Source organism: Spinacia oleracea, chromosome 2 (assembly GCF_020520425.1).
Source record: "Spinacia oleracea cultivar Varoflay chromosome 2, BTI_SOV_V1, whole genome shotgun sequence".
In the NCBI taxonomy this organism is placed as follows: Eukaryota; Viridiplantae; Streptophyta; class Magnoliopsida; order Caryophyllales; family Amaranthaceae; genus Spinacia; species Spinacia oleracea.
Window position 1 is genome coordinate 10,851,400 of NC_079488.1, and position 72,089 is coordinate 10,923,488.

Below are 72,089 nucleotides of genomic sequence, written 5' to 3' on the forward strand. Positions count from 1 at the left end.
AAGCCAAAATAGTCAAAATGTTGGAGAAACATCTACAAGTGGAATTGATTTGAACGTACCACTTTTCCAGGATCCATCTCTAACTTCATTAGAAGTGCTAAAGTAAGCTTACATTTTATAATATATACACTATAATGTTAGTGGTACTGCTACGTACTTCGTATTTATTATTTCTTTATAGTACATGCTCTAACCTTTCCTTTTCATTTGTTGTGCATTTTTTTTGTATAGGTAATATGAGCAAATACCCGCATGATACTCCGTATAGAAGCAGCAAGATGACATACGTGATTTTTCAATGAGATGATGTGCTTAGTCTTTGTTCTTTGATTTTCCCATCTTTGAACTTATGTTTAATAATTTTCTTAGATATGAAAATGCGCAGTACGTAGTATACTTTATTTACTACTATGTATATGCGCTATGTATGAGATTTTAATTTGAAGTTTTTCAATTTAGACGAAGTTTTTAATAAAGTGTATCGACAAAATATATTGTGTCACGACTTTGATATATATATTCGATTGCTCATAATTTGTACTCCACCACCAAAGTTCTTATAATATATTACTTTCCCCCCACAATGAACCATGTACCTATATACCGGTCGCAATGGGCGATAAAAAGTAAAAGATATTTATTCACAAAAATTTCAGCATCATTTTTTTAAATGATTGAGCCACAAATGCAGTACAAGTTACAAATGCGTGAAGGGAGTTCGAACGAACATTATAACATAAAGATATTTTTTTCTTATTAAGAAAATTGTACTCCGTAGTATAGTTAAAAATAAAACATGATATTAAAGTTCCGGAGAACTACTTAATGTTAAGAACCTAAAACCTTTTCCTTAAAAATAAAAAAAAAAACCCTAAAACCTTAGTGAGTTCAAACATGGGAATTATAGCTGTCACTCTGTCAGCATCTTTGTGGAGTAATGATTATGGAAATATATCAGAAATTAAAAAGGCATATTTAATAATTGCTTTTCTTAGCCACTTCCTGCACCAGCGCGTGTATAGTTAGGAAAAAGGGACAAATATGTAATTTGTTGTTTTCCTTGGCTCAATACTTTTGTTCCTTGGATTTATCAATTCCCCAAAATATACACTTGCTTGGATATCCTTTACATCAATCTAGTAATAGTTTTCGCTCAGCGAGGTGTTACTTATTGATCCTAAAGGGGCAAGGTACACAAATAATTGTGAGTACATGTTAGTTTTGGTGAAACTCAACGATATAAGTAAGGAGTCCTTTTATGTCGTGGCAAAATCGATAGGTTTACCTAATAAGTTCTTAGACGTGCCTATCAACCAAGAATAGTTTCTAGACTATTAGCAAAAGGCTTTTGCTTACCTAAAATGTTTTAGGATTAAGTCGACAAACTGTGCTTAATTCTTCAATGGTTTTAGGATCTTGGAATCATTTTATTCACTCCTGCCGGAACAATAAATTCGAATAAAATGCTAATAACTTGTTTAAATTGCATGATTGCTTTTCAAGTTATTATTCATGATAAATGTTTAGACTTTGCATGCTTCAATGAATGTTTTAATTATTGTTTATAATTAAATATCTTGCACTGCAATAAATCCTTTTAGAAAGGTAACAGTAAATTTCCTCGATTGGTAGTGAATACAAGAACGATTCACGGAAATGAGAGAAAATGAGAAATTTAAAATGTACGTTTCTTTTCGCGACTTTTATAGTTGTTTTCGAATATCAAAATCGAATGGCAAACCAATTGGTGCTTGTGAATTCAAAATACAATGTAGTTTTGAGATCATAAAGCATTGAGTTTAAACGCTCAGCTTTACCAATGGTTAACAACCTAAAATCTTTTTTCCATTTAATTCTCGAATGAGTCTAGTCCCTAGACATTCGAATAGATCGATGCTTAGAGAACTTTAGAAGCTTCTAGTAAGATCATCTAGTTGAAACAAAATATTCAACATAAATTAAAATGGTAAAGAACCTTGTTGGTGACATTGGACATGTCTAACAAAGTATAAAAGTCAACACTAAAGAATTCAATTCTTAAGACTATAAGAAAGGGTACAAGAAATAGGAAAACAAGGAACAAATGAAAGGAGTTTACGATTCCGTTTCTACCTATAAGTTTATGTTTAAAGAAAAGTGACCTAGCAATCAAACTTCCTTGGTATCATATACCGCTTGAGGTTCTTACTTCGGTAATAACTCAAACAATGGAAGCTAGGCTACACTAATGACCTACAGGTGGGAAATGAAGCATGGCAATGCTACATTAGTTGTAGGGTCATCTAGTTTGTTTTAAGTCCTTTCAAGGCTGGAACTAAATGGCTATTTTGTTCCATAATCAGCATACCTAAATTTCTGCTTCAAACACAGAAAGACTCACATTCAGAAGAACAAAAACAATGTTTGTTTGTTTGTTTATTTGAATGAAATGGTCATTTACGGGATGAGTCAATATGCTTGATTAAAACAAACAACTCTTTAACAATAAAAACTTTACTAGGTTCAAATCAACCCCTTGATTTGAGTTCCACTAATCTTTGGCACTGTTGCTTAGACCATATCAACAAGTTAACATTCAAAAGCTCTATTTTGATAGACTTTTGAAAGTTGATTGATTTCTAGATCAATTTAAGACAACTAGTCTTACTTGTTGAAAGTAACAAAAGATATGAACTATTGTTAGAACGCCTAGACAATAGAGTTCAAAGCTAAAGAAAGATTTTATGACTTTATGGATTTGAGTGAATATAGGTTTATTAACTCAAATGTGATATAAGTTGAATCTGTTTGGCTAGTTCAAAGATTCAGAAGTATAAAATCCACTTGGCAAGAAATCATAAAGATCTAGGTTAGATCATGTTGATGATTACTTAAGTCAAGAATGATCATCAATGATTGTGTGAAATAAAATTCACAATCTAGCTCCATAAGATATGGCATATCTAAGTTGGAATGATCGAAGTCGATTAGTACTTGATTCGATCAATGATGAATCATAAAGACTTTTCCTATAATTTCTAAAACAAAATGCTCAACTACCACCAAACTAAACCAAATTCGTCAAAGCTATTGAAAAGTAATTTCAGAATAACTTTTCATAAAATATATCTAGAGAGTTGCAAAACTCAGTGGGAGCTTAGTGTTTGTCATTCGACAAACTAAGGCCCAAGTATAGATATATGTTTCATTATGATTTATTCAAATGAGACACAAGGGTATTGTTTCTACCACGAATTTTTGAGAACATAATGTTTGTTTGCTCGAAATAATGTCCTTTTGGAGATTCGTTTCCAAAATGACAAGTGGGAGAAAATAGACCTCGAAAGTCTTCGAGGCGAACAACAAACATAAACGGACATTCCGGAGGCTTTTCGAAGTGCTTCAGAAAATCCGAACTTATTCTGTAAGGACTTTACAAGTGGCTTTAAAGAATAGACATCTCTTAGAAGACTTTACAAGTGCTTCAAGGAGAACAGAATATTCAAAGGACTTTCAAGTGGCTATTGATATTCTATTGTTTGATGTTCTATACCCAAGTAGGCATAGAGTTCAAGTCACTGGAACTATGAGATTCTTCTATTAGATAGTAAAGAAACATAGAGTTCTGGTCAATGAAACTATGAGATTCTTCTATTAGATAGTGAAGAAACCTACAACTTGCAGTCAAACTATTATCATGTAGATTAATGAGTTTGTGACTTGTAAGAAAGCTATGACGAAACCTAGATTCCCTAAAATGGTTAGAGGCCATATATAGACTCAAATATTTTAAATGGTTAGAGGCCATAAACATACTCAATGTTTTGATGACAAAATTGAAATTTTGTTGATTTGCAAGAATAGGTTCACACCTATTGGTTGCAAGTTTGTTTTAAGGATAAAAACCATCAAACATGAAATTGTGTTCACACACAAAGCGAGATTAGTTGCTAAAGGTTACAAGCAAATTCATGGTGTGAATTGTGTTGAAACCTCATGCATAATCGTAATGCTCAAGTCTATAATTTAAGCAATGATTGCATATTGGTACATATAGCAATTGGATGACAAAACGTATTCCTCAATCAAATGTTGGAATAAACTATGTACATGGTATGTCATAGGATTTGTGGATCCAAATAAATGCTTGAAAGAGAAAGCTAGCTTATAAAATCTAAGTACAGATTTAAGCAAGCAATTGGGAATTAGAAATGTATTTTAGTGAAACTAATAAGTATTTTAGTTTCATAAAATGTACGTGATTCTTATAGATATATAAGAAGTTTAGTGGGAGTACATAAAACTTAATTGGTCCTATGTGTATCACACACATATCTCTCTATTGTGAAATAACATTCAAATGCTAATGACTTAGATTTGAAATTATTCATCAATGATGGACCATGGCGAAACTTAGTACATACTGGGTATTAAGATCTATTTACAAAGATCTTATGATATTGTTTTGGATTAAGTAATGGCATTTACTAAATCAAACACGAAAGTCTCCATTGGAGATATTCGACACATGTGAATAAATCTAAGTAAAGGATGTTTGAACTATGTATAAGCATTTACTAAGTTAAACATCAAAGAGTCTAAATGAGATTCTTAACCTATATTATATGTCAAAGAATTTAGCTGAATTTAGTATCTACTGAAACTAGATAAGCTAAAATTGGGAATTATTCTGCAAAAGAATTAATCATGTATGATATAATATGAGGATCGCCAAAAACGTATCGTATGACTTTAGGCATGACGAACATATACCAATCTCTATTGATCTAAGTGAAGATCAACTAGATTGAGATCAAGAATACTTATGGTACTTGAAAAGGTACATAGGAATAGTTCTTGATTCAAGGAAATAAAGATATGCTAAATATTGATGCTACACGCATAAACACTGGTAAAGGATCAAGCAAGATCCCTTTGGAGTTAACCATTGGCAAGGACGAGCTATAGAGCATCGTGTTTTGAAATGGCAACATGGATTGGAGACCATGAGTTGTTGCGTGGGAAATTAATATTAATTTCTATGTTCTAAGATATAGTTGTGGCTTGCTGGGCGATGGCCTGGCTTCGTGCTGGGCCTTCGTCTAGCGAGCCTCGTCCGATGCTAATTCGTACGATACGCTTCCGATTAAATTTCCGATTCTGGAAATCATTTCCGATACGAACAATATTTAATATTTCCGATTCCGGAATTAATTTCCGTTTCGAACAAATATTTAATATTTCCTTTTCAAGTACCTTTTCAAGTACCATAAATATTTGTTCTAAACGGAAATTAATTCCGGAATCGAAAATATTAAATATTGTTCGTATCGGAAATGAATTCCGGAAACGGGAAATTAATCGGAAGCGTATCGTACGAATTAGCATCGGACGAGGCCTGCTACACGAAGGCCCAGCACGAAGCCGGGCCATCGCCCAGCAAGCCAGCGCGCCACAACGCACCAGCCAAGGCTGCGCCAGGCCCACCGCAAGGCAGGCCCAGCGCGCGCCAAGGCTGCGGCAGCGTGTGGGCCTCGTGGCAATGGGCTGCGAGCTCGCGGGCTGCGCGCGCGCGCATGGCGCCCCTCGTGGGCTGCTGTGCGTGTGTGTGTTTGTGTGCTATACGAATCCTAAAGCTATCAGGTTTCGACATATGATTAAATTCCTAAACCTAAAAGGATGAATTAATTAAAATAAGAATTCTATTAGGATTCTAGTTTAATTAATTCGTATCCTAATAGGATTCCAGTTCCTTTTCGATACCTCTATAAATAGGTGCCTAGGGTCATAATTTATAGACACAAAAATGACGATTTCAAGTATTCAAAGTGATTTTTGAGAGCAAAAATTCAGTCATACAATTGCCTACACTAGCCGAAAATTCTAAGTACCTTAAGGGCGATCCTAGTTGGTCAAGCTTAAGGCGGATCCGGACGTGTTGTGGACTATCTACGGAGGGACGACACTTGGAGTCCTAAAGACTTGTTCTTGTTCGGTTCGGGCGCAGCTAGGGAAGGCACGCAACAAAGTGTATGCATCTAAACTATGCTAAATGATTATGTGTAAATAATATGCTTTCCTGGCTTTATGGTTTTTCCGCATGATTTATGTTTTGTCATATGAATCATAACCTAACAGTTAATACTACCAATCGCATTATATCTATTGCTATCAACAAAACGAGTATTGAAGAATGAAATTCAAATAAGTGATTGTTATCCCTTTTCAAATGCGAGATTCAGCATTATCAGTATTTATTTTACAATTAACTAAGTCTTTGAATTTAAAACTAAGTTTTAATACATTAAAGGTCGATACCTTTCTAATAGTAAAGGGTACCAACCTAGGGTGCATGGGTCCCGTTTTGAAATGTAAATGTATTATATACTGTAAACCTTGTACTAATTCAAAAAGGGTCAAATCACATAATTAAAGGTCAAATCACTTAATTTTGTGATATAACTTTAATGGCCAATGGGTCAAATCACATAATTAAAGGACATATTATTGCGATTAATCGTAATATTTATCTCATACGAAGTATATGAAGTGGTCATTTCATAAAAATGAATGCAAATACAACAAAGGAGGGTACATTTCTCGTACCAAGGGTTCAACTCTGTAAAATAAGTATAATACAATATAGTGTTCAATATATTATAATACAATATACAATGAAATTCAAAATATAAGTATAATACAATATAGTGTTCAATGGCCAATTGGTCAAAATCACATTGAGAGGTAAAGTTGTATGAAGTATTAGAAACATATGAGTGCGATTAATAGTAATACTTATCTAACACGAAGCATATGAAGTGAATCATTTTATAAAACACATATGGGATTGAACCAGATACTAACAAGTAACCTAAATGCAACCTATGGTTATCAAACTTTATACTTTTTAAGTGTAACAGGTAAATTAAACGTAATCTATGGTTATTATCATATAATGTACACATGAGATACAAAAATATTAATAGTTGACGTGTAACTTCAAATAAAACTAGAAGAACAATTATGACTTCTAATTATTAACATTTTTTTAATTATTTTATTATTATACAAATGTTAACCTTTTCTAAAATCACATATTTAACATCACCAATATTTATTTCAAACTATGATAAGCCCTTAAAACTAGATCGAACGGTTATGACTTCTAATTATTAATGTTTTTCATTATTATATTCTTATACAAATATTAACCTTTTCTAATGTCACGGATTTAATATTACTAACATTTATTTAAAACTATGACAAACCCTTAAAAATATGTACCAATACAACACAGTTTGGTACAGTTATGATTGCCAAGGGTACTAATTGAGTGTTAATGAGCCACCTTTTGACCTGTAAATGCATTATTTCCTTTAAAATAAGTATCAGTACAATATAGTATTCCAACTTGAATGAGTTAAGAGTCATATTCTGAGGTTTTTGAACTTCTATGGGTAAATGTCACATTCATGAGGTAATTGACAACACAATGTGATTACTCCTAAAGTTATTTGAACTTATTAGTCCATAAAAGGGAGAATCCAAAAGCGATAACACGTCATAATACTTAATAGGAATACAATATAAAATGCCCCAAATGGGAGAATCCAAAAGCAAAATACAACATAAGTTCCTCACAAAACAATGAATCCAACCATACACCGTGATAATAATATAAACGTCCTAAACACCAACATGTCCCACTCCGAAATTTCTTGTGGAGGTGTCATCATGGACATCCAGGGAGTAGAAGGAACCATCATTCTCTTTCGTATTTCTCATCCTTAGAAGATAATTACTCCTTATTTCTTGCGTAATGCTGTAAAACAATCATTAGCAATATTTTACAAAATCAAGTTCATGTTTTTCGTATATATTCATATTCAATACCAATATAACATTATATAGTACTGATACATAACATTTCAGTACCAACACATAACAAAAGCAATCATTAGCAACATTTTACAAAATCAAGTCCAATACAACATTATATAGTACTAATACATAACATTTCAGTACCAACACTTAAGAAAAATAACCATTAGTAACATTATACAAAATCAAGTCCATGTTTTTCGCATATATTCAATACCAATACAACATTATATACTACTCACACATAACATTTCAATACCAATAATAAGCAAAGCAACCAAGCAACGTTCTACAAAATCATTTTCGCATTTATTCAATACCAATACAACATTATATAGTACTGATACATAACATTTAAGTACCAACCATAAACAGAACAACCATTAGCAATATTTTACAAAATCAAGTTCATGTTTTTCGTATTTATTCAATACCAAATACAACATTATATAATATTGATACATAACATTTAAGTACCAATACATAAGAAAAGCAACCAATAACAATATTTTGCAAAATCAAGTCCATGTTTTTCCCATTTATTCAATACCAATACATAAGCAAAGCATAGCAGAGCCGAGTTTGACAACTATATGTGATATGGTGGATTCTCTTCCTGATTTATTTTCTCTAATAAATGGAAAGTAACATATCCAATCTACAAAAATCTAAACCATAAATTTCAATAAAAAATCCAATTGCCACCATTTTCAACAATTTATTTGCAAAACAATGAAATTAACGCTATGTAGTCGTTAAAAATATCATTCGAATTTCACCAATTAATAAGCGTAAATACGCAAATGGTCATGTGTAAGCATAAATTATGATTCTAATTTCAATAATCAATAACAATAACTCCCTTCCCCCAAATATCCAACAATTATGATACTACATAAAAACTAAGGTTTGAAACTACCACTGAAATTAAGGATGGAATTCGTTCATTCTTGTCAAAGAACAAAAAGGTAATTTTCACTGAATTAATCTTTTCTTGATTATTGCTGAAATAGGGTTTATTGGAGAAATTGGGGTTTTTTTATTAACGTTAAATTGTCAGAAGTTATCATACGGTACCGAAATTGGGGGTCTTTAATTAATATATAATGCTTTAATTTTTCTTAATTTTGTATTTTTGAAGGATTTGTGGTGATCTGCGACAGTAGCATTCCTAACCAAAAAAATTACTATTATTAGACTGCTGACAGCCAGATAAAAGGTGTTGATAATGTAGTTATCATATGTTCATAGTGGTAGAGGTGGCTGAAGAAGCTATTTGTTGGTATTGAGAAGTAGGAAAAAGGTGGGGTTATTGTTAAGGGGATGTGGGTTATTTACCTATGTTTGGTGTGTATGGTTGTTTTGAAGAATGATGCTATGTAACATAGGCTGCAAAATAACAATAACAGGAGAGTAGTATAATTTTGGTTAGGTTTGGTGATGATATAGGTATGTAAATTATCACCCATGAGTTTAGTAACTCTTTTTTAAGCAATTTTATTTCACTAAGACAACGTTTGTTTGTTTGTTTGTTTGTGATGAGTTCCAAATACATACCATACATAATATATCTTTTCTAAATTCTAAAATAAAAAAATAAGGCAATATATACTAAAACAATGATTTAAGGAGGCAACAAATCAAATAAAATGATCAAAGAATCGACACAAATAATTGATTTCTCCGATTACCTAGTTGACTCCTAAAACTAAGAAAACATCCAAATGATGTTTAATTGACGGAAAAATGAGTAGGAAAATACATCAAATTCTAATACGTTAAGTTTCCAACAAAAGGGCATGATTCAATCATAAATTTGAAATTGTCATTCTACAAGATATAATAATGGTTTCATTACTGATTACTCATGTCAGTTATATTATAAATAGTAATTAAGTGTCATAGGTTAACTTAAAATCTACTTCTTCTTCTTGGAGATAGTTGAAGGAAATAATGCCCTTGGTCCAAGTATGCATTCTATGTTAAGTCTAATAAATGCGGTTCAGTATTAATTAACAAGTTAATAATTCAGTGAGATCAAGTGAGCTGAATGCCTAGCTAGAGGCCGCTTCAGTTCAAGTGGAATTAATGATATTAATCCACAGCTTACTCTTGACTGAACCCGTAGGGTCACACAAATAGTACGTAAACGGATCAAGTATTTAATGGCATTAAATACTCCATCTATGAATATTCGGAACCGACGGATCTTGGTTTCAGTGGGAGCTAAGATCGTCACAGGCAAGAAATGAATACTCCGGAAACGATGATATTGCCGGAAACGGAAATATGGATCGTATCGGAAATATGAATATTATCCAAGTCGTAGATGTTGCCGGAAACGGAAACATGGTACGTATCGGAAAATATTATTGGAAATGGAAATATTACCAGAATCGGAAATATTGCCGGAAACGGAAATATTGTCAGAATCGGAAATATTGCCGGAATCGGAAAATAATTCCGGAAACGGAAATATTAAATATTTGTTCGAAACGGAAATTAATTCCGGAATCGGAAATATTAAATATTGTTCGTATCGGAAATAGATTCCGGAAATGGAAATTTAATCGGAAGCGTATCGTACGAATTAGCATCGGACGAGGCCTGCCGGACGAAGGCCCAGCACGAAGCCAGGCCGTCGCCCAGCAAGCACGCACGCCACAAGCCCAGCGCGCGCCAAGGCCACGGATGCGTGGGCCTTGCTGCGTGGGCTGCAGCTCGCACGCATGGGCAGTCCTTGTGGCTGCCGTGTGTGTGTGAGTTTGTGCTCATGCGTGATTCCTGAATCTGCAAGAGTCAGTGTATGATTAAATGTCTATTCCTAATTGGATAAATTAATTAAATAGAATTCATGTAGGATTCTAATTCCAATTAATTCGCATCCTACTAGGATTACGATTCCTTTTCCATAACTCTATAAATAAAGGCCTAGGGGTCATAATTTATATACAAGTTTCAAAGTATTCAAAAGTGAGTTTTTGAGAGAAAATCAAACACACATCTTGCTCAAAAGTGCCGAAATTTTCTAGTACCTTAAGGGCGATTCTAGTTGGTCAATCTTAAGGCGGATCCGGACGTGCTGTGGACTATCTACGGAGGGACGACACTTGGAGTCCTAAAAGACTTGTTCTTGTTCGGTTCGGGCGCAGCTAGGGAGGGCACGCAACAAAGAGTATGCATCTAATTATGCTATATGATTATGTGTAAATAATATGTTTCCTGGGTTAATGGTTGTTTCCGCATGATCTATGTAAATGTCATATGTATCATAACCTAACAGTGGTATCACGAGCCCCTTATTATTTTCATAATCTAAATTGCATGAACATGGTTAAATATTACAAATTTGCAAGAATTAAAAGGGGTGATTAATTTTCGTAATTGTTAATTAATTGCAAATTGCGTTTATTTAATTATATGTACGCAGTTTTTCGGCAGTTTCTTCATTACTCATCCGAATTGAGTGATTTTTGTGTCAATTCCGTATGTAAAAGGCATTCTAAAATTTTGACAAAAATAGAGTTTTTCTGCCGAACCCAGAATTCTCAAATTCGAAGCCTAACTATGACTTTTCGAAGGTTTTAGTTTTTCGGATGCAAAATTTCGTAAATTTAAGATGTTAAATTAAATATTTGCGATTCTTGTTGATAAATCTTGAATTTTTGATTGACCTACTGCATATGTTTAACAAGTTTGAATGCCTAGTCTTGTTAATTATGCAATCTAATTTGTAATTATGATTAATTTGTTGAAAATTAGAATAATTTAGAATTAATTTGATTTTCATAATTAATTGTAATTTAATTAGAAACCTATGATTAAAAACCACCATAAAAATTGTAAATTTACGATAAATTTTAAATTTTTATGACCTAGACTTGAATCCATAACAATCGGAAATCAATTGGATAATAAATTTTCGATTTTTTCGCCCTAAAATTATGAAATTAATAATATTTATTAATTTGTCATTAATTTTAAATATAAATTTTAAATTTTTATGCGATTCGTTCAAATAACTTGCACGCACGAAGCAATGGACGCTTCGTGTTACCCTTAAGGGGTGTTGTATAATGCGGGCATGCGACGACGAGCAAGGGAGCTCGTCGCCCGTGCGGCACGAATGCAATGAGCAAGGGCGTAGTGCACGAGCGCAAGGCAGCAGCCCTGCCTTGTGTCGTGTGCCACGAGCAATGAACGTATGGGCATGGGCGAGGGGCGAGCCAAGGCAGTCGCGTGTGGGCAGCAAGCGAGCTGCGCCACAACGCGCGCTGCCTCGCACAAGTGCGCGCAGCCTCGCGCGCAGCGAGCGCAAGCTCGCGTGCCACGAGCGCTGCGCCCAGCACTGCTCGCGCGCGCAGCGCGCGATGTCGCTCGCCCAGCGAGCGATGTCGCGCCCCAGCGAGCGATGGCTCGCGCGCGCAGCGCGCGATGTCGCTCGCCCAGCGAGCGATGTCGCGCACCAGCGAGCGATGGCTCGCGCGCGCGCAGCGAGCGATCTCGCGCGCCAGCGAGCGATCTCGCGCCCCAGCGAGCGATGGCTCGCGCGCGCAGCGAGCGAGCTTGCGCGCCCCAGCGAGCGATGGCTCGCGCGCACAGCGAGCGAGCCAGCGCGCCCAGCGAGCGATCTCGCGCGCGCGCTGCGAGCGATAGCTCGCGTGCGATGGGCGCTGTGCGGAGGCTTGCGATAGGACAGCAGCAGCTATGCGACGAGCGCATGGGCTGCGCGCACATGGCCAGCAATGGCTGTGTGCGTACGGCCCATGGGCGTGCAACGCGTAGGGTGTTTGCGTAACGATTAGATCGTTTTGAATGTTTAATTTGAAAATTTCAGTTCACGTAATTTTAATTAATTTTAAAATTAATAATTTGAATTAATTTCTTGGATTTTAATTTTGAATATTATAATTATAATAAATGGAATTTATTCTAATTATTTTACTAAAATTAAAATCATGAATTAATTTAAATGCGACTGAAATTAAATTAAATTTTTGGATTCAATTATAAATTTATATGAGCTTTAAATTTTAATTAAATTTGTATGTTTCCGGTTAGACTAGAAATACAATTTTATGTTTAAAATTAGTAAAGCATATGAATTTATTGGTTTGAGTGGGAGCGTTTTTAGTCATAAACTCTTGATTAGGTCTACAAATCCTTAAGGTTAAAACAACTCGATTAGAATTAATAAGGACTGAATAATTGGTAGATTATTGGTGACCTTGATTAATTGCTGCAAATGTTTACGTGATGCATAATGTGTTTTACTAACCAGCTATGTGGGCCATTCATGATAATGAATGGGTGAATGGTATATATTGTATATGTACTGTTTTGCAGGTTATGAAGTGACTAGTATGGCCCAAATAGGATAGAAAATATGGTCTGCGTACCATTAATTTGAATGTAATTGGTCTAAAGTACCAAAGTTATTTTTCAATTCAAATATGGTCTGCGAACCATCAAATAGTTGTAATTAGTTATAGCTTATCCTATTTGAAGAAAATGGTGCCTCCCACGGAGATTTTCAAGACGGACTTTGAAGTCAAAGCTTCAAGATGAAGTCGGGCCATACTAGATCACAAATATCTTATGCATGTTTTAAGTTATTTATTGCTTTAAATATGTCTTAAAATGCATGAGATCAAAAGCTTGATTATGTTGCATGATTAAGGATTTTAGTTCACTTAAAATCTAACCAACATAGTAAGAGCCTTAAGTTCCAAACTTTAAAAAAAATTGAGTTAAAAGGTGCCATGCCAAAATATACACTTGCTTGGATATCCTTTACATCAATCTAGTAATAGTTTTCGCTCAGCGAGGTGTTACTTATTGGTCCTAAAGGGGCAAGGTACACAAATAATTGTGAGTACATGTTAGTTTTGGTGAAACTCAACGATATAAGTAAGGAGTCCTTTTATGTCGTGGCAAATTCGATAGGTTTACCTAATAAGTTCTTAGACGTACCTATCAACCAAGAATAGTTTCTAGACTATTAGCAAAAGGCTTTTGCTTACCTAAGATGTTCTAGGATTAAGTCGACAAACTGTGCTTAGTTCTTCAATGATTTTAGGATCTTGGAATCATTTTATTCACACCTGCCGGAACACATAACTTGAATAAAATGCTTAATAAACATTGAATTATGCATGTATGCCAGAATTTAAGTTTATTAAGAGAAACTGTGAATGGTTATTTATTTGTTTATTCTTTTCAATTGTAGTTTTTAATATGGCAAACAACAATCAAAACATCATCATGGGTTCTGAGCTTATGGTCAAGCTGAACCTGACAAATTTTCTTGAATGGGAAGCTAAGCTAGTTGAGATAGTCAAACTCAATGGACTTGAGTATGTACTATCACATCCCATGCCAAGCTACTATGCCAGAGACATGACCCCTGAGAGATTTTACGCCTGGGATGCGGATCTCAAAAAGGTTATGAGTCTCATGCTGAACAATATCCCTGATGATTGGGCTAGAAGGTTTGTAGCCTATGAACCTTTTACGCTCATCAAGAATCTGAGGGATATCTGTCGTGGAAGTACGGAGGACAGGGACCTGAACGTCCATGAGTTGATTGAATCAATGTCTGGGCTAAAGGTTAGTTCTCCCAACAGGTGTTATAGGATGGAGGTCCAAGAAACACATGTTCAGCTCCTTCGCACTAAACAGAGGGTAGGCGTCCCACTGAGGTTCCATGTGGATCTTATGTGTTCATATTTTGATCGCCTAAGTCTACTAGGAACACCAATAAGCGAAAGGATGGCAGTCTCTGTCTTGCTCAATTCACTACACAGTGGGTTTGGTCGCTTCAAGCAACAATACCTAAGTGAACCAAGAGAAGAAACAGTTGCAGAATTTATTCACCTTGTCAGAAAGGCTGAAATAGTACTGGACTGTGAAGCCAAAGATTTACTCAAGGCTAGAAAGAGACCATTCAAGAAAGGTGGAAAGTCCAAGGGCAATGCTAAATCAAAGCAGGACAAGTCCACATCAAGCTGTCTTTATTGTGATGGAATAGGCCATTACAAAAGAGAATGTCCAAAGCTAAAGGAAGATCAGAAGAATGGAACAGTCGTTCCATCTTCAGGTATTTTCGTTATAGACTGTATACTTGCTAATTCAACTTCTTGGGTATTAGATACAGGTTGTGGCTCACACTTATGTTCCAATCCACAGGGACTAAGAAGAAGTAGAAAGTTAAGCAAGGGAGAAGTCGACCTACGAGTGGGAAATGGAGCACGGATTGCTGCATTAGCTGTAGGAACTTACTATTTGTCGTTGCCCTCCGGGCTAGTTTTGGAACTGGAAGAATGTTTCCATGTTCCAAGTCTTACCAAAAACATCGTTTCAGTTTCTTGCTTAGATGCTAAGGGATTTTCCTTTATAATAAAAGACAATAGTTGTTCGTTTTATTTTAAAGAGATGTTTTATGGATCTGCTAGATTAGTCAATGGACTTTATTTATTAGATCACGACAAACAAGTATATAACATAAATACCAAAAAGGCCAAAAAGGATGATTCAGATCTCACCTATCTGTGGCATTGTCGATTAGGCCATATAAACTTGAAACGCTTAGAAAGACTTCAAAGGGAAGGAATTCTAGAACCATTTGACTTAGAGGATTATGGTAAATGCGAATCATGTTTACTTGGCAAAATGACAAAGCAACCTTTCTCTAAAGTTGGAGAAAGAGCAAATGAACTATTGGGTTTAATCCATACAGATGTATGTGGACCAATGAGTACAAATGCTAGAGGTGGTTTCAGCTACTTTATCACTTTCACTGATGACTTCAGTAGGTATGGTTATGTCTACCTAATGAAGCATAAGTCTGAATCCTTTGACAAATTCAAGGAATTTCAGAGTGAAGTAGAGAATCAATTAGGCAAGAAGATTAAGGCACTGCGGTCTGATAGAGGCGGTGAATATCTGAGCTATGAATTTGATGACCATCTGAAAGAATGTGGAATTCTATCAGAATTGACTCCTCCTGGAACACCACAATGGAACGGTGTGTCAGAACGGAGGAACAGAACCTTACTAGACATGGTCAGGTCAATGATGGGTCAGGCCGAACTTCCATTAGAATTTTGGGGACATGCACTAAATACAGCTGCACTCACTATAAATAGAGCTCCGTCTAAAGCTGTCGAAAAGACTCCATACGAATTATGGTTTGGAAAACCTCCAAATGTGTCTTTTCTTAAGATTTGGGGATGTGAAGTATACGTCAAACGATTAATTTCAGACAAACTTCATCCAAAATCTGACAAATGTATCCTTGTGGGCTATCCAAAGGAAACAAAGGGGTATTACTTCTACAATACATCTGAGAACAAAGTGTTTGTTGCTCGAGATGGTGTCTTTTTGGAGAAGGATCACATTTCCAAAATGACAAGTGGGAGAAAAGTAGACCTCGAAGAAATTCGAGTCGAACAACAAACTCTAGAGAATGCTCAAGATGACATTCAGGATGAAACTCAGAGATCTTTAGAAGAATCTGGTGAGAATCATGGTCAATCTAGAAATGTTACCCCGCGTAGATCGCAAAGATATAGATCTCAACCGGAAAGGTACTTAGGTATTTTGACGAACGAGAGCTATGACGTTCTATTACTTGAAAGTGATGAACCTGCGACTTACAAGCAAGCTATGACGAGCCCTAGCTCCAAGCAATGGCAAGAAGCCATGCAATCTGAATTAGACTCCATGTCTGAAAACCAAGTATGGGATTTGGTCGATTTGCCAGATGGCTACCAAGCCATTGGAAGCAAATGGGTTTTCAAACTGAAAAAGGACAAGGATGGGAAACTTGAAGTTTTCAAAGCTAGATTGGTTGCAAAAGGTTACAGGCAAGTCCACGGTGTGGATTACGATGAAACCTTTTCACCAGTTGCAATGCTAAAGTCTATTCGAATAATGTTAGCAATCGCTGCATATTACGATTACGAAATATGGCAGATGGATGTCAAAACTGCTTTCTTAAACGGCGTTTTAACAGAAACTGTGTTTATGACACAGCCTGAAGGTTTTGAGGATCCAAAGAATGCTAAAAAGGTATGCAAGCTAAAGAAATCAATCTACGGATTGAAGCAGGCATCCAGGAGCTGGAATATACGTTTTGATGAAGCGGTCAGTGACTTTGGTTTCATCAAGAACGCAGACGAATCTTGTGTATACAAGAAGGTCAGTGGGAGCAAAATTTCTTTCCTAGTATTATATGTCGACGACATATTGCTTATCGGAAATGACATTCCTATGTTGAACTCTGTCAAGATTTGGCTTGGGAAATGTTTTTCGATGAAGGATCTAGGAGAAGCACAGTACATATTGGGCATCAAGATTTACAGAGATAGATCTAAAAAGATGATTGGACTTAGTCAAAGCACTTATATCAATAAGGTGCTTGATAGGTTCAAGATGGCAGACTCCAAGCGAGGCTACCTACCCATGTCTCATGGAATGACTCTAAGCAAGACTCAGTGCCCAAAAACACTTGATGAGCGTAGACGAATGAGTGGGATTCCATATGCATCGTTGATTGGTTCAATAATGTATGCTATGATATGTACACGCCCGGATGTTGCGTACGCACTCAGTGCTACGAGCAGATACCAGTCAGACCCAGGAGAGGCGCATTGGACTGCTGCCAAGAACATTCTGAAGTACCTGAAAAGGCACAAAGATGACTTCCTGGTCTATGGTGGAGATGATGAATTAATTGTTAAAGGCTATACGGACGCAAGTTTCCAAACCGACAAAGATGATTTCAGATCACAGTCTGGGTTTGTCTTCTGCCTCAACGGAGGAGCAGTAAGCTGGAAAAGTGCTAAGCAAAGCACCATTGCGGACTCTACAACTGAAGCGGAGTACATTGCTGCACATGAAGCAGCAAAGGAAGCTATATGGCTAAGGAAGTTCATAGGAGAACTTGGTGTAGTCCCCTCCATTAAAGGACCAATAGCCCTGTATTGTGATAATAACGGAGCTATTGCACAGGCAAAAGAGCCTAGACACCACCAGAGAGTCAAGCATGTACTTCGTAGATTTCACCTTCTACGAGAGTTCGTTGAAAGAAAAGAAGTCGAGATAAGCAAAATTGGAACTGATGACAACATATCAGATCCATTAACTAAACCTCTGCCGCAAGCGAAGCACAACTCGCACACTGCAGCTATGGGAATCAAGCATATTGGAGAATGGCTTTGATGTCTCTGTTTAATGTTTTAAAGTTTTAGAGTTTAAATCTTTGTAAAACATTATTGGTTAATCATTCACAATAAATGAAAGAAATTCATTTTTCCATTTAATTTGTGGTTTATTAAATGATGAGTCCCTTCAACTTGACGATATATTCAAGATAGACTGTCAGGACCAGTCCTGTGACTAAGAAATGTCTATCAAGTGAACTTGAATGTCAAAGGTTGAAAATGGTCCCTAATCGGAGTTTTCTATAAAATTGGACGCATAGAAAACGTTAGACGATTAGAATGCAAGATGACTAGTAGTTCTGTTTCTTGAACTATGTGGACATGGCAATGTCATAATCATTTGCATAGATACTTACTTTGGGAAGACTAGTATCGGACAAGACCTATGAAACTTTACTGTAAGAGATGAAAGTCTGTCATAAGTAAATTTCATTAAATTATTAGACACTAAATCCTCAATACCTGAGTGATTTGAGATTACTTGTTTGAGAACTGGTTGCTTTGACGTTGACCAACCGTCGCACCGTAAAAGGAGGCTATAAAGGCAACGCTCAGGTAATCACCTATCAAACGAAGTCTAATCTCAAGATCGCAAGATTGGGATTGTCCTCCCATAAATCGGGATGAGATGCTTAAAAGTTGTACAAGGCCACTCGGAGAGCTAGAAACTGTGAAATGCATGGCCGTGCTCGGATGAATCATAGGCTATGATTATCTGTTTATTTGATCAGTTGAACTCTGAAACCGAGGAACACCTCTGGACATAATAAGGATGACAACTCTTACCTTATGTTCAAGAGCAAGCATCGAGCGACAAAGGAATTAGGAAATGCACACTTGTCCCTAAGGACAAGTGGGAGACTGAAGGAAATAATGCCCTTGGTCCAAGTATGCATTCTATGTTAAGTCTAATAAATGCGGTTCAGTATTAATTAACAAGTTAATAATTCAGTGAGATCAAGTGAGCTGAATGCCTAGCTAGAGGCCGCTTCAGTTCAAGTGGAATTAATGATATTAATCCACAGCTTACTCTTGACTGAACCCGTAGGGTCACACAAATAGTACGTAAACGGATCAAGTATTTAATGGCATTAAATACTCCATCTATGAATATTCGGAACCGACGGATCTTGGTTTCAGTGGGAGCTAAGATCGTCACAGGCAAGAAATGAATACTCCGGAAACGATGATATTGCCGGAAACGGAAATATGGATCGTATCGGAAATATGAATATTATCCAAGTCGTAGATGTTGCCGGAAACGGAAACATGGTACGTATCGGAAAATATTATTGGAAATGGAAATATTACCAGAATCGGAAATATTGCCGGAAACGGAAATATTGTCAGAATCGGAAATATTGCCGGAATCGGAAAATAATTCCGGAAACGGAAATATTAAATATTTGTTCGAAACGGAAATTAATTCCGGAATCGGAAATATTAAATATTGTTCGTATCGGAAATAGATTCCGGAAATGGAAATTTAATCGGAAGCGTATCGTACGAATTAGCATCGGACGAGGCCTGCCGGACGAAGGCCCAGCACGAAGCCAGGCCGTCGCCCAGCAAGCACGCACGCCACAAGCCCAGCGCGCGCCAAGGCCACGGATGCGTGGGCCTTGCTGCGTGGGCTGCAGCTCGCACGCATGGGCAGTCCTTGTGGCTGCCGTGTGTGTGTGAGTTTGTGCTCATGCGTGATTCCTGAATCTGCAAGAGTCAGTGTATGATTAAATGTCTATTCCTAATTGGATAAATTAATTAAATAGAATTCATGTAGGATTCTAATTCCAATTAATTCGCATCCTACTAGGATTACGATTCCTTTTCCATAACTCTATAAATAAAGGCCTAGGGGTCATAATTTATATACAAGTTTCAAAGTATTCAAAAGTGAGTTTTTGAGAGAAAATCAAACACACATCTTGCTCAAAAGTGCCGAAATTTTCTAGTACCTTAAGGGCGATTCTAGTTGGTCAATCTTAAGGCGGATCCGGACGTGCTGTGGACTATCTACGGAGGGACGACACTTGGAGTCCTAAAAGACTTGTTCTTGTTCGGTTCGGGCGCAGCTAGGGAGGGCACGCAACAAAGAGTATGCATCTAATTATGCTATATGATTATGTGTAAATAATATGTTTCCTGGGTTAATGGTTGTTTCCGCATGATCTATGTAAATGTCATATGTATCATAACCTAACAATAGTCTGCAACTTGGATTTGGGGTTGTTGTTGGTAGGTACGTTCGCGCTTGTGGATGGATGGTGGCTACTATTCTGACTGCACGGTGGAGGAGCAAATGGTGCATAGAAATTGTAAGCACCTATATCATATGTCATCTAATCAACAACAACAAAACAATAAAACAATTAGTTTGGACACGATTCCATAAAACAGAAAATCCAAAACAAAAGAAAGGGTAACATTGTTTACCTGGTTCACCCTTGCTGCCTTCTTCTTCCTTTGTGCAACAACATAAGGATCATTGGATGCAGGCCTACCACCCTTTTGTACAGGTTCAGGTTCCTTGACAACCGGAGGCTTCTTACACTTGACTTTATTGTGTCCAGGCTGACCACAGTTAGAACACTTGTTCTGTCTCTTCCCCCTTTTCACAAACATCTCTTCCTCCACCTCACCAGCTTCTTTTTTCCTCTTTTTAAGTTTTGGTCTTCCAGGCATTTTGCTTATGATCGGTGCCCCTGGTTGTACAAGGGAAGATTTTTCCCAGTGTTTTACACCAGGCATTGGCCTTATGTAAGGTGAATAAGCTTGTAGGTATCTTTCCGGCCTTAATCTTCTCTTAACAATACAAGCAAATGCATGTGGGCATGGTATTCCTGTTAATGCTCAATGAAAGCATGTACAAGTCTTATCGTGTAAGTTAACCACAAACCTATCCTCTGTGGTTTCCACCTCCCACTCATCTAATCGAGATGGACATGCTATACACTTAGTGGATGCCTCACGAACCCATTCCAACACCTTCCCAACAAATGGCATAAACCTACCTTCATAACTCTGTATTCCCTCCCATTTTTCAGTGTTCCTCTTCATTACATACCTTCTATTCCATTCTAGGCAAGTAATAATAGGTTTGTCCCTAGCATCTTTTAACACAGCATTGAATGTCTCACAAATATTATTAAGAAGCATGTTAGACTTGGATGTAGTATTGAAGGCATGTCTAGACCAGTGTTGTGGTGGAATTGCATTCAAATATTTGTGTGCATCCTCTGACAGAAATCATATACATTCTAGTTCAGTGTTAAATGCAAACTACAATCAGATGAAAATAATGCATTAGATCAAATTTACATACAACGTCATAATAACAATGATTCAATAATGATGAAAATTTATATATATACCTTAGTACTAGCCCTTGCAGCTTTCCAGAAATGTTCTTTATATGTCGTGCCACTGAACTTGAGCTTGAAATTAGCCCAAATGTGCCTCACACAAAATCTAACTTCAGCTTTTGGTGCAACCTCATCTATGGCTTCCAACAGCCCCTTAATTGCATCGCCAATCAATCATAAGAATATGAAACTTATAAAACAAGTGCATATAAAACTGAAAGTGTACAGAAATGAATAAGATTTAATACCTTCTGTCGGTCTGACATTAAAGTTAGGCCTTCACCATTCAAATGGGCAACATCTTTCATCAACTGCCCTAAGAACCATATCCAACTATCCGAATTCTCAACCTCCACTACTCCCCATGCCACTGGAAATATGTTATTATTCCCATCCTTACTAACAACAACTAGAATCATTCCAGGGAAAGCACCCTTTAGATGACAACCATCAACCCTGATTAAAGGCCTACATCCTCTTTTAAATCCAACTTTCATGGCCTCTAAACACAGTGTACTGTTATTCTAGCTCTCCCATTGTGAAGATAGTAGTAGTCATAATGGTTTTCTATAGAGTGGTACCTAATGGCTTTCCTTAGTACATACACATTTGGAAATTTTAAACCCCTAGTGAGCTGAATGTTTCTTTTAAAATCAGTTTCAGGGTTAAATTTGGGGATGCAATCAATCTCATCATCTGACCCCTGTAGGCTTCTTAGTTCTTCAGAATCATAGTCAACCTCTGCCACATTACCTATATCCACACCGTCTTCTTTTCGCTGCTCACACCCAGCTCCGTTGTGCTCACCACCACTTTCTTTGTTCTCATATCTTGTTTTCTGCTGGACACCACTATTATTGCCCATACCTCCTAAACTAACCTTAATCTGCTCCAAAAAATCAACACCCTTGGGCTCCACAAATATCTCATCCTCCTCTTGTTGTTTCTTATCTTCTTCCCCTTGCTCAAATTGAACTTCTAAATCACTGTATTCAGAATCAGAAGACCATTCCCCAGCATCACTCCAGTCCTCACCATCAACAACACCATCAATAACTTTACCACTTTCCCCCTTACTCTTTCTCTGACCTTTAACCTTACCCTTGTTGTGAACTTTACCCCTCCCTTTTTTCTTTAACTCCTTTAATTTTCCTAGTGAAATTGATTTTCTTCTAGGTGTTTCACATTCAATAGAGGTAAGATTAGGCTTTGATGGAGCTTTAGGGTTGGTCTTCGGTAGCACAACACGTGTAATGAGGTTATCGGTAGCCCATATTGTGACCCTATCATTGATGTCTCTACTATTAATCAACCCATCCATATCTGTTGGGCAATCAATTATTTCCCTCCCGCTCGACAAATTTAACCCAAACCTCTTATACCAAATACTAAAATCTGGAGCAATTTTTCCAGTCAACACCTTCATTGCAGTAATCACATGACCCCTCACACTATCAACATTCAATTCAGTCAACCAAACACATTTTTTCAGGTAGTTTATCCCCCCAACATAATCAGTTCTTCCTTTGTCAAAAATAAACTTCCCACCAATCCATATGTTCATGTCTATATACCTGGGCGGCATCCTGAAATTATAAAAAAAAAAAGTTTAGTAAGTGTGCATTTTATTAGTTATTACTTATAATTAGCATTATTAGTTATCACTGGTTCTTTAACAATTAAACTAAGAAAAGTGATTTAAGAATTAGAAGATAAATCATTTTTCATTTTGTTCACATAATTAGTAATTTAGTATTGAACATTCACTTTGGTTTGACTTTTATTCTAATTCAATTTACATGATATTGTGGAGAACTCCAAAATAAAGGAATTGAACTACTAAGCCACTTACGAAGCAAGCTGACATTCATGATTAAAAAAATCTTAAGAGCTTGTAATTAATTCTTAAATAAGAACGTAGTACTACTTTTCCATTTCATTAACAATGCCATAAACTATTAAACAATCAATTGTAGCAACCAAAGTGATTCATCCAATAGTTCATTAATCACTGGTATAGGAAACTTATTCTTCACAGTTCTATTATTTAGTTCCCTATAATCCACACACAATCTCCATGTACCATCTTTTTTACCAACCAAAACTACTGGGGAGGCAAAGGGTGAAGCACTATTCTGTATTATACCCCTATCCAGCATTTCTTGCACCAACTGTTCAATGACATCTCTTTGCTTTAGAGGGTACCTGTAAGGTCTAATGTTGACAGGGTTAGCATCTGGAAGCAAAGGTATGGCATGGTCAAACACCCCTCTCAAAGGTGGCAATTCTGAAGGTTCTTCAAATACCATTTGGTAATTGAGTTGAAGTTCTTACAGTTCTGCAGGAACCTCCACCGAAGGAATAGGAGTTTCTGAATGCAAATCAGCTTGATTCTGAACCTGTATCAGACATAAGTGAGCAGCTGTGGCAAACAATTTGGAAGAAGGTTCTCCCTCAACCACTTTTAATCTCTTGCTTGGTATTCCCTTCAGCATAACCTGTTTGTTCTGAAAGCAAAACTCCATCTGTAAATGCAAAAAATCCCAAGATATAGGACCAAGCAAACTCAGCCATTGTATTCCCAACACCATGTCACAACTACCCAGGGGAATAAGCAATACATCTGCTTCAAATATAATGTCCTGTATAGTCCAAGTGAAATTCTTACATATGTGCTGACAAGCGAAATGGTTGCCATCTGCAACAGTAATGGCTTGAGGTGGTATTGTTTCTAGTGTGCAACCCAACTTCTGAGCTATGTTGAGGTCCACAAAGTTGTGTGTACTTCCAGAATCTATCAATATCTGCACAGGTTTGCCTTTCACCATTCCTCTCACCCTCATTGTGCTAAAACCCTGACTGCCAGATAAAGCACTCATAGAAATCTGTGGTTCACTCACCTCTTTATCCCCTAGATCCAACTCATCACTATCACTGAGTTCTTCAATAATATCACCTGGAATCTCTACAGTAAATAACTATGGTTCCCTAAATTGGCACTTGTGATTCCTGTCATATGGAGCATCACAGTAGTAACACAATCCCTTGGCAATCTTCTCTTGCCTGACATCAGCTGGTATGTATTTGAAGTTTTTTGTTCTTTGTTGTGGGTATTTGGTCAAGGATAAGGTGGTATTTGGTTTAATTTGTGGTGTAGGTAAGAGTGGTGGTTTGCTGTTGGTTAGGAGTGGTACAGACTGCAATGGCTTTGGGCTATAAAATGGTTGTTTGTAGGTTGTTTTTGTAGCTACCAGATTCTCCTCCTGTAACCTAGCCAAATCAATGGCTTCAGAAATGGAATCAGGTTTAAAGGCTTTAACAAAAGGTTTAACAGCTGCTTTAAGTCCACCAACAAAGCTTTCCAACAAGTAAGTTTCAGGCAAGATATGGTTATTCATCATCATGATTGACCTCAAATTCTCAAATTCATCCACATAATCCTCTAATAAACCAGTTTGCTGCAATTTATTAAAATTTTCAACCACATTTTGTGCTGAACTATCCCTGAATCTAGCATACAAATCGGCCACAAAATCATTCCAATCAACTATTATGCTTTTTCTAACTGACAAATAATTCATCACCCAACTCTCAGCCTTATCTGTCATGTTGAGAGAGGCAAGATCCACCTTCTGCTCCTCAGGGATTTTACATAATGAGAAGTACTTGCAGCATTTTTTCACCCAAATTCTAGGGTTGGTGCCATCAAATTTAGGAAAAGTAAGCTTGGGATTCATACCTAGTGTTCTGGTAGGTTGAGATTTTGGAGTTGAGAATGAAGTATCTTCATTGCTAGTTGCTGAATCCTTAAGAGTCTGCATAAACTTCATCATCTCTTCGAACTTTTGCTCCATTTTTTTGTTCTGATCTTCGAGTTTGGAGTTCTGCTCCTCCAACCTCTTTTCTAAATTTTTGAATTGATCCTCCATAGCTGCCTTTCTTCTGGTAGCAGCAGGAGCCAGTTCTAGCTTCAATCAACTGCAGGGAGAGAGTTTTTAGCAGCGATTGGCTCTGATACCAATGATAAGGGATCTCGAATAGCTCTCCTTTAATGGAAACCAACAACAGAATCTAAGAGAGGAATGTGACCCAGAGATAAGAAGAAGAAGAAGAAGAAGAGAATTCAGATAAAAGAAGAGAGAGAGAGAGAGAGAGAGAGAGAGAGAGAGAGAGAGAGAGAGAGAGAGAGAGAGTTTGGGAAGATTTGTATTGTATTATGATGCTAATACAATGTACCCGAATTAGTTTATAAGCTGCCAAAACAACTAACTAACTCTCTAACAAATCCCCTATTTTTAAGCAACTTATTCTTCAAGCTAGCTAACAACTTTAACTAACTTTCCCGCCAAAACTTCCAATGATCACATTTGATCATTTGGATTTAAAACTGAAAATTAAAGAGAATAAAGACTTCTCCTATAACACAAAGCATATTTTTTAATTAGGGTTTATCGATTAAAAAATTGGGGCTTTTCACATTGATCCAATTTTACTTTGTCACAAACTGGGTACACAAATTTCAAAGCAATTACAAGCTAAAATACAGTATTTACCTTACGTGAGGACCATGACCTTTACTTTCTTGTTTAATTGCATAAAGCAGATTCCCTTTGTCATCCATAACTCCTTTGTGTCCTTTTCTTGACCCAACCAACTGTACTTGACGCAGAATTGATTGAAGGAGTGAACGATACTAGTGTGCGTAACAGAGAAGGTTGGAGACAAATTCTTGTTGGTGGTCCAGGGGTTCTTTAGAAAAAGAATGGAGGGGCTAAAATTGTGTAATGAATGAACATAGGAGAGAGAGAAGATGGTGGTTGTGAATTGAATTATTTAGGGATATTTAGGTCATCCAGTGTTCTTTTTTGGGAGGGAAACTGAGAGTGTTGGGCCCCTTAAACGGAGCATTGACGGATTCCGTGAATTGGTAGTGTTGGTATACGTTTTTAAAAAGTTTAGGTAGTTTTTTTTTAAAATAAACTTATTAGGTAGTTTTTCACAAAAATTGTAAAACTTTAGGTAGTTTTTCACAAAAACCCCTTGATTAAATCTATTCTAATATTTAATAGCATGAAAGTTGGAGTGCCACGTGACCCCCTCTTGTAATTTCAAGATTTAATTACATTAAAAAAAAAAATTGGTTAACATTGAAAATGAAACGCCAAACTCTATAAGTACACAATATCAACTCTCTCCTCCAACCGTCAACTCTCTCCCCAAACCTTCAACTCTTAAAAGTTAATAAACCCAATTACATCAACCAATTCAGAGCACCAATTATTTCTAATCTCAAAAACTATCTCAAATCTCAAATTATGAGTTTAATTTCAAAAAAAATGAATTCTCTGGAACCCAATTTCATCGACTTCATCTACTCATCCTCAACATGGAGGTCGCTTGGAATCATCAACTCTGAAGGTCGCTGGGAATTCTCATAGTAATTTAAGATTTGGTATGTATAATTTATGTGGAGGATGTTGAAATTTTCGTGGAGGATGTCAAATTTTTGTGAAATTTCAATGGGAAGATTTTGCGAAGGCTATGATGTATTGAAATTTTATATTCGTACAAGTGGTCTTTCTGATGGTGCAAGATTACTCATGGAATCGGAGAATATGGTATGTAATTTTGGGTAACATTTGTTTACCTTTTTTATTTTTGCTTTTTTCCTAATTTTTTTCTAATTGGCGACGCTTCAATTCGATTATTTTTTTTAATACAAAGATAACTGCTTCTAAACATTCGAAAAATAAGATTAAATATTACAAACACAATATATCATCAAAAATCCGTTTTAATACAAACTTCACTCCATTGTTACCGCTTAATAACGTAAGTTATTCCATTGTATCACTTACATTGGCAAAAGAATTACTCAATTTTATTATTATTCAGAGAATCATAATTCTAATGTCTGTTAGTCATGTTTGTTGCCTCCTAATTTGATAATTTCAATGTTTTTCTTGCACAGAAATTCATTATTGTACCATTGATCAAAGTGGACTTCCTACCATTTCCGATTATATTTAGTTAAGCATATTGATCCTACTTGGTTATTTTTGTAAATTGATTGATTGAAACATTATTATTATGCTGTATAATTGGTTAAGATTTTAATATACAAGGAGATATAAAGCCTTCAAATATATCACTAGATGACATTTTTGTGTTCAAATTTGGTGATTTTGGTATATGTTGTGTAATTTCACATTGTAAAACCACACTGGAGAACTAAGGCCAAGGTTTGAAATATATTCTTTAAGGATTGTATTCTAAAGGAAAATAATGAGGGATTTTATTTAATGAATAAGTTATTAATTAAATAAAATCCCTATAGTATCTTTCTATTAATAAATACGGAGTACTATATTTATGTGAAGGTGAAATGAAGGAAATTTTATTAAATTGCATCACTTATCATATTTGGCAAGCTCGAAACAATTATTTGTAGTAATCTGTCGTGATTTGGCTTCTGTCATGATGAAACGAGTCAAATCTGAAATGTGTAATAGAATGCAGGCTTATAACTTATAAGTGTTGTTTATTCTGCTTCATGTTTGCAGTAGCAAATCTGGTCAGGGATGTAGCTGAAGCACCATGGTTTTGCTACTGCAGTAGGCTTCTGGGTTGTGTCTTCTATCGTGGTTGCAGTGAAACTGCAGTCTGTTATTGATACTTGGAATTTGGTTGTTTCTACTTTGAATGACATAGTTGATAGTTAATACCATGTATCCAATATATGTTACTCGCCTCCATTTATGCAAGCTATCTCAAATTAAGTGTTTGTTAGCAAATGGGGAGGAAGCTTCGCACAGAGAGTGGCATCAGAAAGACTTGTGATCATACTCCCTCCGTCCCTTAATACTCGCACCGGTTTGACCGGTGCGGAGTTTAAGACATTTGACTTGACTTATTAATTTAATGGGTGTTAGTTGATAGTGGAGTATTTTTTTAATATAGTTAGTGGGAAATGTGTAAGAGGTGGGGAGTGATAAGTAGGGGTGTGAATTTTTAAATGATTTTTTGTAGGGAATAGGGGTGTAGGTGGGGTTAGTAAGTAAGTGTGAGAAATAATATAATATTAGTATAAATTTCCATTTATAGAAGCGTTGCAACTATTAAGGGACGGCCCGAAAAGAAAAGCGGTGCGAGTATTAAGGGACGGAGGGAGTAGTTGATACAATGATCATGTGACTTATGATATTTTTTTAAAGACCAGGCAAGGTTTTTTCTTAGACCAATATGATAGTTCAGCTTTTCTTCTGATTTTTTTTGAAAGATTGAGTATCGCTTCATCAGTTCATACCAGATATACCATGCTTATAATTTGAAAATGCATATACAATACTACTTTATTCATAAACTTTATTGATGTTTTCCATATTTGTGTACGTAATTTGTTTATATTTTTCTGATTTAAGTGAAAGAGAAAAAGGCGATCACTTTTGACGCCACCTCAGGAGTTGGCATATATAATAGAGATTTTGATATTGTTGAGACTGGTGATTGGCTTGAAAATTATTGCTATTTGCTAAACCTCCTATTAAATTGATTATGCTACTATATTAATAAATATTTACGATAAAAATATATTACTGGTAACTAATACAAATATCTCTTGGTACATGTAACTATCAGTTGTGATCATCAAGTGGAACGCAGAAGTCAAGGATCTCAAAAAGGCGTAAGAAAATATTAATAAATTCAAAGTCTACAAAGTTGCTAAACCATTTATTAATTAATTATTTTTTAATTACAGTTTAGGAGAAATTAGTCCTCAAGTTACACAATTTCACATACCACAGCTAGAAAGTAAAATGTAGACAATGACCAAAAATCACAAAATCATAGACGAACTCCAATAATTTTTTTGGAACCAAAAGATAACCAGGTAATAGGCTCGTAGGTGTGGAATGCAGGACATCAACAATACAAGGATAAATTGTTTTTTTCCTTATATTAAGTGTTGTAAGCACATTGGAAAAAATATTACTTTTTAGATTGTAAATAGTCTGTTTGATTTTATCTACTTCCTCTATTTCGGAAATATCGCATCATGGTTGACTTTTATTTCTCTGACCATTACTTTGACTCTTAATATCTCAAATCATTTGCAAGTAAAAAGTATGAAAAATAATATGTAGAAAATATATATCGATACGAATCTAACATGACCTCACATGACTGAAATTTTCTAACGTACGAATCACAAAAATTGGTCAAAGTCGTAATGTGAATAGTAAAATGGTGCGATATTTCCCGGACAGATAAAGTATTAGTTTAGGGATAACTTTAAAATAATGTAATTCTAAAACTTTAATTATGTATTGTACAAAGTATTTAACTCCGACGTAACTATTAGACATAATAAAGACTCCTATGTAAATAATATGAATTACAAATTATTATTCAATAAAATAAAAAAATTCAAAACAATACAATCTTTTTCTTTAAGTTTATTTTTCCTAATTTACTTCACCCACGTCAAATACACCACCTTTTTGTGATACATTTTGTGAAACATTCAACAATTCGAAAGGTTCATTTTTATATTTTTGGTTGTTCAAGCTATAAAATATTAGGGAGTTTCGTGCATCGCACGGGCTTAAAGCTAGTTATGTTTAAAATGCAGAGGTTATACTATGCTTACTTAATTAGTGAAATATGGGTTTGATAATTAGTATTCCATTGAAATTATAATTGAAATTAATTAATTAGTACCAATTTGATGAATAAACTAATAATTTCAATAAAAATTCAGTAGGGATATTATCATTTACATTGTGGCCCCTAGTATCATCATTATTACTTTATTAGGCCACTTCACAAAAATGGAAGAGAAGGAGAAGAGATAGAAAGTGAAAGAGAAGGAGAATAAATTAATTACGATTCTTTTTTTTTATTTTTACAAAAGTATTAATCATAAAATTAAATTGCAGGAAAATGAAGAAAAAAAAATCGGAGAAAACAATATTAAGAGCGTGTGAGTCACGCGTTTAGGTTTTCTAAATTCCGATCGATTTTGTGACTTATTCGTCGCCGTTGTGATTTAAATTTATCAAATTGTCGCCTGAGATACTTTTTTTTTTTTTTTTTACCAATTTATCGCTTAACGTCCACTTTTTTTTTTTTTTACCAATTTGGTTACTAATCGTGCAGAAGGTGCCGGGTAATTCTATACTAAGGATATATAGGGAAAGAGATAATATAATACTCCTAGCCAAGTCATGGAAATGATGTTTTTTTCCTACTCCACCCATACACGAACACCGAGGTCTACTTGATAATCTAGGAGCTATTGCGCACTAGTACAAAGCATTCTCATAGGACCGTGGTATGGTTTAAAGAATCAAAAGGTCTTGTGCGCACAAGGTGTACAATAAATTTATTGTACACCAAGATAACTTTAACCATTTTTTTTGTAACTTTAACCTAGTTTTGATTAACTTTTATATTAGTAAAAAGAAATTAATAGACAAAATATTTTAAAGGGTTAAATGATTAATTTTATACATTATTAGGTAGTTTGACGAAAAAAAACATTACTAAAATGAAAAAAATTATCACTGAAAAATAGATAACTTTTACATATATATGCTTAACTTTTAAGCATTTTAAGTTAACTTTACTCCGGTGTACAATATTTATTGTACAACCATTGTAAATAAGAATTTGTGTTAAAGAATATAGAGTTTGCTTTCAATTTCCTACCTAGACTTTGATCGGTCATTTAACGCCTATATTTGACACATTAACCGAATTTGAAAAGCTCGTTGATGGTTAGTGTTTTGACATAGTCAAAACGCTAGTTGAAAAAAATGTGAGTGTTTGGCAAGGTAGTGTTTTAGGTAGAGGTTAGAGGTAGAGGTAGAGTTTGAGGAGCTTTTATCAAACGTTAGAAATATTAACGTTTCATCCTCACAAGTAGCGTTAAATATTTTTCTCATCCCATATTCCCACGCACGCCGCTCCATCTCCTCCAAAATCCTCCATCTCCATTAAAATCCTTCTATCATCAAATATCAATTTCTCCATTCTCCCTTCAGGTATGTCTTCTCTCTCTTGATTATTTTTTTCTTTGTCCATATTTTAATTTGATTTTCTATACGTATAATTTTTCAAGCAGTTTTGGTATTGAATAGTATAGGGTTTTTCTAGGATTTTAAGATATACAAATAGGGTTTTTCTAGGAATTTAAGGTATTGTATGATAGTGTTAAACAAATTATATAAGAAAAAACTTCATGACTTCATGATTATTGCTTTGGTTTGTATACTTATTACGTGCTACCAATCTTGGGTGTATTTGGGTTGTTTGCGGCAAGTATATATGTGGTTGCCAGAGTTGTTGTTAATGTTAAGATATATTGGTGTAGTATCGAACTAGGTTTTGAATAGTTTATGAAATTCAATGTTCTTGATATTGTCTTGGTTACATATATTAATTGGCCACTGATCTTCATTATTTTTTCATGAACTTCAATCAACACGTGGAATTCGTCTGCAATACATTGGTAGCTATTATTGAATTAGGTTTTGAATAGTTTCTCAATTACATAGAATTACTAAACTTGATAGAGTTAGAGTTTGCCATATCGTAGGATATCTTGTACTATATATTGACGTGATGGATATTGTAGGAGTATTTATGTTAGTTTATGATGTTGAGTTTCGTAGGCATAGTTGGTACTAGATTTTAGCCCATGCGATGCACGGTTTCTATTAATTTGTTACGTTAAAATAAAACTCCTATATATATCAACTGCTATATTTTATATATTAGATTAGATTGGTTTTTTATATTTTGGATTGAATTTCATTTTAGATTTATTTTTTAATTATTATAGTGTTTGATTTTGGATGAAATTATATATAAGAAATATTATTAATTAATTAATAAAAATAACTATGTGTCACCTAATTATTTATATACGTGGCATTCGACTTTTTAATTCAAAAATAATTTTGAAGTCTTATTTTTCATTGGCCAAAACCATCAGATTTCCTACTTGGCGCTCTAATATTGGATTAATGTTTGATTTTGGATTGAATTTTATTTTACATTAGTGTTTGATTTTGGATAATTATATTTTAGATTTATTTTATAATTATTAGAGCGTTTGATTTTGGATGGAATTGTATATATTAGTAATTAATTAATTAATTTAAATATCTACGTGGCACCTAAATAATTATCTATGTGGCACTCGATTTTTTTAATTCAAAAATAAATTAGAAATCTTATTTTTCATTGGCCGAAACCATTAGTAATCCTAGGTTGCGCTCTAATATTTCAGCAAATATGTCTCCTTTATATATATATTAGATTAATTAATTAAAATATCTACGTGGCACCTAATTAATTATCTACGTGGCACTTGATTTTTTTAATTCAAAAAGAAATTAGAAATCTTATTTTTCATTGGCCGAAACCATTAGTAATCCTAGGTGGCGCTCTAACTTTTCAGCAAATATGCCTCCTTTATATATGTATATTAGATTGTGCTAGCCTAATAGTGTGATTTGCCGTGTAGAATTAGGTTATGCTTTGTACCACATATATCTTGGTTTATCAATAATATGATCTCAACCTTGAAGCCTCTCAATTATATTTTACACCATTGTACGCATAGAACTAAGGTAATTTTGGTTATTTATAGACATAATGGTTATGTTTGGTGGTTGTGTTAGATGTCTTCGAGTAACAAAGACGGAACCAGAGAGGTTTTTAAGTGGAGTGATGAGGACACAATCATCTTATGTGAAGTTTGTCTTACGTTCATTAAGGATAATGGCAAGGCACAATTTTTCAAGTGGAAGGACATTCAAATGGATGTCGAAAAAAAGATTGGACGTGAACTTAGTAACCCGAATTGTTGCAAGAACAAATATGATGCAATGAGGAAAGATTGGCGTAATTGGAAAGCTTTAAAGCTATCAAAAACTGGTTTAGGGTGGGATCCATATACAGGAAAAATTGATGCTTCAACTGAGTGGTGGCAAAGAAAAATTAAGGTGTATAATTTTACTTTTCAATAATAACTTTTAGTAATAAAATCAAATTAAGAAAATTAATAGTTTAAAAGTATCTTAACTTTTATATTTAATTTTTTGAATATTATTGTAGGAGAATCCAGAGTATAAAAAGTTCCGACTAAAGGGTGTCAACATGGAACTGGAAGTGAAATGGGAAAGCTTATTTGGGGATTCTTATGCTACAGGAGAAAATGTTTATGTACCATCAATGGATCACATTGAAGACCTTACTGTAGACAATGAAAAAATTGAGGAAGAGAATGTAGGAGAACATGGAGGTGAGACCTATTTTCCAAGTAACCAATTTACTGCTGCTTTGCTAAATGAAGAGAGGTTTTTTGAGAGTTTTGTAGAACAAGCAAGTAATTCTACTTTTGGAGGTTCACAAGGGCGTGCGACTCGTGAAGCCTCAAACAATGACATGCATGCTTCGAAAAAGATACAAAAGCAGATGCCAACAAAGCAAAATAGTGTCCAAATGAAGCGTACAAGAAGACAATCAGGGGGATCTGCAATGTTGTCTAAAGGAATTAGTGAAATGACGGAGTGTATTAAGCAAATGAGTCAAGGTAGTACACCTAATGCTAGCGCTCCTTCTTCCATGTCTACAATATCTGCAGCGATGCAGATTATTAGTCGTATGGTGGATAATCATTGCTTGGAGAAACATAGCGAGTTGTGGTTTTATGCTACTACTGTCATTGAAGATCCAACTAAAAGGGAGGTTTTTTTTAGTATGGAGGGCGATGAAAGTAGAGCTAAGTGGTTAGAATACTTACATGAGAAGAAAGATAATTAGAATAGTTATTCGAACTAATGTTTTATCTGATTTAGTAGAAATAAGCCCAAATTGAAAACTTTAATTGTTATTTTTGAAATACTTTGGTTTTTATTTATCTGTTTTATTTTCTAGAGTGAAACTCATTTATATGTAATTTATGAAATGTATAATAAGTTAATTATTATTGGCAGGTTCACAAAAAATATGGATATCGATGACAATAGCCAGCGCAAAGTTTTGATTCCAATCGCATATACAATGTCTTTGATATCAGGTTATTTTTATAAATATATTTAGAAGGAACCATGCATGACTTCTATTCTGACAGGAGAAATGTGGGTAAAAGAAATGTTGACCGGTCATCCTATTCGATGTGTCAATGCATTTCGAATGGAGCCACCGTTATTTTTGAGATTGTGTAAGGACTTATCATCGAAGTATGGATTGAAAGCTAGTTGTAACATGTCTATATATACATGAGAAAGTTGGCATACTTTTATATGCACTTGCCCAAGGTGTCTCAAATAGGGTTCTTGGTGAGCGTTTTTAACGTTCCGGTGATACTATAAGTAGGGCAATTCATGAAGTTCTTAGATTGATTTCTTCTCGAAAGGTCAAGGGTCTTGCACATGATATTATAAGACCATATGATCCCGATTTCACCGGTATCCCGGCTAAAATATCCACAGATACACGATATATGCCTTTTTTCAAGGTAATAGTGTATTATTTATAATTTTTTGTTGTGAATAACTTAATTTATAACTAAGATTGATTTATAATGTGTTTCAGGACTGTGTGGGTTGTATTGATGGTACACATATAGCAGCATGCATACCTGAGCCCTTACAAATGCCCTATAGAGGAAGAAAAGGATTGCCTACGTTTAATGTTTTGGCTGCATGTGATTTTGATATGTGTTTCACGTTTGTATCAGCGGGTTGGGAAGGTTCAGCACATGATACTCGTGTATTTCTTCATGCAATCGGATCTCCCGAATTTAAATTTCCTAAACCACCTGAAGGTATGTATAAAACTTATTTATTCCTTCAATATTTATAAATTAAAGTATAAAAATAAGTTATTTAGGTAATTAAAATTTTCTTTTCGTATATATGATAAAAAGTTTGATATTTTTTAATTGATATTTGATTAGGTAAGTATTACTTGGCTGATAAAGGGTATCCAGATCGTAGAGGTTATCTAGTACCATATCCAAAGATAAGGTATCATAAGTCACAATTTGAGTACGTGCCTCCAAAAAATGATCGAGAAACTTTTAATTAATAGATGGCACTCATCTCTTAGAAGTTGCATTGAGAGATCTTTCGGAGTTTTGAAGCAGAGATGGAAGATACTTACTAAAATGCCACAATTTAGTATTGAGATGCAAATACAAATTATGGTCGCTACATTTGCACTACATAACTACATAAGGATAAATTCTCCAGATGATCCCCTTTTTCGAGTGTTAGAGGATTATCCAAATTTTATACCCTCATTTGAGCTTCCCGATGTTCATGCCGTTTCAAATAGTGAAAATGGAGTTGTAATATGTACTGAAATGAAGGTTATCCGTGATCGTATTGCTGATGATTTATGGAAAGCTAGAAGAAACATTTAATTATTGCAAACTACTTATATCAAGAACGATTTGACATTATTTATTTATTAAAGGAACAATGTAATCTTTATTTTTATATATAAGGAATTTCTTCCATACATTTGTTTCATAGTTAAGAATCGTTACCCCAAAAGTATCACATTTATGGATTGAATTTATTTAATTTTTAACTAAATATATTATTTATTTCTTTTGTAATTTCAACCGCTATTTTTGCCAAACACTTATATTATCAACCGCTACTTTGACAGCTAACCTCTACCCTCTACTATTTGACCGCTACCCGCTACTCTAACCGCTACCCGCTACTCAAACGCTACCCGTTATCCGCTACCGCTAGTTTTGCCGAACAGGGCAGGCAATCTAATTAGCTGAATAACGATAGGAGTATTTGAATTGAATTCAAAGTCACGAAGTTGTTGGAGAATTTTGTTAATCCCATGACAGATTGCCTATAGCCTATAGACCATCAAGAGTAACAAAAAAAAAATTAAAAAAAAAAGACATTCTACGGTTATGCAGTTTAAACACTAGTTACCAGTGGTTTTTTGCTCCATAACTAGGGGTAAAATAGTATTTCCACTAAAGGCGTTGAAAAGTCAAACAAATTACAAAGTATAGGCAACAATGTCAGTAATTAATACAACAATGACTTTATTTTAATACAACAATGACATTACTTATGCAAACTATGACAATACTTATATAACACTTTGTATACATACTTTTAACCATTTATTTAATATGCAATACTTTCATTTCATTTCATTTTTTTAGGTAAGTGAGACAGTATTTTAATACAACAATGACAGTATAAAGTATACAAAAATGACAATACTTACATTACCGTTAACAGTATATAACAACTTAACAACACTTTTACACATTTATTTAAGAGCGGGTCATATTCTCCAATTCTTTTATTTTTTATTTTTTTTATTTAATTAAGGTGGATATAGATGATAAAACCGCTGGTGACCAGCGGTATAGTCAACCTCGTTTAAACACTAATCTAATTTACTTGGAAACTACTGTTAGTTCAAAAAAAATACTTGGAAACTACTGTTATGAGAGAGTAGCTAGCTAGTCAAATTACGGGTCTACGGTGACTAACTAATCTTACTATAATTTGAGTGATGACGTAATCGATGATCCCATGCATTCGTATCAACGAACATTCTACGAGACTAAGTGCCCTGATCTGTCCCTTAAATATTATCTCATCAATTTTTTTTTTCCACTTTACTAATTGAGTACTACCTCCGTTTTTTAAAGTTCGATCTTTACGCATTGGAATATGTATTTATGTATAAAAAATTTGATCGTAAATTCTCACAATTATATACATAAAAACGTTAAATGTAAGATATTGTTAGATTGGTCTCAGTATGTATTTTCAGAATATTAATTTTTTATAATTTTTTCACAATTGAAATTGGATATATTAGTAATTAAATATTGCATTGGAGTCTGTGCAAAGTGTAATTGTAAATAACACTACAAGAAATCGTACCATTAACGACGGGAAATCCCGTCGTTAAAGGCCAATAATCGTTGATTAACGACGGCATTTCCTGTCGCGAACCCGTCATAAAAGGGGGTCGTCGTAAATGTAAAATCCCGTCGTTAACCTGTCATAAAAGACATTTGCGGCGGTTCTTCCCGTCTTTGTTGGGTTGTTAGCTCCGTCGCAAAAGATTTTTGCGACAGGATTTTCGACCCGTCCTTATTAGGTTGTCATAAAATATACAAATTCTTGTAGTGTAACCTTCAGTTTAACCTTTTAGTTGAGTTGTTCATTTGACATATTACCGGAGCCACCGTGATACAGAGGTCGGGGGTTCAAATCTCACTCACCTTTCCTTTCAAAGTTGAATATTTAGCATTGAACATGAGCAGACCCATATACTATTATACTCCATCCATACTTCAAGCCCAAATGACTTTCATGTTAAGGGGCATGATAGAATATAAAACTAATATTAGAATTTCGACTATTAACTTAAATTTTTGGTTGAGTTGTCCTTTAACATTTACTAAGCCTTATACTGAATGAATTATTTATATTATTATTATTATTATTATTATTATTATTATGTGAAAACTAGTAATTAAATAAAAATAGAGTGGGACTATTAATAAGAGAAAAAACATTCTTTCTCTACAAAATTTTAAACTATTAAAGACTGATTTTGAGACAGATATTATATTATTATAAGCAAATAAAACATGAGATGAATTATTAAATGGAACTATGTGTGAAGTTACGTTGTCAAAATTCCGTCTCAGAAATATGTGGTACGACTTGTATGTAGATATGCATTTTCCTTCTCAATTCCTTTTTTAACCAAAGTCTTAGGTGAAGTTGGACTAAAAAAAGTAGAGATATAATTCTCTGTCTCAAAAAAGAAAATTTGATTAGTCATTAAGGAAATAGTACATTTTGATCTATAAATAGGAACAAAGTAAAAGACACTAACACACCATCACATATATTTGGCTTGCATGCTTTACACCAAATTAAGAAAACATATCTTACATCCCTATATTTCTCAAAACATGGATGCTCTTAAAGTTATATTCCTCTTCTCTCTCCTTGTGATTCCTCTCTCATCTGCTACGTTGGTTGTTGATTACTGTGTAGCCGATTTCAATTATCCAGTTGGACCAGCGGGATACCCTTGTAAAAATCCCGCTACCCTTACTGCTGACGACTTTGTTTTCTCTGGTTTGGGTGTTGCAGGTAACATAACTCCCCCTTTCAACGTTGGTGGGGCCTTCGCTATCGATTTAACGTTCCCCGCTTTGAACGGTCTAGGCCTCTCCATCGGGCGCCTAGACATTGGTGTGGGTGGAGCAGTTCCTATCCACTCGCACAGAGCGTCAGAAGTTATCCTTGCAGTAGAGGGGACAATAGTTGCTGGTTTTATTGACACAAACAACACCGCTTTCTACAAAACATTGAAAAAGGGGGATATTATGATCTTCCCACCTATGTTACTTCATTTCCAAGTTAACGTTGGAAAATCTCCTGCTCTTGCGTATGTTACGTTAAATAGCGCGAGCCCCGGGTTCCAAATTACTACTACTAGTTTGGCTGCAAATGATATTCCTACCGATTTGATAAAGAAGATGACTTTGTTGGATACTACACAAGTGAAGAAGTTGAAGAGGATCTTTGGAGGCACTAACTAATTATTATCCTATTACGTACATGGTACGTTGTTTGAGCTACCACCATATCTACCTTTTTAGTTTATTTTAATTTATAGTCCTATATATTTAATAAACACATTATGTTTAGATGAATAAATTATGCACATTAGTGCATACCTTCGATTGTAAACTTCAATAATATGTATTTGGTATTATTCAATATCGATCTTATGCCTTATTTGGATAATTATTATTATCAATAAATATATTCAAGTAGACTCGATCTCTAATAAATTTCTTCCTTCGTTTCTTTTTAGGCTCCGTTTAGTATGGTGTAAAATATATTCCGAAAAAACAGTTTTCCTCTATTTTTAATTTTACATTGTTTGTTTTGCGAAAGAGTGTAAAATCAGTTTCCGTATGAGTAAAATTGTTCTCCCATTGTTGGAAAACCATTTTCCATACAAAATGAAGGGAAAACTATTTTCCTTCCTTTTGCCTTATATCTCTTGTATATTTTTCTCACTACTTGCTTACTTGCCCTTTCATTTTCCTTTGTTTATTCATTTTTCTTACATGGAACCAAACAACGGAAAATTAATTTTGGAATTGTATTTTCCATTGTAAATTGTTTTCAATGAAAATCATTTTACACTGAAATGTTTTACACCCAACCAAACGGTGCCTAAAGTGCAACACACTTTTCAATTTGCACATTCCACATTCTCTACTTTATTTATTTTCATGATTTATACTTAAGGATATGTGAGATCTTGTTAGATTCATATTCATGTATATTTTCCGAATATCAATTTTTTATATATTTTTTTACTTATCGACAATTAAAGATATGAATTTCTCAAAGTTATGCATTGGTAAGCGTGAAAAACCAAGTGTTACTCCATACAACTAAAAAGAAATAAGTTTATGTTCGACCTTAATTTATAGAATCCAATATAAATTAAGTAATTAAACGAAATTTAAAAAGTAGTAGTCTTATCTGAACTTATCCTATATTATCTTATCTAATTTATTAACACGTATTTTATAATATCTTATTTTATATTATTAGATCTGAAATAAGTGAAAATAAGATTACCATAGCAGAGCCTAATTATTTGTATGACAAAAAATATGATTGTAAATAGGGGTTTTGGAAGACAAATTCTTTAAAGGCTCTAGCCTAACTTATAGTAAGAGCATTAGGCCCAAATCTTTCCATTATCTAGGCAGGGCTGTACATGGCCAAACACTATGTTTTTCAAGAGTTCTAACGTGCTGGTTGTGAGGGGGTCGAAAAAGCGCGAGCCTAATGCGTGACCTCGTCCCTCGTGGGTGTGACGATTCTTTTTATTCAATCAAGTGTAATTGGATTTCCTGTGAGTTTACACCCAATTGACTAGTAATATAGGAGTCGCTATTCAGTTTTTAATGACAATGAGAAAAACTGACAAAACCCGGTTATCGTGACATAAAGGGAGTGCAATTATGTTTGACCACGACGGCCGTAGGTTCCCTTGTGATCGCGGGTGTAGAGATTGAGGGTTCGGGGGACTGTAACTACCGAGAGGAGTACTTCGCTCGTCGATAACTCCAGAGGCAGGATATCCTTACTAGCTCAGCATAAATAATTGAAGGGACATGCGTTAACTATTAAACTAATCTGAGTTGATTTTAGCAATATGCAACATATAATACTAATTCGATCGTGGTTATCTGATTTAAATAGCATTAAGGGACCTAGCATGATAATCCGATTTCCCAAAAATATTATATTTGTTAGGCGTGATAGAACAATCAGATTAGGTTAGTTTAACAGTTCATAAAAAGGGCGAGGAAAGCAGTTAAATCATCGAAAAGGGACACATTACGACGCACCCTTGAGAGGTGCGTCACGGTTCTCAGAAAACTAACCACTTTGACTTTGCTATTTCTCCTTTTTATTTAACGAATCTCAATTATGGGACAAGATACGTTCTGTTCGATTTATGGATCGATTGCGACAGAACGCGTGAACAGTTTCGCAGCGAGAGGCTTAGGCTGAGGGTTGGAGTCAATACTCAGAGTATATTTATGTGTTGTGTGTGTGTTCACGTCGAATTTAGGGGTCTATTTATAGGGAAGAGTTCGTGGAAAGATAGAATTACAGAGTTCTAATCCATAAAGAATTAGGAAAAAACACGTACCCAGGTATTTTCAGCGCCCAGGCCTGGGCGCCGAAGATTTCGGCGCCCAGAGCCAGGCGTTGAAAATAGGGTCTGGGCTGTTTTCTTTGGTCAGATTCGGATTCTTAGAATCCGGAGTTTTTGAGATTAATTCGAGTCTTTTAGCGCGTATCAATTTTATGACGGAATGCGTCTGGGCCCGTTACGAACTCTAGGCTCGTTAGGATTTTAATTAATACGTAACTCTTATTTCCGAATCATATTAGGAATAGGATTCTCGCAGTTTTCTATCTCATTTAGGATTTATGTTGGAATGCAACACCTAATTCTGACAGGTTTCTATCTTTTATGATTTGCCACTTTTAGAAGCTACCTTTTACGGAAGTTACTATTTTTAGCAGGTTTCCATAAATAGCAGGTTTCGGGTGAAATGAAAAGGGGAATTGAGATTCGTTTATTTTATAGGAGATGCGTTGTCAAGTGGAGATTTACGCTTTCATCATCGAACCTTTCCCTTTCGGGAATGGGGACAAAAGTAGGTGTCTACAGTTAGCCCCCACTTTGACTGAGTCTTGGAGTAAGACGATGGTCAAAGTATTAGGCGGAGTGCGTCACACAAGCCATGGTGTATTGTGACCTGTTTTGCGAGGGTCTCACGAGCCCCCGAGTGATAACATTTGACTTAAGGGTCATCACTTGAAGTGTCGACATATCCTTCACGTGTCATTGGGATTTGTCAACTGATAGTATAGAAACTTCCTCACTTTGTCATTGGAAGGATCTAAAGGTGCGTAGAAACTCCCTCGCTTTGTCATTGGGAGTAGCTACAGAGTTTTTCGAAATCAAAGCTGTAAAGTGTTATTGGGCCTGGCCAAGCCCAATCACGAGGTAAAATGTTTTTTAAAAATTCTCATTTTCAAGGCTAGTTAAACGAGAAAACCCCCTTGTTTTTATAGGACGTAAAACGAAGGAAAATCCAGCACCCTGGTTTTTATAGGACGTAAAACGAAGGAAAATCCAGCACCCTTGTTTTTATAGGACATAAAACGAAGGAAAATCCAGCAAAAGTTATCGCTGCAGCGACTAAGGAACTGCGCGGTTTAATGGCGCAGACTCCGCCGGCTAAAGATGGCGAGCCTGTCCGCTAAGGGTGGACACCCCGTCCGATAGAAGTGGACGAATCTGTTTTTGAAATTTGAAAATAAGGACCTACGCGGTTTGTGACGTAGACCCCGCCGGCTAAAGATGGCGAACCTTGTCCGCTAAGGGTGGACACCCCGTCCGATAGAAGTGGACGAATCTATTTTGAAATTTGTTTTGCTTTTTTTTGAAAATAAGGACCTACGTGGTTTGCGCCGTAGACCCCGCCGGCTGAAGATGACAAGCCTATTTTAAATTTGAAGACTTTATTTTTGTCGAAAACTGAGGACCTGCGCGGCTAGTGACGCAGACCCCGCCCGCTAAGGGTGGGCGAGCCCTGTCCGCTAAGGGTGGACGTCCCTGAATTCGTTTTTTCGATTTGGGAACTCGCGCGGTTGGTGGCGCGATCTTGCCGACTGAAGATGGGCAAGTTCCTATTTCTTTGGTTCTTTGTGATTTCTTTTGAGAATTTCTTTTCATTTATTCTTGCAGGAGCGAATTCTTTCGAGGGATGCTCGGATTCAGTTGCAACCTGAATGTGGGTTGACAACATGCTTAGACGGGCCATTGTCTTGTGGTCATCATGGTTTTGAGTTAGTCCTTACGGCTCAATTTTGCCACTACCTGGGTCCTTGATTAGGGGACTATGTATAGGTATCAACGGCGACCTTTGTCTTGAGGTCGTAAATCGGTTTATCTTTTATTTTTTGAGACATCCAAACACGGGACTTCGTGAAGCGTAGTCTGGGAATATTGTTTTTAACTTTGTATACTCTATATTTTCTTTCGAGCCCCCAAGAATTCGTGCTTGACGGTCATTTCTTGTTGAAGAGGTTCCTTGGGGATACGCATTTCATAATGTCCTTGATCGTGTTTGGGATTGCGCTCGTAAGTGCGAGCGATCTTTGTAGTGGCGTGCTACTTTTAACAAAGCCGTGAGGTGCGACTTTCGGCAATTTTAAAGTCGAATGAATATGGCAGGGCCCTATAGAAGTCAGAGCTGTTTTTTTTTGGGTCTGTGATAATTTTCGGCGCCCAGGCCTGGGCGTCGAAATAATTCACGCCCAGGTGGGGCGTTGAAAGTGTTGTTTGGGCTGGTCTTTTGATGACACAGTTGGCCTCTTGCTCATTCGTTTATTTCACTTGGAAGTTCTATGTATTCTCTCTTCTTTTGTTTTTTTCTTTGTTTTTAGAACGTGATGATTTTCTTGAGAAGCCGTAGCCGATTGGTGGACTACGGTGCTTGTTGCTTTGGGGAGATTATTTTAAGGAACTGTTGCCCTTAAGGCGTACAGTTATTGCGATAGTTGGGCGAGTCTATATGGCCCGAGGAACATACCTTGAGGTGTAAGACTTTGATTGCTCTTATATTTTTTTGAACGTGTTCGTGAATGATGATATGTATGTGCGAACGAGCGTTCATAGAATGGCCGTTGTGTGCGGTCCATTAATCAGATTGCTTGAATTGTTTCATTTTTTTTTGAGCAACGACTGATTTTGAATAGTTTGCTTAGAAGCTTGATAGGGTTCAGGCCCATTCATGAAGTGGGCTCAAACATCGTGCCCTTTCGATTGTTCAAACATTTGCTTCGAGATTTTTTTTATTTTGCTATGGTTGTTTCGTAGCTTGGAGCTCCCAAGTATGCATGTTGGGATGCTTCCTTTTGGCGTACGATTTTTGTAGGTTCTTTCGAGAAAGATGCCTTGGGGTTCCACTCGTGTAGGTGCGAGCTATCCCTTCCATGGTAGGTAATATTTTGCTACCTTTAATCCTTAGTGTAGAAGTCGTGTGGCTTGCATTTTAAATTTGGGCGATAAGTAGTCTTTGCCTCTTTTACACGTGCTCTTGGTCGTGCCTACATTAATGCAACATGCCTTACTCTTCTTTTAGACTTGTACTGTGGGACGGTTGAACTTATGGTGCGACGTAGGCTTGTGTGGCCTAACGGCGTGTCTTAAAACATTTTTCCAGGTGTTGGGATATCATTTGCATTGGAGTATTTCATCATGCCTTGTTCAGGTGCTTGAATAAGTGTAGCACCTTCTGCGTGGGTGTGCACGGCTTATTACTTCGTTTGATGCGAGGATTCATAGGTGTTTCTTTCTTGTTTTCATATCTGGGCAAAATTTGCCAAGCAAAGAGAATCAGCGCCCAGGCCGGGGCGTTAAAGATATCGGCGCCCAGCTCTGGGCGTTGAAAATGATTTCTGGGCAGACAGTTTTTATCTTTGATTTTTCTTTCGCTTTTGCTTTGGAACGACGTAGACTGTGTAACAGGCGCATGTAGGGCGATCGTTATGTGCAGTAGTTTGATTGGAGTTTTGGTGACTCGCGATTTTCAGTTACCCTTGTTAGTGGGGTGACTTTATATATTCTAAGTAGTGCTTTAGAATTTGGGAGGGGTTGTAGCCATTCTAAGGTTCGTTTTGCACGACTAAAGCTTAGGATTGAGCCCCTATGACATATGTATAGCATTAGCGTCGAGAATTTGCGATAAAATCGTCATTTCGAGCATTTTTAGAGTGTTTTTCTCAAGCCCCCAATTGTAGCTACGGGATTGGCTTGGTGCTATAATGCTTTGCATACGTTTTTATGCATTCATGGTGACACGGATCATGAATAGTTTGAACCAGACTCGTTTAGTGCTGGGTATGTTCGAGTAGTGATTTGCTACTTCTCTTGTAAATGTCGTATTGTGCGACATTGCCATGGTCAAGGTAGTCACATGTTGAAGTGTGCCTTGACTAAAAGCTAGGTGCCTTTCTTTACCCATAATCATATTTAAAAATCTTTTTGACTCACTTGTAACGTTGAGGTGGACGCACACTAAGCTTAAACCAACGACACTTTATTTGTCCGAAGAAGTCTTTAAAAATTATTTGAAAATTATTTAAAATCCGAGTCCTACTGTGTACAATCCGAGGTGTCCTAAGTAGGTTGACTTATAGAAGGGTTCGTACAGGATTACATGAGTGAATCAAAATACTGTTACGATTTTTAGCATGCTGTCTAAGGATTTGCTGGAAGCCAGGGTGCAGGCGTCAAGATATTACTTGTGCCCGTTTGGCATATGCTTTAGGCTTTTAGGGCCATCTTTTCCAGAATTGCGGGAATATAAACCGTTGTCAAATTAACTTAGATTTACTTGGTGTATGTCCGTATAAAAGGTCAAGGTATACTTAGTTCCTTCCCTATCTCTTTCATTTCAATCTTTTAGCCCCCAGTTGCTATTATGTCTTCCCATTCACGATGCTTTTTAAATTTCGATTTTAGATGTCCGCGTCATATGTCTGAGTAAGGTGAGCCTTGGTTAAGTGCCAAGTCCTATTGACAATGTCTGCTTTTTTTTTCAAAGGGGATTCGCAAGTATTTGAATTACCATGAACGGGTGCCCTGAGTTCGAAGGAACGATGGGGCAATGCCGTAGAACAATTCTCTTTATTGCAAGCCTACTGCCTTTACTACTTGTTGGCGATCATGACTGTGTCTAGTGGTGAAAGAAAGTCTTTAAGTGAGTTAGTTCGCTTTAGGGAGGGTCAAGTCGAGTACTTTAGAGGTAATGGACGCTTGCGCTAGCCCCCACTTAATTGAGGCAAAGCGGTCTTTTGAGTCTTGGCTAAGTGCCTAGGAGTGTGAGTACTCCTTCTGGTAAGGGTACGTGCCCTTATTATTTTTCAATGTGTGCTCGTTTTGGCATTTTGATGAGTTGGATTCTTCCTTTGACTTCTATTTTTCTTTCGACTTGGGTTGCAAGTAATTAAATTTCAATAAGGGACTTCTATTTTTATTCTTGTTTTTCTATAGGCTTTAATATTTTTGTCAAATTGGTTGGACCGAATCATGGATTGCCTACGTATCCGCCTTTGGAATCAGGTCTTGGGTAGTTCTTAGCCTAGAAAATGGTTTCATAGAATGCCGATTTTAAACAAGTATGTTCTGAGGTGGAAACATATTATTTGAAAACGGTAGAATAAGTGAAGTTTATTATTATTTTAATCTGCCGCTTTGCCGTAAGCCAAAATTTTGTTTTATATTTTTTGAGTACATAATTTTTTTTTGAGTACATGTATTTTTGGTACGTATATCTGAATACGTGCTGTACCCCTCCAAGTGTTCGTTATTTTTCCGTGCATGTGCGGATAAAATGACGAGCACTTCAGGACAAAATTTGGCGAGCAGAGAGGTTCAGCGCCCAAGCTGGGGCGCTAAAGATTTCGGCGCCCAGCTCTGGGCGCTGAAAATGACTTATGGGCGGATCTTTTTTGGTGCGCTAAATGCTTCTTTTTATTTTTAGACGAATTTTTAAAGGCGCTTTGCAAAGTTTGCTTTTTATTATTTATTATTTTTTGTACATTTCATTGGTCTTCTTTTTTATTCGTGACTCAAGACAGCTTGAAAGATGGGTTGAATGAGATAGGATAATTTGTATAGGTAAGCACGAGGATTATATCTGCTAGGACTCACAATTTGCAGCCTCAAGCTAGTGTCATGAGTTTACATCAACCAAGGCCGATGAGTAGTATGGGGACGGCTCAAGGGTATATCAACAGGATGTATCTACACAAGTTATATGGTCATTATGCTAATGGTGGTGTAAGAGTAGGTTTGGACTTTGGAAATGATGGGCATGACGCACGTGTCAATGGCCGTGCGTGGTTTGCAGTGGACAACAAGTTCAAGAACAAGAGTCGAGGTAGTGGTTTCTTGGGTTATGGCAATGAGAGCATGTATGGGTTAAATGAGCTGAACAGGGACCCCAGAGCGAAGGCGTCTAAGATCATAAGGATTGGAAAGGGTAGATATCGTAGAATTTTATGATTTGGATTGGTTGACTCAATTCTTTTCCTTCGTGTACTTGGGTAAATGTTGCACTTTGGGAGGTATGGGCTAAGTATTTCATGGCTCGCTCTTTTCGCTCTCCCTTTTCTCTTTCTATTTAAGTATTTCTTTTTGCTTGGGATTTCTCCCCTAACATAAATCCTTCAATCAATTTGGGCTAAAAGGTAGATGGTTGTGGTCTTTGAGTCACGAGGCGAGACTGAGTGAGCCTCGTTTGGTAGGCCTATAGTGGACCTTTTAATTTTAGTAGGCCTAGGGTGGACCTTTAATTTTAGTAGGCCTAGGGTGGACCTTTAAATTGTCTTACTTTGCAAGCGTATTTAGTCGTTTCTTAAAATGTGCAAATAGCGTAGATTCAAAATGTTGTTTTTACCTTATTGAAATTTAACGAAAGAATTACATCAAAAATGATCTTTTTGTTTCTTTTCAGACTCCAGTTTCTGTGATTTAATTGGAAGTTGTGATTTAGACTCAAACTTTCATTAATCTTTCTGATTATAACCCGTGTATGAATACAAGGAGGTGGCCTAGACTAAAAATAATGACATGGCGTAAGCCTATAATACTTGACCAAGCGACTCTCAGACTTAGGCTAATTGGACCATAACTTTCGTTGGTTGACACTTTATATTTTAACCCTTGGGTGTTCATTTGTCATGCGCCATTTTGCTTAATGTTGGCAAGGTAGTTAGTTGGGGAGATCGAATTTTTATTTTTGCAAGACTAGAATCATTAGTGCGGCTTCTCTCTTAGTGTGTATTGCTTTACCCCAATGGTAGCCTTATGGTATGCCGATTTGGGTATTTTCATGGTTGGTCATGTTGCATTCATGGAAAATCTTTTAGTCCGTACTTAGGAGTATTTAGAGGAGCGAGTGGCTCGAGAGGACTATGATAGTCGTGACCTAATGTGATCATAAGCCTTGAGGCCATTAATTTTTGCTAATGGTATTGACACCTTAGGTTCACTCTAGGGGTTGTGTGACTATGATTTTCAGAATGTGACCGTTTCCATTTTGCAAATACATAACATATTCTTTTTATGGGTGAGAGAGAGTATCGAGGCCGCGGATTCTTAGCAAGGGATGACAATTACATATGGGTGCTCATTGATTTAAATGTTAGGAAGGGAGACTCAATATGGTTTAACCTTTTAACTTGCAGAACGACACCAAGCATTAGGACCGATTCTATGGATAAGACAACTAAGACTTAGGATTTAGATTGTACTTGGGCATAGCCTAGTCTAGATTCGGATTTATTTATTTTTTATTTGAACATTTATTTTTTCTTGAAGACTTTATTCGAACATTATTTTTTTGAATACTTTGCCCATGTGACATTCAAGGTTATTTAATTAGCATGCTCGGTTTTGGTGCTGAACATTGTCGTCATAGGAGGCCTAACAACGACACAAAGAGTTATTTATTTTTATTTTTTAGTCGCTTTTAGAGTCGAGTGCCTTTTCATACGCCCTTGCAGCAATTTTTACGAAAAGTTTTTTTTTGCTACGTATATTTTTTCATGCGCGGGCACCGAGGCTGCTGTGCCTGACCATAAGGCCAGGCAGCAACTTCGGCGCCCAGCAGTGGGCGTGAGAAATTTTGGCGCCCAGCCAGGGGCGTTGAAAATGCGTCCCTGACTGGTTCTCGTTTCCTGTTTGCGTATACTTTTGTTTTTGCGACTTTAATTTCGCGTGCTTGCCTTATAACGTCCTTTACGCGTTGTGCAGCGTTTGTGAGATTCGTTACAGGCCATCCCGAGCATCGCTTATTTTTGTGGCGATCGTTCGGGTTTGCGGAACACGTATTTCGGTATAACTCTTTGGCAAATTAGTTCATGAATGTTTGGGCAATTTTTAAGGTCGTTGGTTTTCTAGCATTATTTGTCTAGCATTATACGTACGCACAATCATAACATAGTCACATAGTTCGCTACACAAAACTATATTACAAACATGGATTTGAAAATTAAATATGCCACGTAGTTTATGATAGGCTTCTATGGGTAGTATTTGCGCCTGGCTTGGTACCGCTTCTATCGTAGATCCAACACATGCCCCGGTCGAGGTAGTGTCTTCAACAGACGAATTTCGCCTAAGAGGCCAACCCGCAAGTGCAAGCCAAGGGGGCATGCAGGCGAGAGGGACCTAATGAGCGAGCGATTGGGTTCGGGATAGGTGTACTACCTGCACAAGTACCGAGTGGGCAACATGCGCGGCGTATGCACCCCCTATTGGCGGAAAAAGGTATCCTTAGTCCCAACTCCCGAGGGAGCCGAGATTCGTTATGCCGTTCTGCCCGTTCACATTAATATACTGATTTTCAGGTCGTCCCAACTTGATGGGGAAATAAACGCGGGGTAGGATCGTTTCACCCTTCGGCTATTTTGATTACCTACAAGCACGAGTATTTCCTTCACTATCCCCAGTGGAGTCGCCACTGTGAGGGGGTCGAAAAAGCGCGAGGCTAATGCGTGACCTCGTCCCTCGTGGGTGTGACGATTCTTTTTATTCAATCAAGTGTAATTGGATTTCCTGTGAGTTTACACCCAATTGACTAGTAATATAGGAGTCGCCATTCAGTTTTTAACGACAATGAGAAAAACTGACAAAACCCGGTTATCGTGACATAAAGGGAGTGCAATTATGTTTGACCACGACGGCCGTAGGTTCCCTTGTGATCCCTGGTGTGGGGATCTCTCAACATACACCCGCAAGGTAGAGATTGAGGGTTCGGGGGACTGTAATTACCGAGAGGAGTACTTCGCTCGTCGATAACTCCAGAGGCAGGATATCCTTACTAGCTCAGCATAAATAATTGAAGGGACATGCGTTAACTATTAAACTAATCTGAGTTGATCTTAGCAATATGCAACATATAATACTAATTCGATCGTGGTTATCTGATTTAAATAGCATTAAGGGACCTAGCATGATAATCCGATTTCCCAAAAATATTATATTTGTTAGGCGTGATAGAACAATCAGATTAGGTTAGTTTAACAGTTCATAAAAAGGGCGAGGAAAGCAGTTAAATCATCGAAAAGGGACACATTACGACGCACCCTTGAGAGGTGCGTCACGGTTCTCAGAAAACTAACCACTTTGACTTTGCTATTTCTCCTTTTTATTTAACGAATCTCAATTATGGGACAAGATACGTTCTGTTCGATTTATGGATCGATTGCGACAGAACGCGTGAACAGTTTCGCAGCGAGAGGCTTAGGCTGAGGGTTGGAGTCAATACTCAGAGTATATTTATGTGTTGTGTGTGTGTTCACGTCGAATTTAGGGGTCTATTTATAGGAAAGAGTTCGTGGAAAGATAGAATTGCAGAGTTCTAATCCATAAAGAATTAGGAAAAAACACGTACCCAGGTATTTTCAGCGCCCAGGCCTGGGCGCCGAAGATTTCGGCGCCCAGAGCCAGGCGTTGAAAATAGGGTCTGGGCTGTTTTCTTTGGTCAGATTCAGATTCTTAGAATCCGGAGTGTTTGAGATTAATTCGAGTCTTTTAGCGCGTATCAATTTTATGACGGAATGCGCCTGGGCCCGTTACGAACACTAGGCTCGTTAGGATTTTAATTAATACGTAACTCTTATTTCCGAATCATATTAGGAATAGGATTCTCGCAGTTTTCTATCTCATTTAGGATTTATGTTGGAATGCAACACCTAATTCTGATAGGTTTCTATCTTTTATGATTTGCCACTTTTAGAAGCTACCTTTTACGACAGTTACTATTTTTAGCAGGTTTCCATAAATAGCAGGTTTCGGGTGAAATGAAAAGGGGAATTGAGATTCGTTTATTTTATAGGATATGCGTTGTCAAGTGGAGATTTACGCTTTCATCATCGAACCTTTCCCTTTCAGGAATGGGGACAAAAGTAGGTGTCTACACTGGTGGGCTGGTGGCCCACTTGTAGGGGAATACAGTTAAACATACATATCATCTGCGGAACAATCCCCAAAGCCAGGAAACATGTATAAAGCACAGATTAAGCAAACTTACATTCGAAGCGTGTTTTCCCAAGTAATCTGTCAATGAACACGAACAAAGAACTCCACTTGTCGTTCCTCTACTTGGTTCATCGACACGTTCAGATCCGCCTTGATTATTGTAGCTTAGACAAAGTACAAGGTTTTTGCTTTTTGGGATGAACAGTTTTCACAGAGAGAAAACTGAAGAACGTAATATTAGAATTAGGTTCAGGGTTATTGGAAAACTGAATGTGTGTTGTATGTTGGAAAAATATAATTAACCTAATTATATTAATGATGTAACCGGCCAAGACCAAGGGGCCTTGACCGGCCACACCACACAACCACACGGACACCCCCGCACGCAACCCACACTGCAGGCTGAAGCCCACAGCGCGCAGCCGAGCAGCATGGGCAATGGGCCTCGTTGGCTCGCTGCTGTGCTGCTGCGCGTTAGCGCGCACGCTGCCACGCCCCGCGGGCTGGCTTGCTCGCGAGCTCGCTGGCTCGTTGGGCCTTGCGCGCTTGCGTGCTCGGCTCGACGGGCCGGCAGCTCCGATGCTCTTCGTATTCGCGACTAATACCTTGCGGCTATTATTTATCGTATCGTATCCGACAAATCACCGTCGTACGATACGATTATTCGTTTCGCCCAGCTTACGAATATTCGCGATGCGATATACGATTCCGATGCAAGGTCGTATCGTATAATACGTTTTCCAAAACTAATTCCCGAAAAGCTATTAAATGAATTTAAGATTCATTTAATCCGGTGATCTGTTACATGCCACTCACTGATCGGAAGCATTGCTCCAGCTAGCTGTTCCGATCACTTGATCTCACTGAATTAATTGTTCGCAATTAATCTGAACCTTGGTATTAGACTAAATGCACCTTGGATGAAGGACATATTTCCTTTAGTCTCCCACGTGTCATTCAGACAAGTGTGCATTCACATTCCTTTGTCGCTTAGTGTTACTTACTGAACATAAGGTAAGACCCAAGCCATCCTTATTAGGTCCAAAAGTGTTTCTCGGATCACAGAGCTCAACTCTTAAACTTTTACAGAAGGTTAAGCCTTAACCATTCTGAGCACGGCCATGCATTTTACAGTATCTAACTCTCCGAGAGGCCTTGTTACACAACAACACAATATCCTATCAAAGATATGATGACAATCCATTCTCGCAATATATGAACACTCACTTTGATTTATAGAACGCCCAATAACTGCTTTTATAACCTCCTTTTACGGTGCGATGTTTAGCAAGCATCAAAGCGAACTAATTCTCAAACGAGCAGACATAATCCCTCATGTTCTGAGGAATGGTTCTAATCACCATTAATGAGAACTACTTATGACATGACTTTAATCTCTTAAAGTGTTCTCATGGTCAATCCGATACAAGATCCAATAAGTATCTATGCAAAAGATTCTGACATCCAGTCAAACTAGTTCAAGAAACAGAACCAAAAATCTACTTGCAATCTAATCTTCACTAGTCATTGAAAGTCATTGGTCGTCCACCTTTCAATGACCTGGATTAGGGATCCTTTGTGACTTCAATATTCAAGTTCACTTATGGGTGTTTCTTTATCGAAGAATCCATCTTGACATCCCATTTGAATGTTTTGAATCACATGGACTTATCATTTAATACTAAACCAAAATTAAATGAATATGAAATAATAATTTCATAAATGATAAATGTTTAAACCAAATGCTTACCAATTTGTGGGCCTCTAACCCAAAATCAAGCATTTAATGTTTTACAGATATAGGCCTTTCACCCAATACTTAAAACATTCATGGAACTCAAATTTGATTCCATTTCTGCATACGAATGTTGTGTCTCATTCAATGCAGAGGTTTAGTTTATCATACTTTTCTATTCTTAGCATCCTTTATATCGAAAGCCTTTTGATGTAAGATGAAAAGATCATTGAATATGTTTATAGAATGATCTAGTCTTTCATTGCTGTTAGAATGATTATCATATTCAAAATAGAAAATTATCCAGATAGCAGAATTGTGATCATCCTGAGTTCATTGAAGAACTCCCACTAGAAACAATTCCATTTCATTGCTTCTTAGGCTATAATTAATTAATTTCAATTATGTAGATTTGCAAATGATGCCATCCTTTTGGAATACTCCAACCAGTTCACAGAGATGTGGGAGATACATCTTTCAACTGAGAACTTTGGAAACTAATCATTGATTCAGTTTCCCATGCATCACATATGGTTTAGAACCTATATTACCACCTTTTAATCACGACGCCTAAATGCCCGTGTATGTTTGTGGTTTGCCTAACAACAAGATTCAACTTTTTCTTAGGAAAATGCATGTAGCATCAAAACTTTAGTTCATCTTCACTTTCTCTTATCAAGTGCTCATCCTACATATCCAAATGTGTTGGATGTTCTTGATATTGTTCTAATGATCTTTGATCTAGATTAATAGAGATTGGTAAAAATTCGTCACGATCTAATGTTCACGAGTTATCTTGGCGATCTATATATTACATCATACATGATTGATTGTAATGCAAAAACCATTCGCATTTTAAAATCTATCCATGTAACTTTTAGCTTTATTTTGTTTCAAGAGATACTGAATCTTGCTAAAATCTTGGCAGTGCCATGTGATATAAGGTGAAGGAACCTCTTCAAGGTCCTTCATGTTTTAACTTTAATGATAACATCCTAGCTTTATGCTTTAGTTAAAGCATTCATTACTTAGACTTACTCACATGGGTTGAGAGTCTCTTATGAGTCTCTCTATTGTGTTTGATTCAGTAATTACTTTTACATAATCCAAACAACGCTTCAAATCCTATCCAATAGATCTTTAACCCAATATGTTCTAAGTTTCGCCATGGTTCTAATATTCACATATACTTTCAAATCTAACCATTTAGAATTTGAATGTCATTTTCAATAGAGAGATATGTATCTCATATATATAGAATCAATAAACTTGACTTAGCTCCCACTAAACTCTTTATCTACAAGATGATCCATATTTTCATAAAGCCATGATTTCTCAATAGCCCTTTTGAAAAATATGTTCCAATTCCCACATGCTTTAATCTACTAATAGATTTCTTAAGATTTCTCTTTTATCTAGCATCCAAAACTTTTACATTGTGTGATGTACACAATTCCTTTATACAAGTCCAATTGAGGAAGGTGTTTCGTTTTCCAATTGCCATATTTCCATATGCAATGATAGCTAGATTTATCCAAAATAGTTCAAGCATTCCGACTTGGTGAAAAAGATTTCAACATTATCAATGCCGTGAAGTTATTTACAATCTTTAACCACCAATCTAGCTTCTCTTTTCTATGTGTATACAATATCATCTTTGTATATTTTGAAAACATGTTTGCAACCAATGGGAGTGAACCCCTTATGCAAATCAACGTTGTATGTTTAGTAAACATGTTTACAACTAATGAGAGTTGACCCTTTGTGCAAATCAACGTTCTATGTTTAGAAAACATGTTTGCAACTAATGGGAGTGAATCCTTTATGCAAATCAACCAAATCATAGATTTAATTCTTTAAGATGAAGGTACCTTGGATGAAATGGCCTCAAACCATTTTGTATGGCCTCGAACCGTAGTTAGGTTTTTGATGGCCTCAAACCATACTTGGGAATTTTTAATTCGTCGTAGCTAACATGTAAGTCGTATGTTCTTGAAGCACTTTCCAAAGTCTTCATAGTTTTCATTCCTCAAGATATCTATGTATCTATCTTGGTTGAATTCTATTCCTTATACGATTTACCTAGGTATTGAACATCAAATGTTAGTGTCTATAAAGACATTACTCAAGTCCTTTGAGTATTAGGATTCTCTTGAAGCACTTCTAAAGTCTTCCTGAAGCTCTTCCAAAGGCTTCTAAGTATGGAGCTTTTCCAAAGACTCCTAAGTATCCTACATTTGTTTGTTGCTTGACTCGAAGTTCACTTCCAGGGCATTTTTCTCCCACTTGCCTTTTTGGAAATATGATGGTTTCCTAAAAGACATTATCTAGAGCAACAATCATATGTTCTCAGATTTGTGGTAGCTAGAATCAATACCTTTTGTTTCTATGAGTCGCTCATAAAGAAACATATATATATTCTTGAGTTTGTTTGATGTAAACACTAACTCCCACTGGGTTTGACAACCCGAGATATATATATGTACTGAAAAGATGTACTGAACCAAAGTTCAATCCTTATGACATCTTATCCTTAGCTTTGACAACTTTGTTTAGTGTGATAGTCACTTGAGAGTATCATTTAGAAACTGTATAGGAAAATAGTCGTGATTATCGTTAATCGAATAGATTCCGATTTCTCCATTTGGACATACCATATTCTTATTGAGCTTCGATTGTCATAATGCCATATAAACAATCTAGATAATCTTTCTTGGCTCATGCAAACATCACTTTGACTCAGCCTAGATGTTCCAAAATTCTTGCCAAGTTTGATTTTATACCCTTTTGTGAATCGCATTGTAGCATTTCACATATTTCACGTTGAGTAAATATAGCCATATTTTCTCAAATTCTTGTGAAATAGGTAAATCATAAAATCTATCTTTGGCCAATGAACTTTATTGTCTAGAAACTTCTAACAATAGTCTATTTTTATGTCATGTTCAACAAGCAAGACCCACGTGTCTTAAATTAACCAACTTTCAGAAATCCATGCCATGGAATCTTGGTATGTTGTTTTGTTGATATGGTCGTATTGTTAGGTTATGATACATATAAATCATATATTAATCATGCGGAAAAACCATAAAGCCAGGAATCCAAATTAATTGCCACATAACAATTAGCATAATTTAGGATACATACACTTTGTAGCGTGCCCTCCCTAGCTGCGCACGAACCAAACAAGAACAAGTCTAGGACTCCAAATGTCGTCCCTTCGCAGATAGTCCACAGCACGTTCGGATCCGCCTTAGATTTAATTAACTAGAATTGCACCTAAGGTATTATGAATATATTCGAATATTTTTAGGCAAATATTAGTCTTAGTTTTAATCCTTAAAACTAGGTAAATAATTGAAATTATGTGTGCATAAATTTGTGAATGCCATCACATATTTATAGGGTAGGAATAATGGAATTAGAAGTCTACTAGGATTCAAGTATTCTAAATCTATTAGAATTAGAGTTTACTTAAAACTAGTAACTTAGAAATTAATCTTTTAATCTAATCCTAATTGCTTAAAGATTCGATGCATGCACAAACTTCAACACACACGAGCACGGCGCACAAGAATGCAGGCCATGCCCACGCGCGGAGAAGCCCAACGCAGGCTCGCAGCCCACACGCTGCTTCGCAGCCCAAGTGCTGCTCGCAGCCATGGGCGCGCTGCGCCTGGCCTTGCGCTGGGCCTTGCGTGCCTTTGGCTTGCTGTGTTGCTCATGCCTTGCGCGCTGGGCTTGCTAGGCGTGGACCTTGCTTCGTGCTGGGCCTTCGTCTAGCAACACTAGTGGAAAAAGGGTCATTTGCATCGCACTTTTAAGCACATTTGCGTCGCACATCGTGCGTGGCAAAAGCTCTCGACGCAAATGACTAAAAGTCATTTGCGTCGCACATTTGTGCGACGCAAATGAACCTTATTTGCGTCGCACAATTAGCTAATGTGCGACGCAAATAACTTTTCAGGCATGGTGCTGAAAAGTCATTTGCAACGCACATTAGCTAAATGTGCGACGCAAATGACTTTTCAATATGTTAAAAAAAATGTCATTTGCAACGCACATTAGCTAAATGTGCGACGCAAATGACTTTTCAATATGTTAAAAAAAATGTCATTTGCAACGCACATTAGCTAAATGTGCGACGCAAATGACTTTTCAATATGTTAAAAAAAATGTCATTTGCGTCGCAGATTAGCTAAAGTGCGACGCAAATGACTTTTGGATATTCTAAAAAAAATGAGTTGCTGATTTTATTTAATCCATAGATTAAATAAAATAAGCAGCTTTCAGTACTAGTATATTCAGAGCATAAAAATAAAAGTAAACTAGGTGAAAATTTTGACAATATTTCCTTTGTAATTTGACCCTCCCCAATACCGGGAATGTTATAATACATTAATATATACCTGTCAAAACAGTTTACAACCCAATAAAAGGCAAATTCACCATAGATCAACCAACATGTTGATAACCTAACTACACTTTAAACATAAAAGTTTAAGTAAATATTACAATAAACTAGCTAAATATCGACATTGCTCATAATGTAATCAGCCCAAAGAAAACAAACAAAAATAGCAGAACAATCACATTCTTAGCAACAAAGGCAATACATATTCACCCTTATTAAGAAAAGAAAAACATTAGAGTTGCATAACCCCAAACCTACTCTCAACAGGAGGTATAATAGTCTGCTAGTCTTGCTACCATTTGCAGTTTGAATTGCATTCAGAACAATTATATTCATATAAGGAAACAATAATTAAACCTCAATTATATGGGAACATTTCAGAAAAAGTAATAAACGCTAGCAAGAATTGGGGAATCAACCACAGAACATTAAAATTTGAACTTAGACCTCACAATAATCAAACACACGAGCTGTTATTTATTGTATGCACAAAATGGCAATGTGAAAAACATGTATCATTGGATAAGCAACTGAACATTTCAAACATAAGACATCCAAGGTGAGCAAGGGTGAAACCTGTAATCAGGTCTAAAGTCATGTCCCCATTTTGAAACACAATGTACTTCATCGATGGCAAATAAAGCTATTCCACGGTTCTCCGCAAGCCTCTGAAGTGGACTTATTAGTATGCATTATACACCTCATCAGACAGTGAAAGCTGACATCATACAGTCCCAAGTGACAACAGCAGGGCATTTAGAAACAATTCAAACTACAAGCAATACCAGATGATGTACAAATGTGTTCACCTAAGCAGTGTTTCGAGGCAAACGTATACAACGGAATACATGCCATTCATTGCTTTCTTCTCAACGGTGTTATCTGGTTGTCCTGATCCAAGGAAACATGCAGAGATGCCATGTTTTGATAGCTTTAAGCACTGGTCATGCATCAAGCTTATCAATGGAGAAATCACGACCACGACCTTCCTTGTCAAAAGCGCAGGTAGCTGAAAGCACAGAGATTTCCCTGTAGAAACATTAAAGCCTCAAAAACATTGACACAGTATATACATTGTACAAAGGATTCAAGAAGAAATGCACAGAAAAGGGAGAATAAGAATCAGAAAATAAATACCAGACCATGTTGCTGCAAGAACAAGACAGTCTTGCTGAGAAAACCAAGCACCAAGAGCTTCCATTTGAAAACTTTTCAACCCGGAGTACCCAAAATGTTTACGCAGCAGGCTGTTGGCTTTCTGGTCCCAGTCTGGTCCAAGTTCTACATCCTCTACTGTTCTATGGGCTGAGTTCAGACTGTAAGATGTCAGCGAAGATTTCTTCAAGGTTCCAAAAGACTAAATTAGTTGTTTTTTCTGTCATATATGTGGCATATGTGTGTCTATTAAGTTCTTGCTTCTACTGCAGGGTTGCCTAGCAATCATGGTAGACAAAGAAAAAAATCCAAAGGTAAATCTTACTGAATTTTTTCAACTGGATGGACTATATGTTTCATGATATTGTCTTAGCTAGTTAATGAATCTCTTTTAAGAGTTCGACATAATCAAAATCCTAAAATCAAAATCAAAATCTAGGGTTCAAACAATCAAAATTTAGATTCATCTGAAATCAAAATCCTAAAATCAAAATCAAAATCCTAAACAGATTCGACATAATCAATAACAAACTACAACATCTGAAATCAAAATCCTAAAATGAAGAGTTCAAACAATCGTAAAATAAATACTCAAAATCACCAACTAACTAACATAATTAAGCCCTAGATTCATCAAAACAATATGAAAAAGTTGCAAAATTAATTAAACATGGAAATCACGGTAGGGAGAGAGAAAATACCTTTAGATCGAAACAAGGTATTCAAGGTCGGTGGCGATAAAAACCGAAACTCCAGCACCAACACTTCGGCGTTGTTATGGCGGTGTAACTCGGGACCAACTCGGTCTGAGTCGACTCAACAGATTCCCCAAAAACTCAGCCCCACTTCCACCGCACCCAGATGAGTCGCCGCCGAGTCATCCACCTCAGAGCTGGAGTTTGCAGAGAATGCGGCTTGAAATCCGGCTGAAGACGTCATCGCTTTCAGATCTGGGTTTGCCTCCTTCGTATTCGCTAAGCTTGAATTTTAAAACAAATTTGAGATATTGGGATGATTTGGTGAGAGGAGACTTTGAAGGGAAAGCTCGATACTGATTCTGAAGGAGAGACAGAGAAGCTTTGGAATTTCAACAATGGAGATCTGGAAATTATGAGAGAGAAAGAGTTTGGGGAGGCAGGAAATGTATGAGGGAGAAAGGGAATGGGAGCAGGGCGTCGCACCAAATTAAAAAAGAAAAGGAAAAGGTAATAATTAAATTTTAATTAGAAACCGAAATTTTTTTACCTCCTTTGCGTCGCCGATTAGTAAATCTGCGACGCAAAGGAGGTAATATTTTGCGTCGCATTATTATTAATCTGCGACGCAAATGACTTTAAGAACATCTTAGAGTCATCTGCGTCGCAGATTAGTAATTCTGCGACGCAAATGACTAATTTTAATGCTTAAAACTGTCAATTGCGTCACATGTTTAAATGTGCGAGGCAAATATGGTGATGCAAATGATTGTTTTTCCACTAGTGCAAGCTCATCCGATTCTTATTTCGTACGACGCGCTTCCGATTAATTTTCCGATTCCGGAATTCATTTCCGATTCGAACAATATTTAATATTTCCGATTCCGGAATTAATTTCCGTTTCGAACAAATATTTAATATTTCCGATTCCGGAATTATTTTCCGATTCCGATAATATTTCCGATTCTGACAATATTTCCGTTTCCGGCAATATTTTCGATTCCGGCAATATTTCCATTTCCGATAATATTTTCGGATACGTACCATGTTTCCGTTTCCGGCAATATCTACGACTTGGATAATATTTATATTTCCGATACGATCCATATTTCCGTTTCCGGCAATATCATCGTTTCCGGAGTATCCATAATTTTCCTTTTGACGATTTCAGCTCCCACTGGAACTGAGATCCGTCGATTCCGAATATCCATAAATGGAGTATTTAATTCACTTAAATACTTGATTCGTTCACGTACTATTTGTGCGACCCTACGGGTTCAGTCAAGAGTAAGCTGTGGATTAATATTATTAATTCCACTTGAACTGAAGCTGCCTCTAGCTAGGCATACAGTTCACTTTGTCTCACTGAATTATTAACTTGTATAATTAACACTGAACCGCATTTATTAGACTTAGAATTAAATGCATACTTGGACCAAGGGCATTATTTCCTTCACGTATGACATTGCAAAAGATATGTGGAACACAAATCAAAGTGTTTGATTTAAACCTTCTGAAGTTTGAGTGTGAAGAGATTCGTTTGTTTATTAATCAATCATATGACTCAACCCTTAAATGACCATTTCATTCAAATAAACACCCAACGAATGTTTTTGTTTACTTTGAATGTGAGTCCTTCCGTTGTCCAAACAGAAATTGATTATGATGATTAATGGAACATAATACCACTAAGTTCCAGCCTTTAGAAGGACTTTAAAACAAACATGATGACCCTACAATTAATGTAGCGCAACTTTGCTTCATTTCCCACTTGTAGGTCAATAACCAGACTTAGATCCCGGAATTTGAGTTCTTAACAAGAGTTAGAACCTCAAGCGGTAATCTAATACCATAGGAGTTTATTTGCTAAGTCGTTTCTCTTTAACGCAAACTTTTAGGTAGAAATTGAATCTTGAATTCATTTCTTTTGTTCCCCTTTCCTATCCTTTCTAGCACGTTTTCTTATAGTCCTAAAGATTTTACTCTTTGCTTGATCTTCTTACTTTGTTATGCTTACAAAGTCCCTTTCTTTTATTCATTTTGAATGACCGCATCCAATGAGTCTAGTTCATTATCGAATCAAAAGAAAATTGGTTGTTAACCATTGGTTATACATGAGTCTTTAACTCAATACTTCATTATTCCAAAACTACCCAGTATTCTGAATATATGAGGTCCAATTGGTCTACCATTCAAATTTTAGTTTGAAAACAACCATGAAGATCATTATAAGAAAATAGCATTCAAGATACGCTCTCATTCTCCTTTTCTCTGAGAATCGCTGTCAAAATTAGTTACCAATCGATCGAGGAAATATCGCAATCTATTGTCCGAACGCAATAAAGTTGAAGATTTACGATTCTACAAAATGAACTAGCAAAGAAAACATTTATCATACTTTAATAACTTGAAATAAAAGCATTCATGCAATCATCAAAGCTATTAAACATTTCATTCATGCAAAATTAAAACATGGTCCAAAAATGAATGAAATGATTCCAAGACCCTAAAAGTCCTAAATCCTTAAGCAGCTTTGGCATGTCTTAAGTAGTTTAAGATTCAAGGTAAGCAAAATCTATTGCTAGTAATCTCCAAATTACTCTTGGTTAATAAATTAATACCATAATTTATCCCATTGCCACAACATAATGCCATTGTTGTTTGAGTTGAAACCACAATCAACGTGCTTCTTTGGGACGCCTTACCATCTAAGTCAACTAATATAGCACCTCGCTTTGGCGTAAACCTACTACGTTAGATCCTTAGATTTTTGTAAGTGCTTGATTTGGAAGGCAATTTTTAAACTCAATATTACTTTGGACCTAGTTGTTTCTATGTTGGTTCGATTATTTAGTGAACTTAATTTAATCGAGTCATACAAACAACCTATTCATGCATAATATACATTCATTCAAGCATAATACAAATGAAGTGCATAAATAATAGGTGAACTAGTATGGCCCAAAACATCTTGTCTTGAAGCATCCAATCTTCTTCACCATCTTGTTAGCTTGGCATCGTCTAGAATCTTCATTCAATTGCTAACTTAAAGTTCTAAACTAGAAATACTTGAAAGTAAATAAAAGGAAATTTTTGTATTTACTACCTTAAAAATACACCACTTTTGCATTTACTACCTTATGAAATTTTTATTTTAAATTACTACCTTAAACTTCCAATTTTTTTTTTATTTACTACCACTTTGCAGTTTTCTCATTTTAAAATTAAGATATCTCTTTCGTTTCTTAATCGTTTAATGTGATTCAAAGATCATTATTCTCCTTTCTCTATAGGGATTTCATTGAGAACGACATTTCAAAACAATTCGTTTGATAATTCATATATATTTTAAACTTTTACAAATAATATTTAATTCGTTTTATCTTTTACAAAATTTTAAAAGCAAGATCCCTATGGAATCCTTACATATAAATGAGAAGAATGGGCTTTAAATCACTTAAAATGATTAAGAAACGAAAGAGATATCTCAATTTTAAAATGAGAAAATTGTAAAGTGGTAGTAAATAAAAATAAATTGGAACTTTAAGGTAGTAATTTAAAATAAAATTTTCATAAGGTAGTAAATACAAAAGTGGTGTATTTTCAAGGTAGTAAATACCAAAAAATCCTAAATAAAATTACATCAAAATTTCCATGGTTCGCAGACCATATTTAAAACTTTACATTCAAAGATAGAACGGTTGCAGACCATATTTAACTATCCTAAAATGGCCATACTAGTCACTTGGAGTACCAGCATTACATAAAATATCCATTATATGCATTCACCCATTCGTATGCAAGTATTTACGTGAATTAATTAAAATTCACGTTCACATAAACGCGTCCTAAAAGATTAATCAATTTCCAAATTATTAATCCTTAGACGTTATTCTAATTAAAACAAAATTTAATTAAAATAATGGGACCTACAAAAATAATTAAAATAATTATTTCATTTTTAATTTCATTTAGCGGCTCCCACTCAAACCAATAGTTATTCCAGATAATTAATTATTTAAATATTAAATTAAACTCACGGCCCGGCCCAAGTTAAATAAAATAATTATAAATTATCCCGTTAGCCCAAATTAATGCAAACATAAAGGTCAAGCCCAACGAAAACAAAAAAAATTGTTCGTGTGCATGCGCAGGCTAGGCTTGCGCCCAGCCCAACATCGCACGGTGTGGCCTACGAGGCACACGAGCAAGGCCCATGCACCTCGCAGTCGCGCCCACGTACCCGCATCATGCTGCTGCCCCTATGTGCTCGTCGCTGCGCAGAGCAAGGCGAGGTGCCTTGCTTGCTCGCAGCTATGGCAAGCCAAGGCACCTGCCTTGCTCGCCCCTTCCTCGCCCAGCGCGCGCGGCACGCAGCACGCTGCTACTGCCGGCGTTGTTGTGGCTCGGCACTAGCGTGTCATCCCGCGTGGCTCGTCGAGCCACACGTCAACCCCACCTTAAGTTCGTGCCTTTGGTTCGCGCCTACGGACCAACTTAATTTTTAAAAAAAATTAATTTCACAAACGTTTGCATTAAGTTATTTTTCATTAAAAAAAATTACGATTTTTATTTTCGAAAAATAACGATTTTTGCGATTTAATTAATTTAACAACAATCCAATTTCGTTAAAATTATTAAATCAAGGCTAACATTATTCAAATTTTAAGAACGAATGATTTCAAATGAAAATTTTAAATGTTAAATAATCAAATCAAAAACTTTAAATCGTTCTAAACATTTTAATTTCATATTTTAATCAATTTGGTTTAAGTGTCGATTAAAATTAACGAAACTATTCAAAATTTTAATCCAATAATTTTTAAAATTTGCAACTGACCATGAAATTATATTTCCTTTCCCAATTAACCAAATTATTAGATCTAAATTATTTAAAAAATCAATTAGCGATCTAAAATTTACGAATTGGGGAAAGCAAAATTAGGGTTTATTTTTGTCGAAAACGGGTGAAATTTTTACCATAATTCTAGAATATACCCAGAAACACTGTGTCAAAAATTCAATCAATTCCAAGTAGCTTAGGTCGACCAATTAATTGAAAAACCTTCAGAATTTATTAGTTTTAATTCGACAATTAACAAAAACGGCCAAAAAACACAACTTCAAGGCCTGTTTTTGCAATTCCGTTCTCCTGAGTTGATCTTAGAAAATCGTTTTCCATCAGATTAGGGTCAGAAAAGTTGAAAAACCGAATCTTTTTGATTTCAGAACCTATTACGTAATTAATCCAATAATTCATAATAATTCCGAAAAAATCAACAAAAATTCCAAAAAATTAGACAACATCAAAAACAATAAAATCATGCTAAAACATGCTTTGAATACATAAGGCTCATGATACCACTGTAGGGGAATACAGTTAAACATACATAACATGTGCGGAACAATCTCTAAAGCCAGGAAACATGTATAAAGCACAGATTAAGCAAACTTACATTCGAAGCGTGTTTTACCAAGTAATCTGTCAACGAAGAACAAATAACTCCACTTGTCGTTTCTCTAATTGGTTCACCGACACGTTCAGATCCGCCTTGATTGTTGTAGCTTAGACAAAGTACAAGGTTTTTGCTTTTTGGGATGAACAATTTTCACATAGAGAAAACTGAAGACGTAATATTAGAATTAGGTTTAGGGTTATTGGAAAACTGATTGTGTGTTGTATGTTGGAAAAATATAATTAACCTAATTATATTAATTATGTAACCGGCCAAGACCAAGGTGCCTTGACCGGCCACACCACACAACCACATGGACACCCCCGCGCGCAGCCCACACTGCAGGCCGAAGCCCACAGCGCGCAGCCGAGCAGCATGGGCCATGGGCCTCGCTGGCTCGCTGCTGTGCTGCTGCGCGTTAGCGCGTGCGCTGCCACGCCCCGCGGGCTGGCTTGCTCGCGAGCTCGCTGGCTCGTTGGGCCTTGCGCGCTTGCGCGCTCGGCTCGACGGGCCGGCAGCTCCGATGCTCTTCGTATTCGCGACTAATACCTTGCGGCTATTATTTATCGTATCGTATCCGACAAATCAACGTCGTACGATACGATTATTCGTTTCGCCCAGCTTACGAATATTCGCGATACGATATACGATTCCGATGCAAGGTCGTATTGTATAATACGTTTTCCAAAACTAATTCCCGAAAAGCTATTAAATGAATTTGCGATTCATTTAATCCGGTGATCTGTTACATGTCATTGGTGTGACCTTGTAGGTGCAGTCAAGAGTAAGTTGTGAGCTTAATATTCATTAGAACTCACTGATCGGAAGCATTTCTCCAGCTAGTTGTTCCGATCACTTGATCTCACTGAATTAATTGTTCGCAATTAATCTGAACCTTGGTATTAGACTAAATGCACCTTGGGTGAAGGACATATTTCCTTCAGTCTCCCACTTGTCATTCAGACAAGTGTGCATTCACATTCCTTTGTCGCTTAGTGTTACTTACTGAACATAAGGTAAGATCCAAGCCATCCTTATTAGGTCCAGAAGTGTTTCTCGGATTACAGAGCTCAACTCTTAAACTTTTCCAGAAGGTTAAGCCTTAACCATTCTGAGCACGGCCATGCATTTTACAGTATCTAACTCTCCGAGAGGCCTTGTTACACAACAACACAATATCCAATCAAAGATATGATGACAATTCATTCTCGCAATATATGAACACTCACTTTGATTCATAGAACGCCCAATAACTGCTTTTATAACCTCCTTTTACGGTGCGACGTTTAGCAAGCATCAAAGCGAACTAATTCTCAAACGAGCAGACATAATCGCTCATGTGCTATTATTTATCTTATCGTATCCGACGAATCACCGTCGTAAGATACGATTATTCGTTTCTCCCAGCTTACGAATATTCGCGATACGATATACGATTCCGATGCAAGGTCGTATCGTATAATACGTTTTCCAAAACTAATTCTCGAAAAGCTATTGAATGTATTTGCGATTCATTTAATCCGGTGATCTGTTACATGCCATTTGTGTGACCTTGTAGGTTCAGTCAAGAGTAAGTTGTGAGCTTAATATTCATTAGAACTCACTGACCGGAAGCATTGCTCCACCTACATGTTCCGATCACTTGATCTCACTGAATTAATTGTTCGTAATTAATCTGAACCCTTGTATTAAACTAAATGCACCTTGGGTGAAGGATATATTTCCTTCACCACTAACAAGTGGCAGGCAACACTAAACAAGACCATTTAATGTAATGGTTGGCCACTAACAAGTGGCCGTCTGTATATTTTTATTTTTTTGGGTGCGAATGAGTTAAAGGGACCTTATAAGTTATGGTATGTTGTCTGTATATATGTTTGCTGGTGTGTGTAAGCACCCATGACAAACATTGTTTGAACTTTTAACATATACTGCCTCGGACCTCGGTTAATAAGCAGTTTTGACACTATTTAAAAATTTTGCTTTAAATATAATATTCTACCAATAAATAAAAACAAATATTATTACTCCGTAGTTATGAAATTGCACAAACTTTATATTGTTATTCATTGTTTTGTAAATAATGGTGGGGCATGTGCCCCATCAAGTCTAGTGTTGGGTGTGGGGTACATAATATTGTACGAAAATGATAAAGGTCGCAACTTGCGACCTTTAAGTCGTCTCGCAATGATTACATAACATGCTCATGTGTCATGATTTAAATTGGAAACTAAAATATTTAACTTATATAACCTATTATACATGTTTCGTAAAAGGTAAGAAAATCTTAATATTCTAATTTACAAATTGAATAATGTAAATTTTTATTTCAAAAAAATGTTTTTGATTTGTATAGGAAATATTTATTTCCTTTTTTATATCGACTACCGTACTTATGTATTTTTATGGTAGAAATATTGCATTGTTAGTAAAAATATTTTGATGACACATAACATACGTGTTGCCCATATGTACCATCAGCCCGTCTCTTGTGTGACCGGTCACACCATGAACTTGATGGTGTGACACATTCACATTGAAGATTTGCTAATTTCAGATCAGTAGGTGTAAGCTTCTTCTCCGGGATTAACTTGGCATCACTCACATCTTTAAACTCCATATTATTGGTGTTGATGTGTTGACGCAATAATTCCAACACTTGATCATCTGAATGACGACGATCTTGTTCTGTTTTTAATTTCTTGGGGATGGAACGTCTGATTGGCGGATTATAAAAAGAAGTAACTGAAATTATAAAAAGAAGTAATCACTTAGTAACTCTACTAATATTTTCTAAATCTATTAAAGTAATTACTACTAATATTACTATAAAAAAAAGTAACATACATAAACTAAAAAAGTACCTCCTCTAAAATTATATAAAAAAGTAACATGTCTAAACTATAGAAGTAACATACCTAAACTAAAAAGGTAGCTTCCTTAAACTATTCCGTATAAAAAAGGAACATGTCTAAACTATAGAAGTAACATACATAAACTAAAAAAGTAACATGTCTAAACTATAGAATTAACATACCTGAACTAAAAAGTACCTCTTCTAAAATTATAAAAAAAGAAGTAACATACCTAAACTTAAAAGGTACCTCCCCTAAAACTATTCCGTATAAAAAAGTAACATGTCTAAACTATAGAAGTAACATACCTAAACAAAAAAGTACCTCCTCTAAAATTATAAAAAAAAGTAACATGTCTAAACTATAGAAGTAACATACCTAAACAAAAAATGTACCTCCCCTACAACTACTCCGTATAAAAAAAGTAACATGTCTAAACTATAGAAGTAACATAACTAAACTAAAAAAGTACCTCTTCTAAAATTATAAAAAAAAAGTAACATGTCTAAACTATAGAAGTAACATACCTAAACTAAAAAGGTAACTCCCCTAAAACAACTCTTGTAAAAAAAAAGTAACATTACTCTTTTTTTTTTACAAGTATATCTCTTTCCCTTTGTTGTGCCAACCGACCCCTAAGTGTTACTCCTCACTCGAATTCTTGAAGATCATAGCAGATCTTTCATGATATTTTTTTGGATTACCCAACATAATATTCAATAAACATATGATTCCGTGGGAGAAGTTACCTATCACTACATTTAAAGGTTACAAATTTATTTTTTAAAGAACTTATTAACTTAAATTGAGGTGGGGTATAGAGGTGGACAAAGTGAAAAAGCACAAAGGAAGGCATTGGAATAATCTAATATATATATATATATATATATATATATATATATATATATATATATATATATATATATATATAAGAGGCATATTTGCTGAACTATTAGAGCGCCACCTAGGATTACTAATGGTTTCGGCCAATGAAAAATACAATTCCACTTGTATGGACCCGGTCCACCATAAGATTACCATGGACCAGGGTAATTACGTAATTTTAACAGTGAGTAAATTATAGAAACTGTAGGTTCTATAAAGCAAATATATATCTCCAGAATAATAACTATGAACATAATAATGATAAGAATAACTATTCTATCCAAGGAGTAACTATATCATATAGAAAAGTAATTTTAACTGTAAAACAATTACTACTATATATTCATTCTTGCAGACAGAAAGAGTAAATTATAGAAACTATAGGTTCTGTAAAGTAACTATATTTTCAGAATATTAACTATGAAATAAATAATAATAGTATAGTAATTTCGATGAGAACAATTATTCTATCCAAAGATTAACTATATTATATAGTAAAATAACTTTAGCTGTAAAACAATTACTATATTATAAAAATAAACAATATGATATAGATGGTTTAGAGGTCATATAGTAATTTTTTCTATTATATATCACATAATTACTGAAATATAAAAGAGTAACTATATCAAAAGTAACAGTAATTATAACTCTTGAACAATAATAAATTAACTACTTGGTTAGTTGTTTTAGCTACGACATTCTAATTTTTGCATCTATTAAATAAACCATGTTAAACTCAAATGTTTTTTGAACTAATTAAAAAATACTAATCGACACGTCCACGTGGACCACATCTCTTCTTTCCACCAACACATCATGTCATTCCTCTACCACGTTCTTGGTTTCCATTGTTGTCAGGATTTTCTTCTTCTCCTACTGCTTTTGTTTTCCTTGCAGAATTTATTCTTTGCACGATTTAAATTCTGGGTGCATCATCTTTGTATTTCTAAATCAATAATATTTAAACTAAGTTAATAATTTAACATTTAAATATGAAAAAATAACATAGTAACTATGTAAAACGTGTAGTTTCTATTATGCATCATATAGTAACTCTTACAATTAACGATGGTAAAATACTTGCAGAATTGCATATATAGTTATTGTTATTGTTATAGTCATATAGTTACTGTCAAAATAATATAGTCACTTTTATTAATAATAACATGGAGTACAAAGAAAGATCATAAAAAGAACATAATGATAAGATATATAATAACTATTAAAAATATATAGTTACTATTATACATGATATAGTAACTCTTAATATTAATGATAGTCATATACGAGCAAGGTTGTAGATATAGTTATTGTTATGATCATATAGTTGTTGTGATCATAACATAGTAATTCTTATTACTAATAACATAGAAGACAACAAAGAACATAAAAAGAACATTATAATATACATAAAAAACTATATCAAACATATAGTTACTATAATACAAGATATAATACCTATAAATATTATTGATGGTCATTTAGTCACAGAGTTGCAGACATAGTTGATGTGATAATAATATAGTAACTCTATCCATAATAGAGTAACTATATCATTAAAAATATAGAATAACATAAAAACATGCACATAACATAATAAAATAACATGGTACCTATTTCAAAAATATAGTAACTATATAAAACGTACAACAACTATTAAAGAAAATAAACATATGGTAACAAGCCATGATAAAATAAACATAATATCTATTTCAAACATATAGTAACCATATAAATAATATAGTAACTATATAAATAATATAGTAACTATTGAAGAAAATAAACACATGGTAACAAATCATGATAAAATAAACATAGTACCTATTTCAAACATATAGTAACTATATAAGACAAAGTAAATAATATAATAATATAGTAACTATTGTACACATATAGTAACCTTATAATCACACAACAACTAGCTTAACATTATAATATAGTAACTATTGTACAAATATAGTAACCATTATAATCATATAGTCACTATCTAAGAAGCAGACAAAAATATACTCGAAATAACATAGTACATAATGTAATCGTATAGTAACTATTATTTATCAAAAAGTCACTATAAACTGTTCTTAACATAGTAACTATCTTAAACACATAGTTATTGTTTTAAATTTATAATAACTTTCTAAAAATATAGTAACTATTTTAAACACATAGTTATTGTTTTAAAATTATAGTAACTTTTTAAAAAATGTAGTTACTCTAAAAACTACTACTAACATAAACACAACGAATATTCCAATGACTATTAAAAACATTATTTCGCAACATAAATTAAAGGTAACTATATCATTTATATACTAACTATATGAAACACTAACCCTAATTTCACCCAAACAACAAACACTATTTCTACCTCTTGTGCTTTGCTGCATCAATTCTTTAAGTTCACAACCTTTGTCTATTTTTTCTAAATTTAAGGCATTATTTCTTCTTATACAAATGATATTGTAAATTATTTTTGGAGATTCGTCACTAGATAGTGCAACTTTAGGACCTGGAATAACATGTGATTGATACTTCGTATTATTTTCTTATACAAATATCAAATACATAGTAACTATATAAACCATATAGTAACTATATAAAACATATAGTGACTATTATTAAAATATAGTAACTATTGAACACATATAGTAACCATTATAATCATATAGTCACTATCTAAGAAGCGGACAAATACATACTCTAAATAACATAGTACATGATGTAATCGTATAGTAACTTTTATTTATCAAAAAGTCACTATAAACTGTTCATAACATAATAACTATCTTAAACACATAGTTACTGTTTTAAACTTATAATAACTTTCTAAAAAATATAGTGACTATTTTAAACACATAGTTACTGTTTTAAAGTTATAGTAACTTTTAAAAAAAATATAGTTACTCTAAAAACTATTACTAACATATATAAACACAACGAACATTCCAGTGCCTATTAAAAACACTATTTCGCAACATAAATTAAAGGTGACTATATCATTTATATACTAACTATGTGAAACACTAACCCTAATTTCAACAAAACAACAAAAATTTCGAATCACTCAACAAAATAATAACTATTGTACACATATAGTAACTGTTGTACACATATAGTAACCATTAAAATAATATAGTAACTATTTTACACATATAGTAACCATTAAAATTACATAGTACCTCTTTAAACCATATAGTTGTTATTTAAAATCGTGAAGTCACTGACCGAATTCGCGAAGTGAAAACGATACTTCGGTAAAACACAAACATTAATTTCTTCAAAACAGCAAATATTTTCAATTTTAAATAAAAATAGACTTAAAATTCTTTAAAAAACAACAAACCGAGATGTGATCTCTAAAAATTCTTGCGAAGTTTTGTAGGCGAGCGCAAATTCTTCGATTCGATTTCGGCAACGACGAACCTCCTTCTTGATCTATTACTTCCTCCAATTTTTCCTCATCTAATAGATCCAATCATAAGAATTATAAGATAATTACGAAGAAATCGAACAAAACCTAGAAATTTGGGCTAAATTTTGAAAAGCATAGAGAGAAAATGAAAGAGAATGAACAGAATGTAGATCTGAAATTTTGAAAAATAAAAAAGTTTAAAACGTATATAAAGTGGGCTAGACACAAATCGCATTAAAACTCTTCAAAACACATAGTAACTCTTTAATACACATAGTTACTGTAATACGCATATAGTTATTATTTAAAATTCGGATTTTTCATGAAATAC

At 35.6% G+C, this 72,089-nt stretch overlaps 7 protein-coding genes across 8 annotated transcripts in view; 5 read left to right on the forward strand and 2 right to left on the reverse strand.

Annotated features, from left to right (window-relative positions):
- The window catches only part of LOC110780634 (protein FAR1-RELATED SEQUENCE 5-like), a 1,953-nt gene extending 1,847 nt beyond the window's left edge, over positions 1 to 106 (forward strand). The window contains exon 1 of the mRNA XM_021984982.2: positions 1 to 106. This exon is cut by the window's left edge and continues 1,847 nt beyond it. Coding sequence (XP_021840674.2) covers positions 1 to 106 — 106 coding nt within the window.
- A 20,169-nt stretch (positions 107 to 20,275) lies between these two features.
- On the reverse strand, positions 20,276 to 21,945 carry LOC130467215 (uncharacterized). The gene is made up of 5 exons (XM_056835653.1): positions 21,697 to 21,945; positions 21,458 to 21,601; positions 21,098 to 21,320; positions 20,520 to 20,926; positions 20,276 to 20,425 (listed from the first exon to the last, which is right to left on the reverse strand). Exons 1-5 carry the CDS (start codon positions 21,943 to 21,945, stop codon positions 20,276 to 20,278), a joined length of 1,173 nt encoding a protein of 390 aa, XP_056691631.1.
- A 4,564-nt stretch (positions 21,946 to 26,509) lies between these two features.
- On the forward strand, positions 26,510 to 28,683 carry LOC110798500 (uncharacterized). 2 transcript variants are annotated; one of them, XM_022003679.2, is made up of 3 exons: positions 26,586 to 27,066; positions 27,420 to 27,477; positions 28,012 to 28,683. In XM_022003679.2, exons 1-3 carry the CDS (start codon positions 26,914 to 26,916, stop codon positions 28,119 to 28,121), a joined length of 321 nt encoding a protein of 106 aa, XP_021859371.1. In that variant the 5' UTR covers positions 26,586 to 26,913; the 3' UTR covers positions 28,122 to 28,683. The 2 variants fall into 2 exon arrangements, 1 of the variants encoding a protein (XP_021859371.1); XR_002536085.2 differs by lacking the exon at positions 27,420 to 27,477 and having other exon boundaries at positions 26,510 to 27,066.
- A 4,455-nt stretch (positions 28,684 to 33,138) lies between these two features.
- On the forward strand, positions 33,139 to 34,318 carry LOC110798504 (uncharacterized). The gene is made up of 2 exons (XM_056835654.1): positions 33,139 to 33,462; positions 33,575 to 34,318. The coding sequence occupies exons 1-2, from the start codon at positions 33,139 to 33,141 to the stop codon at positions 34,280 to 34,282; spliced, it is 1,032 nt and encodes a 343-aa protein (XP_056691632.1). The 3' UTR covers positions 34,283 to 34,318.
- A 150-nt stretch (positions 34,319 to 34,468) lies between these two features.
- Positions 34,469 to 35,888, forward strand: LOC110798506 (uncharacterized). Its single transcript, XM_056835655.1, has 6 exons — positions 34,469 to 34,538; positions 34,593 to 34,701; positions 34,838 to 34,979; positions 35,057 to 35,288; positions 35,421 to 35,490; positions 35,573 to 35,888. The coding sequence occupies exons 1-6, from the start codon at positions 34,469 to 34,471 to the stop codon at positions 35,886 to 35,888; spliced, it is 939 nt and encodes a 312-aa protein (XP_056691633.1).
- A 2,466-nt stretch (positions 35,889 to 38,354) lies between these two features.
- On the forward strand, positions 38,355 to 39,338 carry LOC110798499 (auxin-binding protein ABP19a). Its single transcript, XM_022003678.2, has one exon. The coding sequence runs from the start codon at positions 38,394 to 38,396 to the stop codon at positions 39,081 to 39,083; it is 690 nt and encodes a 229-aa protein (XP_021859370.1). The 5' UTR covers positions 38,355 to 38,393; the 3' UTR covers positions 39,084 to 39,338.
- An 18,641-nt stretch (positions 39,339 to 57,979) lies between these two features.
- LOC130467216 (ATP-dependent DNA helicase Q-like SIM) lies at positions 57,980 to 59,123 on the reverse strand. The gene is made up of 3 exons (XM_056835656.1): positions 58,435 to 59,123; positions 58,130 to 58,326; positions 57,980 to 58,015 (listed from the first exon to the last, which is right to left on the reverse strand). The coding sequence occupies exons 1-3, from the start codon at positions 58,496 to 58,498 to the stop codon at positions 57,980 to 57,982; spliced, it is 297 nt and encodes a 98-aa protein (XP_056691634.1). The 5' UTR covers positions 58,499 to 59,123.
- Between the last annotated feature and the right edge of the window lie 12,966 nt (positions 59,124 to 72,089).

Bases quoted from the DNA above. Each gene is read 5' to 3' on its own strand.
- LOC130467215 (XM_056835653.1), bottom strand. From the start codon at position 21,945: ATGAAAGTTGGATTTAAAAGAGGATGTAGGCCTTTAATCAGGGTTGAT. The intron at 21,602-21,696 runs GTATTAAATCTT...GATGCAATTAAG, and splicing joins TAATGTCAGACCGACAGAAG to GGGCTGTTGGAAGCCATAGA. The intron at 21,321-21,457 runs GTATATATATAA...TTTCTGTCAGAG, and splicing joins CTGCAAGGGCTAGTACTAAG to GATGCACACAAATATTTGAA.
- LOC110798500 (XM_022003679.2), top strand. From the start codon at position 26,914: ATGTGGAGGATGTTGAAATTTTCGTGGAGGATGTCAAATTTTTGTGAA. The intron at 27,067-27,419 runs GTATGTAATTTT...TTTCTTGCACAG, and splicing joins TCATGGAATCGGAGAATATG to AAATTCATTATTGTACCATT. The intron at 27,478-28,011 runs GTTAAGCATATT...TCATGTTTGCAG, and splicing joins ACCATTTCCGATTATATTTA to TAGCAAATCTGGTCAGGGAT.
- LOC110798504 (XM_056835654.1), top strand. From the start codon at position 33,139: ATGTCTTCGAGTAACAAAGACGGAACCAGAGAGGTTTTTAAGTGGAGT. The intron at 33,463-33,574 runs GTGTATAATTTT...ATATTATTGTAG, and splicing joins GGTGGCAAAGAAAAATTAAG to GAGAATCCAGAGTATAAAAA.
- LOC110798506 (XM_056835655.1), top strand. From the start codon at position 34,469: ATGGATATCGATGACAATAGCCAGCGCAAAGTTTTGATTCCAATCGCA. The intron at 34,539-34,592 runs GTTATTTTTATA...CTATTCTGACAG, and splicing joins TACAATGTCTTTGATATCAG to GAGAAATGTGGGTAAAAGAA. The intron at 34,702-34,837 runs GTATGGATTGAA...TACTATAAGTAG, and splicing joins TGTAAGGACTTATCATCGAA to GGCAATTCATGAAGTTCTTA.
- LOC110798499 (XM_022003678.2), top strand. From the start codon at position 38,394: ATGCTTTACACCAAATTAAGAAAACATATCTTACATCCCTATATTTCT.
- LOC130467216 (XM_056835656.1), bottom strand. From the start codon at position 58,498: ATGGAAGCTCTTGGTGCTTGGTTTTCTCAGCAAGACTGTCTTGTTCTT. The intron at 58,327-58,434 runs GTATTTATTTTC...ATGTTTCTACAG, and splicing joins TCTTGCAGCAACATGGTCTG to GGAAATCTCTGTGCTTTCAG. The intron at 58,016-58,129 runs GTTTGCCTCGAA...GTATGATGTCAG, and splicing joins GCATGTATTCCGTTGTATAC to CTTTCACTGTCTGATGAGGT.